The sequence below is a fragment of the Nomascus leucogenys genome, chromosome 17 (genome assembly GCF_006542625.1).
Source record: "Nomascus leucogenys isolate Asia chromosome 17, Asia_NLE_v1, whole genome shotgun sequence".
NCBI classification, from domain to species: Eukaryota; Metazoa; Chordata; class Mammalia; order Primates; family Hylobatidae; genus Nomascus; species Nomascus leucogenys.
The window spans coordinates 86,557,746-86,627,988 of record NC_044397.1 but is presented as its reverse complement, the minus strand read 5'-3'; the positions used below and the strand labels follow the sequence as shown (position 1 = coordinate 86,627,988).

General features: G+C 47.0%; 2 protein-coding genes and 1 long non-coding RNA gene across 5 annotated transcripts; all 3 read right to left on the bottom strand.

Annotated features, from left to right (window-relative positions):
• Window positions 1–11,824: 11,824 nt before the first annotated feature.
• TEX101 (testis expressed 101) lies at window positions 11,825–37,490 on the bottom strand. 2 transcript variants are annotated; one of them, XM_030796730.1, is made up of 8 exons: window positions 29,079–29,113; window positions 28,871–28,964; window positions 27,804–28,100; window positions 14,452–14,554; window positions 14,193–14,336; window positions 13,881–14,063; window positions 12,434–12,562; window positions 11,846–12,272 (listed from the first exon to the last, which is right to left on the bottom strand). In XM_030796730.1, exons 3-8 carry the CDS (start codon window positions 27,816–27,818, stop codon window positions 12,043–12,045), a joined length of 804 nt encoding a protein of 267 aa, XP_030652590.1. In that variant the 5' UTR covers window positions 27,819–28,100; window positions 28,871–28,964; window positions 29,079–29,113; the 3' UTR covers window positions 11,846–12,042. The 2 variants fall into 2 exon arrangements, with proteins under 2 accessions (XP_003281230.2, XP_030652590.1); XM_003281182.2 differs by lacking the exons at window positions 28,871–28,964; window positions 29,079–29,113 and adding an exon at window positions 37,395–37,490 and having other exon boundaries at window positions 11,825–12,272.
• Window positions 30,128–49,167, bottom strand: CD177 (CD177 molecule). Of its 2 annotated transcripts, XM_030796728.1 has the most exons (9): window positions 49,102–49,167; window positions 38,763–38,903; window positions 38,363–38,548; window positions 37,005–37,127; window positions 36,679–36,795; window positions 32,117–32,257; window positions 31,194–31,379; window positions 30,943–31,077; window positions 30,128–30,436 (listed from the first exon to the last, which is right to left on the bottom strand). In XM_030796728.1, exons 1-9 carry the CDS (start codon window positions 49,139–49,141, stop codon window positions 30,204–30,206), a joined length of 1,302 nt encoding a protein of 433 aa, XP_030652588.1. In that variant the 5' UTR covers window positions 49,142–49,167; the 3' UTR covers window positions 30,128–30,203. The 2 variants fall into 2 exon arrangements, with proteins under 2 accessions (XP_030652588.1, XP_030652589.1); XM_030796729.1 differs by lacking the exon at window positions 31,194–31,379.
• Window positions 49,168–49,640: 473 nt separating this feature from the next.
• LOC101178340 lies at window positions 49,641–54,294 on the bottom strand. Its single transcript, XR_004026472.1, has 4 exons — window positions 54,244–54,294; window positions 52,390–53,358; window positions 50,815–51,229; window positions 49,641–49,713 (listed from the first exon to the last, which is right to left on the bottom strand). It is a non-coding gene; the product is annotated as an uncharacterized LOC101178340 (long non-coding RNA).
• Window positions 54,295–70,243: the final 15,949 nt, after the last annotated feature.

The window sequence follows — 70,243 nt, the reverse complement described above, 5'->3', positions numbered from 1 at the left end:
CATGCTGGCTGATGAGGGTGCACAGTCTGGGGCTGTGCACTTCTGTATCAGGGCTCCATCTCTCTTCCCTTAGGATAATTTTTATTTTTATTAAATTAATTTTTATTTATTTTTTATTTATTTTTTTTTTGAGACAGAGTCTCGCTCTGTCACCCAGGCTGGAGTGCAATGGCACAATCTTGGCTCACTGCAACCTCTGCCTCCTGGGTTCAAGCGATTCTCCTGCTTCAGTTGCCCAAGTAGCCGGGATTACAGGTGCCTGCCATAATGCCTGGCTAATTTTTTGTGTTTTTAGTAGAGACGGGGTTTCTCCATGTTGGCCAGGCTGGTCTCAAACTCTTGACCTCAAGTAATCCTCACGCCTCAGCCTCCCAAAGTGCTGGGATTACAGGAGTGAGCCTCCGCTCCTGGCCATGGGCTTTGGTTTTTACTCCAAGTGAAGTGGAGAGTCATTGTAGGGTTTTGATAGAGAGAGAGTTTATTTTATTTTTTATTTCTTCATTTCTTTATTATTTTGTTTTTGAGACAAGGTCTTGCTGTGTTGCCCAGGCTGGAGTGCAGTGGCGCAATCATAGCTCAGTGCAGTCTTGAACTCCTGGGCTCAGGCGATTCTTCCGCCTCAGCCACCTGAGTGGCTGGGACTACAAGTGGGCACCACCATGCCTGGCTAAGAGAGAGGGTTTAGGCTTACTTTAAAAAAGGATCACTGCGGCTGCTATGTCGAGAACAGAATGGGATTGTGGGAAGGGAAAGGTCAAAGCATAGAGACTCTTGGCTGTTGCAATAATCAAGGTGAGAAATGGTGGCAGCTTGGACTGGAGAAGAAGCAGTGGAGGTTATGAGACATAGTCAGGTTCTAGAGGTATTTTGAAGGCAGAAGCAACAGGATATGCTAAAGGATTGGATATGGGATAGGAGAGGGAGATCAAGAATAACTCCAATGTTGTGGTCTGAGTAGCACACATAAAACTCTTTTATTATGGACTGTTTCAGAAATATATCTAAGTACATAAAAATCTTTTTTTTTTGAGAAGGAGTTTCACTCTTGTTGCCCACGCTGGAGTGCAGTGGCGTGATCTCGACTCACTGCAACCTCTGCCTCCCGAGCCCAAGCGATTCTCTTGCCTCAGCCTCTGGAGTAGCTGGGATTACAGGCGCCTGCCACCAGGCCCGGCTAATTTTTTTTCTTTCTCTCTTTTTTTTTTTTTTTTATTAGAGACGGGGTTTCACCATGTAGGTCAGACTTGTCTCGAACTCCTGACCTCAGGCGATCCACCCACCTCGGCCTCCTAAAGTTCTGGGATTACAGGCGTGAGCCACTGCGTCCGGCCAGACAAGTCTTATAGTGAACCACATGTAGCTGTCAACCAGCTTCAATAATGATTGCCTTGAAATGATGACCAGTTTCATTTCATCTATGCCTCTCCCTACTCTCTATTCCATATTGTATTGAAGTAAATCTCAGACATCATTTCATTTTATTTATAAATCCTTCTGTGTGTGTGTGTATAGTGTGTGTGTGTGTGTGTGTATATACATATGTATATTCTTTTTTTTTTTTTAATGGAATCTCACTCTGTTGCCCAAGCTGGAGTGCAATGGTGCCATCTCGGCTCACTGCAACCTCTGCCTCTCAGGTTCAAGCGATTCTCCTGCCTCAGCCTTCTGAGTAGCTGGGATTACAGGCACCCACCACCATGCCTTAACTATGTTTTGTATTTTTAGTAGAGACGGGATTTCACCATGGTTGTCAGGCTGGTCTTCAACTCCTGACCTCAAGTGATTCGCCTGCCTCGGCCTCCTAAAATGCTGGGAATACAGATGTGAGCCACCACGCCCAGCCATTCTTTATATATATAGTTTTAAAAAGATGAGCCTCCTTCTACCTTTTTTTTTTTTTGAGATGGAGTCTTGCTCTCTTCCCCAGGCTGGAGTGCAATGGTGTAATCTCAGCTCACTGTAACCTCTGCCTCCCGGGTTCAAGTGATTCTACTGCCTCAGCTTCCTGAGTAGCTGGGATTTCAGGCACGCGTCACCATGCCTGGCTAATTTTTGTATTTTTAGTGGAGATGGGGTTTCGCCATGTTGGCCAGGCTGGTCTTGAACTCCTGACCTCAAGTGATCCACCCACCTCAGCCTCCCAAAGTGCTGGGATTACAGGCATGAGCCACTGCGTCTGGCTGAGCCTCCCCCTTTTAAAAAATAAATATGCCACATTCTGTGCAAGTTACATAAAGTTACAAGAAAATAAAAAAAAAATGTCATGAAATCATCATATCTATTAATGGTTGACTTTCTTGCAAAGACTACCAGAGAAACCCATTGATCATGCAAAGTAGAGTTTATGAGGCCAATTGCAGCAAGGGAGAACAAAGTTCAGTGGTGTCTCAACAGTGTCACAAAGGGGAAAATGATGTAAGAGTATTTGAGGTAATTCTTTAAAGCAAGGAACTGACTAAAATTGGGCAAAGGGCTGGGTGCAGTGGCTCACGCCTGTAATCCCAGCACTTTGGGAGGCTGAGGCAGGCGGGTCACCTGAGGTCAGGAAAGAACCTAGGAAGCGGAGGTTGCAGTGAGCTGAGATCATGCCACTGCACTCCAGCCTGGGTGACAGAGCAAGACTTCATCTCAAAATAAAATAAAATAAAATAAAATAATAAAATAAAATTGGATAAAGAGTATGAGACAATAGTTTAGAATTGGTGAACACAACAGAATGGAGGTCTTGAGACAAGCCTTGAGAAGCAAATTATTGTCTGATAAGTGAGATTTTTGCCCAGTTGAGCTATGTGTTGAGAGGAGAGCTATTTGTCCAGGTGAGCAAATTGTTTGCCTAGATGAATTTTTTTTTTTTTGGATTTTCCTGAAGCAAACAATGAATTCTTTATTGTTTTATAGTCTTATCCTTCCAGGCAAGACTTTTTGGAAAGTCAAACAAACAGGTAAGTCATGTTGAAATACATGATCTCAGTTCTCATCTCTAATAGAATTTAAGATACCTACCTCATTAAATAATCAATGAATGCATTTTCTTAGCTGTCTCAGAAAAGTATTATTTTATATCTGATTATTCAAGCCAGGATCCAAGCGAGGCCCACAGATTGCATTTGACTTTGTGTGTTTAAGTCCCTCTTAAACTATAGCTTCCCTTACTTTTTTTTCTTCTTCTCTCAAATTTACGTTTTGACAAAATTAGGTCATTGTCTTGCAGTTTCCACAATCTGGATTTTGCTAGGTCCATCCCCATAGGCATTTAACATGCTCTTTTCTCCTCTTAAGTTCCTTTCAATTTGGTAGTTAGAACTGATGCAGGCTGAGTGCAGTGGCTCACACCTGTAATCCCAGAAATTTGGGAGGCCAAGGTGGGAGGCTCGTTTAAGCCCAGGAGTTTGAGCACAGCCTGAGTAACACGGTAAGACCCTGTTTCTACAAAATTAAAAAAAAAATTAGCCAGGTCTGGTGGTGCGTGCCTGGAGGCCCAGCTACCCAGGAGCCTGAGATGGGAGGATCACTTGAGCCCAGGAAGTAGAGGCTACAGTGAGCTGTGTTTGTGCCGCTGCACTCCAGCTTGGGTGACACAGCAAGACCCTGTCTCAAAACAAAACAAAACAAAAACAAACAACAACAGCAACAAAAACAAAACAGAAAAACTGATGCAGGATGGACAGGCCCCCAAATTGATGCTTAGGCTGGGAGGGTTCTTGGCTTTGACCGGGAAAGAATTCAAGGGTGAGCCCCGGGCATTAGGCAGTAATCTTTTATTGAATGGGACTGCTCCTTGCCGAGCAGGGATAACTCATTGGCAGCGTGCCCAGAGTTGGCAACCTGTGAACTCTTGGCAACTACATTTATACTCTCTTATAGCCACTTCAATTCCATGCAAATTAGGGTGTGGATTAATGCAAATTAAGGAGTGAGTTATTTAAGAAGTTTCCAGGAAAAGGGCAGCAACTTCCAGATCATTGCCATGGAAATGGGTGGTAACTTCTGGGTCGTTGCTATGGCATTTATAAACTGTCATGGTGCTGAGGGGAGTGTCTTGACCTAATGAGCAATGAGGGCAGCTAGGGTCACTTTTGCTGTCATCTGCTGGTTTTGTCCAGTTTCTTCACTTTATCCTGTCTGGACTAGATTCTGTTTTAGTCAGCAGGGTTGTGACCAGAAAACAAGTCTTGTCAATCTCCTAAACTACTGATCTAAGCTATTCAGCTTTTAAAAACGTGGCAAACAGCGATTTAGTGGGTCTCCCACTGCCAGTTTTGTCTTCCTCCTGCCTATTCTCAACATTGCAGCTAGAGGGCTCCTTGGACAAGAGAAGTCAAAACATCGTATCACACCCTGACATAAACTTTTTCTTTTTTCTTTTCTTTTCTATTCTCTTTTCTTTCTTTTCCCCTCCCTCCCTCCCTACTGCCCCCTCCCTCCCTTTCTCCCTTCCTTCCTTCCTCCCTTCCTTTCTCTCTCTCTCTCTCTCTCTCCCTCAATCTCTCTGTCTTTATTTTTTAAACAGCGTCTCACTCTGTCACCCAGGCAGAGTGCAGTGGTGCAATCAAAGCTTACTGCAGCCTTAACCTCCCAGGCTCAAGCAGTCCTCCTGCCTCAGCCTCCTCAGCAGCTGGGACCAAAGGTGCATGCCACCATGCCCGGCTAATTTTTAAAAATTTTTTGTAGAAATGAGGATCTTGCTATGTTGCCTAGGCTGGTCTCAAACTCCTGGACACAAGCTATCCTCCCACTTTGGCCTCCCAGAGTGCTGGGATTACAGGCATGAGCCACCACATCTAGCCTGACCTAAACTCTCTAACAACTTCCAGATTCACCTGGCATAAAAGCCAGAGTCAGTGCAGTTGCCTATGAGCTCTCTGAGATCTGTGTTCCCCGTTACCTCTGACCACATCTCCTAAGATGCTCTTCCTCATTTCCTCTGCTGCAGTCACCCTGGCCTAGTTGCTGTTTCTTGGGATCTCATGTAGGTGCCCACCCATAATATATGCATTCCAGTTTTTCTATATCCCTGCCAACACCTGTATACTAGAAACGAGACAACAATGCTGAAGGAAATTTCACTCTGTGAAATAGTACTGTGTCTTCTTCCCCATTCATACCATTATATCTTTTCATTGATTTCAGCACTGTTGTGAAATCAATGAAAAGATATAATGGTATGAATGGGGAAGAAGACACAGTATTATTAATGTTGCTGGAAAAAGGGGTCTTGATCCAGACTCCAAGAGAGGATTTTTGGATCTTATGCAAGAAAGAATTCAAGGTGAGTCACAGAGTGCAGTGGAAAGAGAGAGTTTATTGAAAGCTCATCAGTTACACAGTAGGGTGGCCTCAGAAAGCAAGAGAAAGAATGCACTGTCTTTTTTTTTTGAGACAGAATTTTACTCTTGTTGCCCAGGCTGGAGTGCAATGGTGCGATCTAGGCTTACCAAAACCTCTACCTCCCAGGTTCAAGCGATTCTCCTGCCTCAGCCTCTCGAGTAGCTGGGATTACAGGCATGCGCCACCACGCCCGGCTAATTTTGTATTTTTAGTAGAGACCGGGTTTCTCCATGTTGGTCAGGCTGGTCTTGAACTCCTGACCTCAGGTGGTCGGCCTGCCTCAGCCTCCTAAAGTGCTGGGATTACAGGCGTGAGCCACTGCACTCAGCCGCACTGTCCTTTTTTTAAAACTCTTCTTATACAGGGATCTTATCTATATAAAAGCTACGTTATGTCTATGTGTGGGTTGGCTGACAGCATGAAAAATTTATTATTTTGCTGATTTAAGGAAAGTTATCTGCCAGGTGTGGTGGATCATGCTTGTAATTCCAGCACTTTGGAAGGCCAAGGTGGGAGGATCGCTTGAGCCCAGGAGTTTGAGACCAGCCTGGGCAACATGGTGCAGTCCTGTCTCTACAAAAAAATACAAAAATTAGTGAGGTGTGGTGGCTCTCGCCTGTAGTCCCAGCTACTGGAGGGTGGGGGTGGGAGGTGGGAGGATTGCTTGAGCCAGGGAGGCAGATGTTGCAGTGAACTGAGATCATGCCACTGCACTCCAGCCTGGGTGATGGAGTGAGACCCCATCTCCAAAAATAAAAATAAATAAATAAATAAAAGTTATTCTTGGCATTTTAGTGCATAAGTACATCAAAGAATGACTCTATCTTGAAAGCGCATATTGTTATATGATATTGGGACATCTGGACATTCTTCTGTCACAGGAGTTTGTCCTTGCAGGCATTAATAAACTGCCTCTTTAGCTGTAAACGTCTTATGACCATGGGTTGTGATTGGTAAGGAGCGTACCTTGCTAGTTTTACAACGGAGTTGATTTTAAAATGGTGTCACCCTGGCTCTCCTATGCTCCTGTTTCCCTAACATTAAGATGTCAATTCTCAAACAATCCCAATCAAAATCCTTGCAGGATTTTTGTAGTAATTGACAAGATGATTCTAAAATTCATTTGGAAATGCAAACGACTTAGAATAGCAGGGACAACAATAACAAACAAAAAACAATAAAAAACTTGGCTAATATATAATATATAATACTAAAAGCATATTTCATAAAGTTGATAAATTTGACTTCGTTAAATTAAAAACCCATGCTCTGCTGGGTGCAGTGGCTCATGCCTATAATCCCAGCACTTCGGGAGGCCAAGGCGAGTGGATTGCCTGAGCTCAGGAGTTCGAGACCAGCCTGGGCAACACAGTGAAACCCCATCTCTACTAAAATACAAAAGATTAGCCTGGTATGGCAGCATGTGCCTGTAGTCCCAGCTACTCAGGAGGCAGAGGGAGGATAATTGCTTGAACCCGGAAGGTGGGGGTTGCAGTGAGCCGAGATTGCGCCACTGCACTCCAGCCTGGGTGACAGAGCTAGACTCCGTCTCAAAAAAAAAAAAAAACAAAAAAAAAAAACCGTGCTCTGTGAAAGACACTAAGAGAAGAAAAGGACAAAGCAGAGTAGAAGAAAATATTTTAAGATGATATACCTAATAAGGAATTTGCATTTGTAATATGCAAATATGAAACATACTCAAAACTCAGTAATAAAATAAACATCACAAAAAAAGGGCCATCCATTTGAAGAGGCATTTTATATTATTTAGATCTGTGCTGTACAATATAGTAGCCAGTATATCATATAGTAGCCACATGTGGATACTGAATGCTTGAAATGTAACAAGTCCAAATTAAGATGTATCATGATTGTGAAATACACACCACATTTTGAAGACTTAGTATATAAAAAAAGTAAGATAGCTCATTAAAATTTGTATTGATTACATGTTTAATGGTAATAGTTTGGATATACCATTCAGTTAAATAAAATACATCTCTATTGCTATGATTTTGCCATTTCAAGAATATTATATACATGGATTCATATAGTACATATATGACCTTTGAGATGGACTTTTTTCCACTCAGCATAATGCCGTTGAGATCCAGTCAAGTTTCTGTGTGTATAAATAGTTTGTTTCTTTCTGTAGTGGAGTTTAACATTCATCTAGTGTAAGACATTCTGGTTGTTTTCATTTTAGGCTATTACAAATAAAGCTGCTAAGAACAAGCATGTACATGATTTTGTGTGGACTGAAGTTTCCATTTCTTCTGGATAAACGCTCAGCAGTATGACTGCTGGGTAGATGGTAAGTGTATGTTTAGTTTTTAAATAAATGGCCAAACGATTTTCCGGAGTGGGTGCACCATTTCACATTCTTACAGCAATACATGAAAGATCTAGTTTCTCAATTCCTCTCCAGAATTTGGCATTGTCACTCTTTCCTTTTCTTTCTCTTTCTTTCCTCTCTTTTTTCTTTTTCTTTCTTTCTTTCTTTCTTTCTTTCTTTCTTTCTTTCTTTCTTCTTTCTCTTTCTTTCTTTCTTTCCTTCTTCTTTCTTTCTATTTCTTTCTTCTTCTCTTTCCCTCCCTCCCTCCTTTCCTTCTTCTCTTTCTTTCTTTTGTCTCTCTCTCTCTCCCTCCCTCCCTCCCTCCCTTCCTTCTTCTTCTTCTTTTTCTTTCTTTCTTCTTTCTTTCTTTCTTTCTTCTTTCTTTCTTTCCTTTTTTTTCTTTCTTTCTTCTTCTTCTCTTTCCCTCTTCCTTTCCTTTCTTCTTTCTTTCTTTTCTTTCTTTCTTTCTTTCTTTCTTCTTTCTTTCTCCCTTCTTTCTTCTTTCTTTCTTTCTTTCTTTTTCTGTCTCCCTCCCTCCCTCCCTTCCTTCTTCTTTTCTTTCTTTCTTTTTCTTCTTTCTTTCTTCCTTTCTTTCTTTCTTTCCTTTCTTCTCTCTCTCTTTCTTCTTTCTTCCTTTTTCTTTCTCTCTCTGTCTCTGAGACAGGGTCATGCTCTATCATCTAGGGAGGAGGAGTGCAGTGGCGTGACCTCAGCAAACTGTCCACCTCCCTGGGTCAAGCCATCCTCTTGTCTCAGCCTCCCAAATAGCTGTGACTACGTACAGGCACGCACTACCATGCCTAGTTGATTTTTGTATTTTTTGTAGAGACGGGGTTTCACTATGTTGCCCAGGCTGGTCTCAAACTCCTGAGCCCAAGTAATACACTCGCCTTGGCCTCCCAAAGTGCTGGCACTATAGGTGTGGGCCACTGCACCTGGCCCTCAGTTAAAATTTGATTTTCGTGTGCTTCTTCTTCCTCCTTAGGGAGATTTAGCAAACTGACACAATGGGGACTGGCTACCTAAGGACAAAGATAAGGAATTAGCTAGAGTAGTGCTTAAACTGCAAGAGAGTGGTATAAATCAAAGAAAATGATTGAAGTGAGTCTTAATTATTTTAGTTTCTTTTGCTAAGGTTTAGGACATGCCCAGGAAAAAGAAACACAGAACCACAGGAACATCTGTGATCTGTGCTATTTCCAAAGAGGATTTGGGGACTTCAAATTTTTTTTTTTTTTGAGACAAAGTTTCACTTTTGTTGCCCAGGCTGGAGTGCAGTGACATGATCTCGGCTCACTGCAACCTCTGCCTCCCAGGTTCAAGCAATTCTCCTGCCTCAGCCTCCCAAGTAGCTGGGATTACAGGCGTCCACCACCACACCCAGCTAATTTTTTATATTTTTGGTGGAGACGGGGTTTCACCATGTTGGCCAGGCTGGTCTTGAACAACTCCTGACCTCAGGTGATCCACCTGCCTCGGCCTCCCAAAGTGCTGGGATTACAGGCATGAGTCACTACACCTGGCCTGGGGACTTCAATATTTAAAATGGGGAAAGGAGTGGACAATAGGGGAAGGAGGAAAGAAAAAAAGGAGGAGAGTAAATAAAAAGGGAAAGTGGTTGCATTCTTTTGAGGCTTTGATCAGCTTTCACTGAATCTACATTTTACATGTGAAAGGCGAGGGTAGAGGAATCGTCAACTATGCAATCATCTTGCCCTCAGTGAATTTGCATTTTTTTTTTTTTTTTTTTGAGATGGAGTTTTGCTCTTGTTGCCCAGGCTGGAGGTGCGATGGCCCGATCTCGGCTCACTGCAATCTCCGCCTTCTGGGTTCAAGTGATTCTCCACCTCAGCCTCCTGAATAGCTGGGATTACAGGCATCTGCCACCACACCTGGCTAATTTTTGTATTTTTAGTAGAGATGGGGTTTTACCATGTTGGCCAGGCTGGTCTCAAACTCCTGAGCTCGTGATCTGCCCACATTGGCCTCCCAAAGTGTTGGGATTACAGGGGTGAGCCACCGTGCCTGGCCAGATTTGCATTTTTACATAAAGTAAACTAAACATCTAGCAGAGGAAAGAGTGAAATAGGCATTTGTCTCAGGTGAGCAGAGGGATGACTTCTGGTCCTGTCTTGTCCAGTACCTGTGAAGATAAGCTGTTCATTACATTGTCAGGGTGAAACTCAACAGAACTGTTTTAGGGTAAAGATCTTGGGGCCCACAAGGAATTTCCCTGTGGCCAAATTGTGAGCAAGGCCTGCTGGAGAGGTGTGTAGCCTTCTATCTTTGCAGCTGTATATTTAGGAACAAAATAGGAGGCAGTTTGGTGTGACTCCATTCCCAAGCCTGACTTTTCCCTTTAGCATAGTGAGTTTGGTGTACCAAGATTTTTTTTTTCCTTTCTCAGTGGGTAGAACCAGAGAACTTTCTAGAAAGAACTTGGTTGGAATGTATACACTATGGCCAAACTCCCCAGTCTTTTGGGAGGGGAACAAGTGTTTGTAATAAAAGTCTCTCCTTCCACCTCCAGTGCCGTTTACTGTGTGTCAGATAAGTCTTAGTAAAGCTGTTTTTTTTTTTCAGAAGAAAATATCTGTCTCCCTTTTACCCTCCCCACCTTTTACTTTGCTCTATACACCTCTGATATCATTTGAGTCTTTTACAATAAGACAGAGCTTATGTATTTTTGAGTAATAATAAGCATGAGAATTTTCCAAAAATCTTTGCTGCCCAAGTAGTCACAGGTCCCCATTCACCATACTGTAATGAATCCTTCCTCCCTCCCTCCCAAGTCCACTGGAGAGTCATTAAGTCAGCCCCAGGGAAGGGAAGGAATGATGTAGAGCAGGCAAGGGATAGACAGGACACAGAGAAATGGGGCCCACTGTAATGAGAGAATTTGCCTTTTGTTTTGATAGAGGATCTCACTGTGTCATCCAGCCTGAAGTGCAGAGGCATGATTATGGCTCACTGCAGTGTCAACCTCCTGAGCTCAAGTGCAGACAAAACAATAAAATTATAAGCCACGCCCGCCCCACAACCATCTGAATGGATCCCTCTTCTCAGCCAGGGCTTTCCAAAGTTAACCTGAAAAACTGGTTCAGGCCATCCTGTGGGAAGGGAGAGTCAGCCATGCCTCATTATACCCGCCTCCCTTTTGGATTTTGGGAAAAGCTGAGCAGCATGAACATCAACGCAGACCTTAAGTCTGATAAACATTGACAATGTATTCTCTCTGAAGCCTGCGACTTGGTGGCTTCATTTGTGTGATAAAACTTTGGTTTCCACAATCCCTTATCATCATAACCCAGACATTCCTTTCTACTGATTCCAGGTCTTCAGATAACAACTCTTTTAACCAATGGCCAATCAGAAAATTTTTGAATCTATCTATAACCTGGAAGTTTCCTCCACTTGGAGTTGTCCTGGCTTTCTGGACTGAAACAATGTACATCTTACATGTATTTGATTGCCTCATGTCTTCCTAAAAGGTATACAACTAGGCTGTGCCCCAACCACCTTAGGCACGTTTTCAGGGTCTCCTGAGGGCTGTGTCACACACCATGGTCACTCACATTTGGTTCAGAATAAATCTTTTCAAATATTTTACAGAGTTTGACTCTTTTTGTGGACAGAAGTGATCATCCCACTTCAGCCTCCCAAGTAGCTGGGACTACAGGTGAGCGCCACCATGCCAGGCTAATTTTTGGATTATATTTTTTTGTAGAGATGTAGTCTCACTAGGTTGCCCAGGCTGGTCTCAAACTCCTTGGCTCATGCAATCCTCCCACCTCTGCCTCTCAAAGTGCTGGGATTACAGGTATGAGCCACTACAGCAGGCCCATAATTGGAGAATTTGGAGTCTGATTTTTCTCATTCGGCCATACCTCCTAGGGGAATTTTAGAACCCCAAAACAGCAGCCTTAAGATTAGGCTGGGAGTGCTCTGGAGGAGGCTAATCCTAGAAGAGTTAGCATATTAGAGTGAAAGGAAAATCAGACTTTATGTCAAAATATCTACGTTCTTGCGTTGACTCTGGCCATAGCTAAATGTAAGAAACTCACTGAAGTTTTCCAGATCTCAGATTCTCTTTCTGGAGAATGTGTGGTTTGGAGAAGATGAATTTTAAAGGCTCTTTCAGCACTAAAATTCCACTTCTAGTGTTGGAACATACACAAATTGCAGCAGAAATGTTTATTAGTAACGCCTACTGCATACAAAAATTACAGCAGAAATTGTATTAAAAATGTCAAATACATTCACAGTATCTCTCTGTTCTCCCTCAAATTCCCACCTACTCCTCAACTTGTTGAACCTCAACAGTAAGAAGGCTCCCAGTCAAAAAAGATGTCCTCAGACCCAGGCCCAGAAGTGCCTTCTTAGGAAAAGTGAATAAATGATGGCAACAGCAATGGCAGCAGTAGGTGTAACCCCCAAACAGGAATGGGAAGACAGGTGGCCCCATTTTCAGTCTTTCGAGATTGAGTGAGCAGCTGATATGGGCACACTTCCCTCACAAACATGGGTCCTACTGCTAAGATTCCAGACATCAGCCTGCAGCCAATCGTGGCTGTACAGCCTTTGACCTCCACAGACGACTCAATGCCACCTATGGAACAAGGAAGGATGGGGAGAGACAGAGATGTTTTAGGACATCAGAGGAGAATCCAGTCCCCTCTCATCCCTGGAGAACTCAATGTCAGAATCTCTTGGGATCCACTCAAGTGGTTTTCCAGCCTCTGAAACTATCAGATGTTCATTTCAGTTTACCTCCAGTGATCTCAAGTTTTCCTTGATAGCATCGAGTTGTACCATTGGGACAGGGAAGAGAAGGAGCACTGAAACAGGTCCCCAAAGCCACACAGGTTGGGCAGTGGAGGGTTGTTGACACGGTGGAAGCTGGAGGGAAACGAGAGAGACAGTTAACGGCAGGTCCTGCCTCCAGAGATGTTGCTCCTTGCTGCCTTCTCTTCCCCAAGATTTTCCTGCAGATGCCACTCTAATCAAGGCCCATTACTTCAGCCTCCCCATCCTTCCCCAGCTGGTGTTCTCTGCTGTGAAATCTCCATCGATCTGACTTCCAAACTCTGCTGAGGTGTGAAGATACAGAGATGAAAAGGACATAGTTCCTGTCACCTAGCATCTCTGCCTAGGAGAAAGACATGTAAGTAATCAACTCAGTAGCTGCTGTGTTCAAGGTATAATGACAAAGGAATGAAGGAATACCCAACTACCTAAAAGAATTTGGTAAATATTTTCAAAGAGCTGATACCTGAGTTGACATGGAGGATGAACAGGGGTTAGCTATGTGAAAATGGGGAGGGGAGGGGTAGGAAAGGAAACAGTAAGGACAAAGGTCAGGTGGTGTGAGCCAGCTTGGTGGATTCAGGGAATTGTGAGAAGTTGCACGGCTGATATTCAGCTTGTAGGCCCAGCTGTTTCTTTGAGCTGTTTTTTTGTTTTTGTTTTTGTTTTTTATGGCCCGAATCCATTTCGATTGGCCAGTGCCATCTACATTGTTAAGTATTTTGAGTATTAGCCCCAGTTAGCACATAGTAAATGAGAGAGGGAAGAGAGGGAAATGAAACTGAAAAGACAGGCAGGGCCAAGTTACTATAGGCCTTGTAAATTGGGGAACTGGGCTGTTCTCATGCAGCAGTGGGAAACCAATACTTGTTAGACTGATAATACCACCCTGCTCAGAAACCTACACTGATGTCTTATTGCCTTTTTTTTTTTTTTGATGGAGTCTTGCTCTCTCTCCCAGGCTGAAGTGCAGTGGTGTGATATTGGCACACTGCAACCTCTGCCTCCTGGGTTCAAGCAATTCTCCTGCCTCAGCCTCCCGAGTAGCTGGGATTACAGGTGTGCACCACCAGGCCAAGCTAATTTTTGTATTTTTAGTAGAGACAGGGTTTCACCATGTTGGCCAAGCTGGTCTCAAACCCCTGACCTCAGGCAATCCACCTCACCCGGCCTGTCTTATTGCTTAATAAACACAAAACCCAGTTTACAGTCCAGCCTTCACTAGTGTCTCCCTGCTCTGAGCAGTGTTTAGATCCCAATGAACAATTCAGAAAAATAAAATTACTTGAACTGTGAGGTACTTTAGGGTATGGGCCGCTTAGGCTAAGCCAAGTCAGAATGCAAAGGGAGGACATACATAAGCTCTTTATGGAGTTTCTCTTAGTACCTATCTCCCCCACTTGCAGGGTACCTGTGGTCTCACTGAACTCCCAAAACTGAGACAGGCTGTCTTTGTCATTACAGAAGGAATCCTCACAGTAGTTACTGTAGGAGGTCACCATCAGGCCGGGGGGTGAAGAGTGCTGGACAATTGTTATGGCCTCCTCCCCTTCTGGGATGCAGCCCTTCGTGGCCAAAATGGCTGTCTCAGTTCCTGTTATGAGACAGGAAGGAGGGGAAATGGATGGTGGCCGTCACGAGTGGCCTGGACGAAGGGAACAAGCATTGGCATGGACATATCAACCTCCCTCCTACCCAGCCCAACTGCCCCATCTCATTTCACCTGCTTTAATTATTAGTATGGTTTCCTGGCAAAGTGCCCCTTTGTCACAAGTCTCAACTTCCTCTGTGGTCCAGTTAAACATATTGGCTGGATCCGCTTCCACAGTCATGGACAGACCCTTTTGACAATACAGCTCTAGGCCCACTGAGGAGAAAACGAGAAAAGGATAAGCACTTCTCCATGGGCCAAGGTGGCTCCTTTTTCATCATCAGTACACCTTCTGTGACACGCTGCTCTCCCCTATGTTCCCCATACGCACAGGTCAGGAGGGAGGTTCCTAGGACCAGGAGGATCAGCAAATGCTGGATATGGGGGGTTCCCATGGTTTCCTCTGGAGAGGTTTGGGAGGAGCTGGTCTGGATCTGTGAATTTGAGGGAGAGAAGGCAGTTAACTTTTCAGCCAGAGCACATGAGATCAAATCTAGGTCCTGGCAAGTACTGACTTCAGGATGGGGTGTTTTAATCTGCCTTTTTTTTTTTTTTTTTTTTTTTTTTTTTGAGACGGAGTCTTGCACTGTCGCCCAGGCTGGAGTGCGGTGGCGCAGTCTCAGCTCACTGCCTCTGCCTCCTGGGTTCAAGTAATTCTCCTGCCTCAGCCTCCCAAGTAGCTGGGATTACAGGTGCCCGCCACCACACTCAGTGAATTTTTTGTATTTTTAGTAGAGATGACATTTCACCATGTTGGTCAGGCTGGTCTCGAACTCCTGACCTCAGGTGATCTGCCCGCCTAGTCCCCCCAAAGTGCTGGGATTCCAGGCGTGAGCCCCGACGCCCGGCCTCACAGTGGGGTTTTTGGTGTATATGACCACGACTTCTGAAGTCGTTCTGTCCCTAACCGGCTTGTGAGCTGGAGCGAGTTCACAGGTTTATCATGCCCCAGTTTTTCATGGTTTTAATTCTCAGGCCCGGCCACTCAGTGCCCTCCAACTTCAGGATCAGGAGTGTGGCCCTGAAGGCCGCTTCTCCCTCAGTCTCAGGGGTCCCTTACATTCTCTCAGGACCCCAGAATTTCAGCCCCCAGCCCCAGCCCCATCAGAACCTGGGATTCTGAGAGCCCAGCCCCGTCCTACGTAGGGATCGAGGAGTTTGGGTTCCAACCACCTTTTCCCGCGGGACACATCATTCTGGGCCCCTCCCCTCTCAGGCCCGGGAGCCCAGGCCCCCAACCCTCGTTCCCCTCAGAGCCAGGATCTGGGTCCCCAGCCTTCTCTTTCCTCAGAATCCAGGAATCTGAGTCCCTAGCCTTCTTTTTCTCTTTAAAGAAGCAAAATTTCCTCTGGCTTCCAGGCAGACGCCTCACAAGAATCTCACGACGCCGAAGTTGAGGCCCGGAACGCCCTCACCCGGGGCTTGGCATTCTCTTACGCCGGAAGGCCGGGCCACCCTGACCACACAGCACTCGAAACCCCATTGGTGGATGCAAAAACATCGGATAAGTTCATTGGATGAGTCTGGAGGAACGCGGCACCTCATTGGCCACAGAGAAGTCAATTCCTGGCAATCTCCGAGGGTGCGCATGCTCGGAAGGCGAGTGGCGGGCAAACCGGCCAGAAGAGCCCGCCTCTTTTTGCAGCCCCAGGCACGCAATGCAGGGTGGGCACTGCATTGCCAGATGACCTCGCCTGGCCCTTTTCTCTACACTCTGTTGTCTCTGCTTCTCCAGCCACACTAAGAGGTCAGACCCTTGGCCCTCACTCACGGAACTTATCTCCCTACCCAAATAGCCTCTCATGTTCCCAGCCTGGCCCCTGCCTCGGCACCCACCTTAGTGGCCCCGGCGCCTGGGAGTCAGCTTGGCCTCTTCAGTCTTCACTTGCAGTGGCCCCTGCGCAGCCCAGCCGTCTTCCTCTGATTGCACTATGGCGCCAGCCTCCTCATGGTCTCCTGGAGGGCTGAATCCAGGAATGCCCCCTTCAGCGTCGCTTTGGGCACCCCGAATGCATGCATGAGCAGTAGCTGTGATGGCACAGGCTGCTGTCAGATCGAACCCACGCGTCCATGTCAGAACCATGAAGAAGACTCGGCTGTCACTCGGATTTGTTTCTCATGGCTGGCAGTTCACTTTCACATCTATGTAACCTCCCCTCCCCTCCCTTCCCCTCCCCTCCCTCCCCTCCTCTCCCCTCCTCTTTTTGACAGACTTTTGCTCTTTTTGCCCAGGCTGGAGTGCAATGGTGCAATCTTGGCTCCTTGCAACCTCCTCCTCCCGGGTTCAAGCGATTCTCCTACCACAGCCTCCCAAGTAGCTGGGATTACAGGCATAAGCCACCATGCCTGGCTAATTTTTTTTTTTTTTTTTTTTTTTTTTTTTTTTGAGACAGAACCTCTCTCTATCCCCCAGGCTGGAGTGCAGTGACGTGATCTCGGCTCACTGCAACCTCCGTCTCCCAGGTTCAAGCAGTTCTCATGCCTCAGCCTCCCCCGAGTAGCTGGGATTACAGGCACCTGCCACCACACCTGGCTAATTTTTGTATTTTTAGTAGAGACGGGGTTTCGCCGTGTTGACCAGGCTGGTCTTGAACTCCTAACCTCAGGTGATCTGCCCACCTCGGCCTCCCAAAGTACTGGGATTACAAATGCGAGCCACCACCCCTGGCCTATGTAAGCTTTCCAGATGTGACATGAAGTTGTAGCAGGACGAGCTGCAGACAAAACTCCTCAGATACCGGATTAAAGACGGAAGAGGTTTATTTGGCTGGGAGCCTCAGCAGACTTGAGTCTTAAGAGCCAAGCTCCCTGAAAAATAAATTCTTGGCCTTTTTTTTTTTTTTTTTTTTTTTTCCAGAGTCTCGCTCCGTCACCCAGGCTGGAGTGCAGTGGCGCAATCTCGGCTCACTGCAAGTTCCGCCTCCCGAGTTCACGCTATTCTCCTGCCTCTGCCTCCGGAGTAGCTGGGACTATAGTCACCCGCCACCATGCCCGGCTAAGTTTTTTGTATTTTTAGTAGAGATGGGGTTTCACTGTGTTAGCCAGGATGGTCTCGATCTCTTGACCTCATGATCCGCCAGCCTTGGCCTCCCAAAGTGCTGGGATTACAGGCGTGAGCCACCGCACCTGGCCAATTCATGGCCTTTTTAAAGGCTTACAACTTCAAGGGGTCCACATGAATGGGTCGTGATAAATCAAGCAAACGTGAGAAACGTGACTGGGGGCTACATGCATCAGCTAACAACAGAAAGTTTTGCAATGCTTTTTCATATAATGTCTGGAATTTACAGATAACACAAGTAGTTCAGGTCAGGGGTTGATGTTATTATTATTACTTTTTTAACTCCTAGGGCCGGGTGGTGGTGCCAAGGTTTACTGGCTATTTATCTTACTTCTGTTTCTTTCCAACTTTTTGCTTTCTCTCTTTCCTCCTTTCTTGTGAACTAGGCAAGGTCGGGGGAGGAGGGCAGCAGGAGTAGTAGTGGTCTCCTTCCTTAAAGTAAGGCAACGCTTTGTATACTTTCAGAATTGGTACTGATTCTGTAAGTTATAAATGAGTATTTATTTTTAATAGAGAAAATGCCACAATAAGAAAGGGATTGGTAAAGCTCCAATCCCTTTGTTATCTTTGAATGATCACATGTCAAAGGATCTGGGAAGAATATGTGCCAGTTTTCAGCCCCCATCTGTCCCTTGAGGGCTTGTGCTTGGGAAAGTAATCACCTCGTTGAGTCACTCTCCAGGTGACCTGGTCACAGAATCCCTCCATCTCACACTTAGAAGAGACCTTGGAAGCCTAAGCGCCCTCCACCTCTATTCTTCACCCCATTTCTGCTTCAACAGCTCCAGGGACCTCCTCTTGCCCCATGACATAGTTTGGATATTTGTCCCCCCAACCCCAGTCTCATGTTGAAATGTAATTCCCAGTGTTGGAGGTGCGACCTGGTGGAAGGTGTTCGGGTCATGGGGGCGGATCCTTCGTGACTTGGTGCTGTCCTTGCAATGGTGAGTGAGTCCTTGCCAGATCTGGTTAAGTGTGTGGCACCTCCCCTTCCTACTCTGTCTTGCTCCCCTTCTCTGGCCTGCATCCTTTCGCTATCAGTAAAAGCTCTCTGAGACCTTCCCAGAAGGAGATGCTGGCACCATGCTTCCTGTACAGCTGCAGAACCTTGAGCCAATTAAACCTCTTTTCTTATAAATTACCTAGTCTCAGGTATTTCTTTATAGCAGTGCAAGAACACCCCCAATACACAGCCCCTTGAGAAAGGTGGCTCTGCCTTTTTGGTGCAAGAGAGATCAACAGATCTTCCTTAGCCTGAGCCAGTTTCTGTTCCTCCTCAGGCTTCAGTGTCCTCATCTAGAAAATGAGGAGGTTAGGCCAGGCGCGGTGGCTCAAGCCTATAATCCCAGCACTTTGGGAGGGCAAGGCGGGTGGCTCCCCTGAGATCAGGAGTTTGAGACCAGCCTGACCTTCACCAACATGGTGAAACCCTGTCTCTACTAAAAATACAAAAATTAGCTGGGCCTGGTGGCGGGTGCCTGTAATCCCAGCTACTCGGGAAGCTGAGGCAGGAGAATCGCTTGAACCTGGGAGGTGGAGGTTGCAGTGAGCTGAGACTGCACCATTGCACTCCAGCCTGGGCAACAAGAGCAAAACTCAGTCTCAAAAAAAAAAAGGAAAATGAGGAGGTTAGTCTAGAGCAATGGTTGGCAAATAATTTATGAAAATCCATGGAACATTTGTAAAAAGAAAAAAGCTCAATGGCTAACATACAGTGAAGGCATCTTTTTATGTAAGCACTTGTGACACCACCATTGGTCACTGGATTATTGCAATACGCCCTGCCCTTGCCCACGTGGCTATTTCCCACCAGGCACCAGAGCGGTCTCTTAACTGTAAGCCACACCACATTACTCCTGTTTAAAGTTTCTAATGGGCCAGGCACAGTGGCTCAGGCTTGTAATCCCAGCACTTTGGGAGGCCAAGGTGGAGGATCACCTGAGATCAGGAGTTCGAGACCAGCCTGGCCAACATGGTGAAACCCTGTCTCTACTAAAAATGAAAAAATTAGCTGGGCGTGGTGGTGTGCCCCTGTAATCCCAGCTACTCTGGATGCTGCAGCGAGAGAATCATTTGAACCTGGGAGGTGGAGGCTGCAGTGAGTCAAGATTGTGCTACTGCACTCCAGCCGGGGTGACAGAGCAAGATTCTGTTTCAAAAAAACCAAAACCTTCCAATGGATTCTCATTTTACCTCAAGTAAGATTCTAGGCTGGGTGCCATGGCTCATGCCTGTAATCCCAACACTTTGGGGGGCTGAGGTGGGAGGATCGCTGGAGCCCAGGAGGTGGAGGTTGCAGTTGCAGTGAGCCGAGATAACGCCACTGTACTCCAACTCTTGCTCTGGTGACAGAGCAAGAACCTGTCTCAAAAAAAACAATTTTTTTTTGTACTTTATAGTGTAATTGGCTATGTGTGTTCATGTGTGACTGTGAGTGCATCCATGTTTGTGTGTGCACATATCTGTATATATGTACGTCTCTGTGTGTGTACCTGTGTGTTGTGTGCAAATGTGTCTGATATGTGTGTCTCAGTGTACATGTCAGTGTGCATGTGTGCATGGGCATGTGTGTGTCTGGTTCCTTCCAGCTGTGTCTGGTCCATCTCTGTGTACTCAGCATATGATTACAGTGTAGGTAAGTAAACGTTTGCTGGATTAAAGAATGTCTCTTAGATCCAGAAATGAGAAACACACAACAGTGAGCCACCACATACCTCAGGCCCTCCGTATTCCATCCTCAGAATTTTTTCCATGCTTCCTGTATTCCTGGGGGAAAATTCCAACCTCCCTCACTGGTCTTGGAGACCAGTCCCCATGCCCCACCCTTATCATTCCCTGTCTAATATCTATTCCCAGGACATCCCCAGTCTTTTCCAGCCTCTTTGGCTTTGCTCACATTGTTCCTTCTGCATGGGAGACCTCTCCCTAATCCGCTTCCCCCATGCATTTGTTTACCCCACAAACTCCTAATTGTCCTTCAAAGCCCATCCCTCCAATGCCCACAGCCCTCAGTGAAGCCGGCATAAGCATCGTGCAGCTCCCTTCTTGAGTGCTCCAGGAGTTTCCCTCTCAAACCAAAGTGCTTTTCCTTCCTACTTGTAAAGGATTGAGATCTTCTGCAAACCTTACAAAACAATGAGTTGTAAGCCTTGAGTTTAAACCACCAGTTTTACCTTTTTTTTTTTTTTTTTGAGACAGGATCTCTCTCAATCTTGTCCAGGCTGGAGTACAGTGGTGCAATCACAGCTCACTGCAGCCTCAATCTCCTGGGCTCAAGCAATCCTCCCACTTCAGCCTCTGGGGTGGGAAGATAGGCACATGTCACCATGCCAGCTAATTATTTTACTATTAAACTCCAAGCCACAGAATGTCTTTTTGAAGACTACTAATTACTAATCATAGAGGAAACACTTGCCTTGCTCACACCCACATTTGTTTCTCCTTCCTTTTTTTTTTCCCCCAGAGATGGAGTCTTGCTCTGTCACACAGAGCTGGAGTGCAATGGTGCAATCTTGGCTCGCTGCAACCTTCACCTCCCAGGTTCAAGCAATTCTCCTGCTTCAGTCTCTGTAGTAGGCTGGGATTGCAGGCATGTGCCATCACGCGGGGCTAATTTTTGTGTTTTTAGTGGAGATGGGTTTCACAATGTTGCCCAGGCTGGTTTCGAACTCCTGACGTCGTGATCTGCCCGCCTCGGCCTCCCAAAGTGCTGGATTACAGGTGCGAGCCATTGTGCCCGGCCTTTTTTTTTTTTTTTTTGAGATGGAGTCTCGCTCTGTTGTCCAGGCTGGAGTGCAGTGGCACAGTCTTGGCTCACTGCAACCTCCACCTCCTGGGCTCAAGCAATTTTCCTGCCTCAGCCTCCCAAATAGCAGGGATTATAGGCACCTGCCATCACACCTGGCTAATTTTTGTATTTTTAGTAGAGATGGGGTTTCACCATGTTGGCCAGACTGGTCGCAAACTCCTATCCTCAAGTGATCCACCTGCCTCAGCCTCCCAATGTGCTGGGATTACAGGCGTGAGCCACTGCGCACGGCCACCTTCCTTTTTTCTAACCACCAAACGAATGCCTGTAATGTATAAAATCCACTAACAGCTGGAAGTCAGCTGGCTGGTTTCTGGGCTGTCCCTCCTGCTGTCGAAAAAAATGCAGATCAATATTTTCATTTCTTTCCTGTTTTGGTGTTTGTATTCTGGGATTCAGGATGTATTAAAAAGCTCTGGCCAGGCGCAGTGGCTGACACCTCTAATCCCAGCACTTTGGAAGGCTGAGGCAGGAGGATTGCTTGAGCCAAGGAGTTCAAGACCAGCCTGGGCAACATATGGAGTTCCATCTCTAGAAAAATGAAATAAAATTAGCTGGGTGTGGTGGTGTGCACCTGTAGTCCCAGCTACTCAGGAGGCTGAGGTGGGAAGATTGCTTGAGTTCAGGCATTCAAGGCTGCAGTGAGCTGTGATCACACCGCTGCACTCCAGCCTGGGTGACAGAGTGAGACTCTATCTCAAAACAACAACAACAAAACTCATAAAAAAAAAAAAAGAAGAATTCCCCTATTATGCTATCCACGAGGGCGTTTCTTACTCAAATCTTCCTAATTCTCAACAGCACTTTGTGGTGACCAACCAGCACTTGGGAAGTTACAGAAAATCATATCAGACACCACCTTTTTCCATGAGCTCCAGTCTCCCACCCTTGCTCAGTTTTGTGTTTTCTTTTTTTTGAGACGGAGTCTTGCTTTGTCACCCAGGCTGGTGTGCAGTGGTGCGATCTCAGCTCACTGCAAATTTTGCCTCCCAGGTTCAAGTGATTCTCCTGCCTCCGTCTCCCAAGTAGCTGGGATTACAGGCACTTGCCACCACGCCTGGCTAATTTTTGTATTTTTAGTAGAGACGGGGTTTCACCATGTGGGCCAGGCTGGTCTCAAACTCCTGACCTCAGGTGATCTGACCACCTCGGCCGCCCAAAGTGCTGCGATTACAGGCGTCAGCCACCGCGCCTGGACTTTCTTTGTTTTCAACGTATGTACTGCAAGTATTTTCTCTGTTTGTGACTTGTGTTTTTGCTATTAAGAAAATGGTATATTTTAAAAGAAGTTTTTTATTTTAAGAAAATCCAGGCAGGGCGCTGTGGCTCACAAGGTGATCACGAGGTCAGGCGATTGAGACCATCCTGGCCAACAGAGTGAAACCCTGTCTCTACTAAAAATACAAAAATTAGTTGGGCGTGGTGGCACATGCTTGTAATCCCAGCTACTTGGGAGGCTGAGGCAGGAGAATCGCTTGAACCCAGGAGGTGGAGGTTGCAGTGAGCCGAGATCACGTCACTGCACTCCACCCTGGTGACAGAGAGAGACTCTGTCTCAAAAAAAAAAAAAAAAAATCCCAAAAAATCACATTTTTTCTTTTATGATTTATGTTTTTTTGTGTCCAATCTAAAAATTTTTGTCAGCCGGGTGCCGTGGCTCACACCTGTAATCCCAGCACTTTGGGAGGCTGAAGCAGGGAGATCACGAGGTCAGGAGATCGAGACCACCCTGGCTAATACGGTGAAACCCCGTCTCTACAAAAAATACAAAAAATTAGCCAGGCGTGGTGGCGGGTGCCTGTAGTCCCAGCTACTCAGGAGGCTGAGGCAGGAGAATCACTTGAACCTGGGAGGCAGAGGTTGCAGTGAGCTGAGATTGTGCCAATGCACTCCAGCCTGGGCAACAGAGCGAGACTCCGTCTCAAAAAAAAAAAAAAAAAAAAACTTTGTCTACCCTAAGGTCACAAAGATTTTTTTCCTATGTATTTTTCTAAAAGATGTATAGCTTTTGCATTTACATTTAGGTTTATGATCCATTTTGCATTAATTTTGTCCAATAGTGTAAGGTAAGATTGAAGTACATTTTCACCTGTTAGATGCCTTTATTATGACAATATATAGGTAAAGCACTTAGGCATAACCTTAACAAGAAGTTCATAACATGTATATAAAAAAACTTTTAAAACACTCATAAAGGACAGAAAAGTCATCTTCAAGAGATGAAAAGACATATCCAGTCTCTTTTCTACCATTTTATTATGAAAATTTCCAAACATACAAGAAAATTGAAAAAATGGTCCGGCATGGTGGCTCATGCCTGTAATCCTAGCACTTTGGGAGGCCGAGGTGGGCGGATCACTTGAGGTCATGAGTTCGAGACCAGCCTGGCCAACATGGCGAAACCCCATCTCTACTAAAAATACAAAAATTAGCTGGGCATGGTGGCAACACCTGTAATCCCAGCTACTCAGGAGGCTGAGGCAGGAGAATCACTTAAACCCAGGAGGCGGAGGCTATGGTGAGCTGAGATTGCACCACTGCACTCCAGCCTGGGCGACAGAGCACAATAGAGCAAGACTTCTAAGGTGCTGAATTTATTGGTATGAAATTATTTTCAATATTTCATTATTATCATGTTTATATATATAGCATCTAAAGTGATAGAAGTTACTTTATTCCCAGTATTGGTAATGCATATTATCTCACTTTTTCTCTTAATCAGACTAAGTAGAAATTTATCAATCTTGTTGAACTTTTTCTAAGACCCAGCCAACTCTAGGTTTTGCTATTTTCTTTGTGACTTGTTTTCTATTTCATTGATTTTTGTTCTTATATTATTTTCCATCTTTTGCCTTGGATTTACTGTGCTCTATTTTCTTTGTATTTTAACTACTTAAAGTGGAATCTTAGTTCATTAATTTTAGACCTTCCTTCTTTCTTCTTTTATAATGTATTTAAGTTATACATTTCCCTTTATGTGCCACTTTAGTTGCCTCCTACAAATTTTGATATGTTGCATTTTCATTAACATTCAGATTAAAATATTTTAAGAGCTCTCTTGTGACTTTTTTTGTGATCCATGGCTTATTAAAAGTGTATTGTTTAATTCCCAAATCTCTAGGCCTTTTAGATAGCTTATTATTATCAACTGCTACTTTAATTCCACTATGAACACAGAAAATAATCTATGTAATTTCAGTCTTTTGAAATCTACTGAGACTTTTTTCCTTAGTAAATACACTTGCATAGCATGTGTGTATTATGTGATTTCTGGCCGTGGTATTCTATGAATGTCAATTAGGTCCAAGTAGTTGGTAGCGTTGTTCAGATCATCTATGTCCTTCCTGATTATTTTTGTCTAGTTTTTCTAACAGTTTCTGAGACAGGGGTGTTAAAATCTCTTTATAGGATCATGAATTTGTCTATTCTTCTTTTAATTCTGTCACTTTTTTAGTATATGTTTTCAAACTCTGTTACCAGCTTCATACATAATTATCATTTTTGTGCTTCATTGATGGATTGACCTTTTACCTTCTGTTTTGAATTCTATTTTCTTTCTTTCTTTCTTCTTCTTCTTCTTCTTTTTTTTTTTACTGGTACTTCAACTTTCTTGTGCTTACTGTTTGCATGGTATATCTTTTCCAATACTCACACTTTCAATAATGCTTTTCCCTATATGTAAAATACCTCCCTTGTAGACAGTATATAGTTGGGTATTGCTTTTTTATGCAGTTTGACCAATCTGTACCCCTTAATTGAAATGTTTGGTCTGTTAACATTGTTAGGTCTAAAGTTGCCTCCTTACTACTTTAAGTTTGGTCTAATGGTTTCTCCATACACAGTGAACTGTAACCTAACTTGATGTGTAAACAGTCTGTAACCTGCTATTGTAAAAATAGCTGAGTCTCAGCCAATCACAGGTACCCAACTAACTGTTCAAACCTGGTTCAAATAAGACAAGCACCCAACTGTTAGCAGTGCAGCTATTTCTGTGCCCTCCTTAGTTTCTTCTACATCACTTTCTTCTGTGGTAGATATTATCCAACCATTTATGGACGGAGCACCCTGAAGTTTCTCTGAACCTATTCTGGTTCTGGGGGCTACCTGATTAATGCATCATTCATTACTCAGTTAAACTGTGTTAAATTTAATGTGCCTGAAGTTTTTCCTTTAATCAGCCCATTAATCTAATTATTGATTTGACTGCATGTAAATCTATGCTTTAACTTTTGTGACATGGAAGTAGAATGAGGTCACAGTATCAGGTAGCACCAGGCCTCCACGGGTTCATGAAAATTTCCAGGTGTCCAGGGGTGGGATCAGGCCACAGTATCAGATGGCAGCATCGGTGCTTGAGAAGTTTCCCATGTGACCTCAGGGATCCCAGGATGATTCTCCACAGTCCAGGGATCTTGGGGATGGGAAGAGTCCAGTCTGACTCACTGTGAGGCCTTGCTGAAGCTGTCTTTCCCTGATAGTGCAGCCTTCCCTGAATCCAGGGCTGGAGTGACCTCGATCTGCACAGATGTCTCCAAAAAGAACAAAGACCAAGGTCTCTGGTGCAGGCCCTTCTGGGAGAGGGCACTTCTCAAGGTGGGCGTCAGGGGTGGGTGTGGCCCTGGTTCTAGAGGGTGGTGTGGCTCCAGAACGCACGCACAGCACTAAAACATCCCTGTCCACCCCCAACTCGCCATTAATTAATTAATTAATTAATTTATTTTTAAGAGGAGGAGGGGTGCAAGGGCGGTGACCGCCCGGACCCTCTTCTCCTCCGCCCCCTACCGGCCCACCGCTCAGATGGCCACACGCGCGGCCGCAGCCACCGCTACCTCCTGGCCCACAGCCACCCCTCGAATAGGGGCCACCGGGCCACCCTCCGACGTGCCTTGTTCGCTCCCCAAGCCCCGATGCCCGTGGTCGAGCCCGGGCAGAACGAGGAGAAGACCTGGCTCCCAAACAGGACGCTGCGGGGGCGGCCCTCACCGCCCCTCCACCCCCGGAAGCGCATGTTCCCTGCAGCCCTCGGAAAGTCCAGAGGGAGGGGCGGGCGCCTCCTGAGGGCATTGCGGGCTCCGGCAGGCTCGCGGGAGCGACGTCACTGGTTCCCATAGCAGAGGCCGGGGTGGGGGTATGGGGACGCGGGGGACCCCCGGGATTGAGGAAGGAAGGATTGATGGCTCTGCACACACGCTGCGAGGCGGACACACGCCTGTGTGGAGGGCTAACTTTCAACAGATCCCATTCAGGGAGCTACTCTGCTGCAGAGAAAACTCGGACCCAGAAGCAGCTCCTCTAGGGATGGTTTAGCGCCAGGTTCCCCACGAATGCGCCTTGCGTGAAGGGCGAGGGGCCGGCCACCCTTCCCACTGCCGGTTTCCCAAGACAATGAGCTCTCCGCATGGGGCCTCAACCCTGCTGCACTGCGTCCTGTTGGCGAGGACCGGCTATCCCAGGCCAACCGAGACTCCATGGCGCTGCCCTATTGTTCTGCCTGGGCATATTCTGACTTAGAGGACTTCAGTCAGCATCCCACGGATGGCAGCTTAGCCCAGTGGTCCCTCATCCAAGCGCAGGCACCAAATGTCTGAACCTGGGGACCTGTGGTACCGGGCAGGATCACCATGGCAACCACGCATGCTCACTAGAGTGAAATCAACCTGTTTCACATGGTCTAATCTCCGCTCTGGTTTTCTTTTCTTTCCTTTTCTTTTTCTTCTTTCTTTCTTTTCTTTCTTTCTTTCTTCTTTCTTTCTTTCTTTCTTTCTTTCTTTCTTTCTTTCTCTTTCTTTCTTTCTTTCTTTTCTTTCTTTCTTCTTTCTTTCTTTTTCTTTCTTCTTTCTTTCTTTCTTTTCTCTTTCTTTCTCCTTTCCTTTCCTTTCCTTTCTTTTTTCTTTTTAGATGGACTTTCGCTCTTGTTGCCCAGGCTGGAGTGCAGTAACACCATCTCAGCTCACTGCAACCTCTGCCTCCCGGGTTCAAGCGATTCTCCTGCCTCAGCCTCCTGAGTAGCTGTGATTACAGGCATGCGCCACCACGCCCGGCTAATTTTTGTATTTTCAGTAGAGATGGGAGTTTCACCATGTTGGCCAGGCTGGTCTCGAACTTCCGACCTCAGGTGATTCGCCCGCTTTGGCCTACCAAAGTGCTGGGATTACAGGCGTGAGCCACAGCCCCAGCCCCAGCTCAGGTTTTCTGAGTGGGTGAACAACCCAACCTTGGTGAATTTCGTCTTCCAGTGATAGGAAGAGCCCACATCCAAGGATCAAAAGGATTAAAAAGCCACAGGACACGGTGGCTCAGGCCTGCGGTACCATTTATTTTGGAGGCTGAGGCGAGGGGATCACTTGAGCGCAGTTAGCTATGGTGGCACCACTGCAGTCCAGCCTGTGCCACAGAATGAGACCCTGTCAAAAAAAAAAAAAAAAAAAAAAGCCTCATTCCTATGATTGCTTTCCTGCTGCAAATCAGTTATCCTTGTGACGACTTTTCTCACACCCCTTTTTTAAAACTCAAAAGGTCAGAAGGATCCTGAGGCCCTGCTTTCACCGTCTGAACTCCTGCTGCAAATCCAAGACCCAAGAGCTTTTGCCCTCCTGCCCCACGGGAGGCTTCTGTCTTCCTAAGCTGCCTTAGGACACCTGCATTCAGACGTGTGTCCCAGTCTCCCCATCTAGCGCTGCCCCTGGTGAGCTTGGCTAAGGCTTGGCGCCAGAAGCCAGAGCCTCTCTCGAAACTCGCGCCCGACTCCCCCACCAGGTTAGTGAGAAAACAATCAATAGTGGAATTTCACCCACAGACAGCAAGGCGCATGTACTTGCCTGGCCTCCATGCGGGAAATGGAGATGGAGGCGGGACCGCCCACTGATCCCCCTCCGCTGTCTCTTCACCGCGTTTCAATCAGGCTCAGCGGGTTCTTCTTTCCCGCAGGTTCCGCCAAGCCTGTCCCTTGGCTGTGGTGTCGCTGGATGCTACGTAGGGACGGTGGGAATAGCGTCTATCCATTCGCGCGCATCACTAATTACATGGGGCATTGCCTCTTTTAAGAGGGTCACGGTTGCTCCTGCCCTTGATCCGGGCTTCATTGCATTCTTTCACTTTGACATTCAGTGCCCTGCACAGAAATCACAAGACGTCAATACCCACAGCAGCCTAAGCCGTGTTTTGTTTTAATTCAACAGATGAAAATCAGAGTCCAGGACGGGCTCGGTGGCTCACGCCTGTAATGCCAGCACTTTGGGAAGCCGAGGTGGGAGGATCACTTGAGCCCAGGAGTTTGAGACCAGCCTGGGCAACATAGTGAAACCGCTTCTCTACAAAAAAAATACAAAAAATTAGCCGGGCGTGGTGGTGCGTGCTTGTCTGTGGTCCCAGTACTTTGGGAGGCTGAGGTGGGCAGATCATGAGGTCAGGAGATTGAAACCATCCTGGCTAATATGGTGAAATCCCGTCTCAACTAAAAATACAAAAAATTAGCCAGTTGTGGTGGTGCATGCCTGTGGTCCCAGCTACTCAGAAGGCTGAGTCCAGGAGGTCAAGGCCGCAGTGAGCCAAGACTGCACCACTGCACTCTAGCCTGGGCGACCGAGTGAGACCCTGTCTCAAGGGGAAAAAATAATCAGAGTCCTCCATGCAGATGACACACAATTCCAGTCCTTCCCTCTGTCACAGTAACAGTGTGTGATGGTGACAGTGATGTCCTCTTCCCATTGTGCTGGGCACCAGTTCTTTGCCCACAATGAGAGGAAGATGGGGAGGAGATGGCTTCCAATAGCACTGCGGAGGTCCTGGGGGCGGGGCTGCTGGTGCTCAGAGCTGCTTTCTTCCAGTACATTCCACATTGTCTTCCCACCTCCAAAACCTCCTTTGGATGTTATTTCTTACCTGCAATGTAACCCAAATCTTGATTCTTATGGAGAGTGAGTCTTGGATGGCCTTGTCTTTAGTGGGTTTCTATAGTTTTCCATGGAACAGGGCCCTGGCCAAGGAAATGTTACCGCCATGAGTTGCCTGCCTTCAAAAATAGCCTCCTTGTCCCAGCCACCCAACCTCCCTCTGTAATCAGATGCCGTTCCCCTGACTGCAGAGTGACCTCTCCTTTGCCTGCTGTTTTGGAAGCACAAGGGGCACAGGATGGCTGGAGGGCTGTCATGGCTTCCTGCAGATCAGAACTAGAAAGAGATTCCTCATCCACAGCAGCCCAGGGCCACGGGGACAAGGAGCAAGCATTCTCTCAGCAGGCTGGCAGGTGCAATCATGGGAGGCACCCGCCCTTATTCTTCCTGTCTTTCCTGGATCTTTGCATCTGGCCCTGGGAAAAGTGACCCGATAGCCTGGTTGCTGGTTTATAAGATGTGTGGCATCTCCTGTGGGGTGGTGGGGTACGGTCTCCCTCCTGGTGCCCTGATAAGCCACACACGAGCCATTGCGCCAATCTGAGCAGCAGCTGTCTCTGTGTAGTGGGGCACCTGAGACGGTCAGTGGGTTCCATGGGTATGGAGAGAGAGAGAGAGAGAGAGAGAGAGAGAGAGAGAGACAGCTTATGCCATTATTTCTGCATATCAGAGACTTCTAGTACTTTCACTAATTTTGCTACTGTTACTAAAAGGCAGAGCCAGGCATACAGGATGGAACATGAAGGCACACTAGGAGTGTGACCACTGAAGCACAGCATCACAGGGAGATGATTAGGCCTCTGGATAACTGCGGGTGGAGCTGACTGATGTCAGGCCCTCCACAAGAGGTGGAGGAGTAGAGTCTTCTCTAAACTCCCGCGGGGAAAGGGAGACTCCCTTTCCCGGTCTGCTAAGTAGCGGGTGTTTTTTCTTGACACTGAGGCTACCTCTAGACCGTGGTCTGCTTGGCAACGGGCGTCTTCCCAGATGCTGGCGTTACCGCTAGACCAAGGAGCCCTCTGGTGGCCCTGTCCGGGCATAACAGAAGGCTCGCACTCTTGTCTTCTGGTCACTTCTCACTATGTCCCCTCACCTCCTATCTCTTTATGGCCTGGTTTTTCCTAGGTTATGATTATAGAGCGAGGATTATTATAATATTGGAATAAAGAATAAGTACTACTAATGATTAATTATATTCATATATAATCATGTCTATGATCAAGATCTAGTATAACTCTTGTTGTTTTATATATTTTATTATACTGGAACAGCTCGTGCACTCGGTCTCTTGCCTTGGCACCTGGATGTCTTGCCGCCCACAGTTAGCAGGAAGGGCAAACCGCCCCCCACCAGAGTGCCAGGGCCAGTGCTAGCCCCACCCACCACGTGAGAGACTCCAGGTCCCCAGCCCCACCTCCCTCAGGCTGAGGGGCAGGAGGCGGCTCATCACCCTTCTCACGCACAGAGAAGATCCCGATTTGTCTGGTGTGGTTCAACAAGGAGCTGGAAGGTTGGGCCACACAGCCCTGAATGCTCATTGTGGTGGTCAGCCCACCTAGAGGGAGAAGACCAAGTCAGAAAGGATACAGAGTACAGCCCAGCCAAATTTGTAAACCCAGGAGTCCAGGCCCCCAGCCCCTCCTGCCTCAGACACAGGAGCCCAGACCCCCAGCCCCTCCTGCCTCAGACCCAGGAGTCCAGGCCCCCAGTCCTCTCTCCCTCAGATCCAGGAGCCTAGACCCCTAGGCCCTCCTCCCTTAGACCTAGGAGTCCAGGTCCCCAGCCCCTCCTCCCTCAGACCAAGGAGCCCAGAGCCCCAGCCCGAGCTCCTCAGACCCAGGAGTCCAGGCCCCCATCCCTCCTCCCTCAAACCCAGGAGCCCAGGCCCCAGCCCCCTCCTCAGACCAGGAGTCCAGGCCCCCCTCCTCAGACCAGGAGTCCAGGCCCAGCCCCTCCTCCCTGAAACCCAAGAGCCCAGAGCCCCAGCTTCCTCCTCCCTCAGTCCCAGGAGCCCAGGCCCACCAGCGCCTTCATCCTTGGGGTCCCGCTTGCAGCACTCACCTCCTGAGAGATGAATGTACCCATCATAACAATGAGTGGCGCCCCTGGGGCAGGTCATTCGGGGGGAGTCACTTGAGCAGGTTCCAAAGAGCTGCACACAGGTAGGACACTGCCGGTCTCCTGGGATAGGGGCAGCTGGGGAGCAGAGGGAAGACGGGGGTACATGACTTTGTGCTCAGAGCAGCCGCCCACCTTGGGCTAGAGTCTCTGTGTGTCTGGGCCTCATTTCTCCACGGCCCTGGATCCCATACCTTGAGGAGGGAGGGAGTTCAGCAGGACGCTGCTGCTGCTGGCATTATTGCACAGGTTCGAGGAGCAGAAGTGGGTATAGGAGGCCACAAGCACCCCGGGAGGGGCTGAATGGATGGTGGTCTTCTGGGAATTTTGAGCCCCAACAGCGCTGCAGCCTTTGGTCCCCACCAGGGTTGATGTGAGTCCTGAGGGTGAGAGGGAAAGCTGGGCTGGGGACTGGGCAGCTCCTAGGGCAGCAGGGGCTCCAGAGCTGGACTCCCTGCCCTTCACAATAACCCCCAGGCAGAGAGTGAATGCCCTGATCACAACTGCATGGGTCATGTTTAGTGTGGGGAAAGCCGGAGGCTGGGGCCTGGGTCCTCCCCGAAGCTCTGCCTCCTCCCGGTTCTCGCTCAAACATCACCTTCTCCATGAGTCTCCCCTGAGCACTGAGCTTAGAATTGCAGCCTTCACCTCACTTTTCCTATCTCCTTTTCCTTGCCAGATTTCTCTCCAGAGCTGGGATCTCCATTCCCCGTACTTTGCTGCTTTTTGTTTGCTTGTTTCCTGTTTCTCAAGGCATATAAAGCTGCAGGAATACAGATGGGATTGGATCTTCAGCGCCTAAAACAAATGCTGGGTAAATATTTCCAGAATGTATGAAGCCAATGAGATTCCTCGGTGTTGGCACGGTTCTCCACCCTGGGCAGGGATTACCGCATACATCATCACCCCTACCCAGAAAGGCAGACACTGTCATTCCCACTGCTTCACCCCCAGTTTTCATAAGGGGAACCCAAGATGTAGAGAGAAGAAGAGTTGGATTGAAAATTGCAGATGTGAAGGGAGCTGAGCAGGAAATTCAGGGGAAAGAATCCAGTGGGGTGGAGGGAGCTGCCAGGGACTTGGGACAGGTGTTCATCTTCTACCTCTGTCCACGCACCTCCATCAACGAGCAGCAGCGTCTCCTGACACACCTGCCCCGCCTCGCACATCTTGGTATTAGATGTGGTCCAATCAGTGGGTTTTTGAGCCGAGTTTCTCTGCGTCTCCACGGTGGTCCCCTGATGACAGGTCAGAAAATCTGGGGAGAGGAAACCCAGGGTCTGTGTAAGCCAGGAACCCACCATGTCTGTCCCTCCACATCCTGGGCTAGGGAAGGTGATCTTGCTCTTGAGTCACACTCCAGGTAACCTGGCCACGGAGTCCCTCAACCATGGATTCAGAAGGGACTTGGGAGTCCAAACCCCACCTACATCGTTCCCTGTTTCTGCTTGAACACCCGCAGGGACGTCCTCTCGCAGCCCTGTGGGAACGGCCGTTCCTTGCTTCAGCTGTGAGAGCAATGGAAGCTCTTCCTTATCCTCTGCCCATCTCTGCTTCCCCATCTGAGCTTTAAGGTCCTCATTTCAATAATAAGGAAGACAGCCTGAGACCTTTCTCATACCTTTCAGTTGCAAAGCCCTATGCTCCAAACAAAAGATGCGAAGGGCCGGGATGGGCTGAGCACTGCCGCTGAGCCCTGCCTCTGCACCTGGCTGACGTCATTGCTTCCCACGGATCCACCCATCTCAGGTCCCAGGGAACTCAGCTTATCTAGGATGCCTCATTTCCCCACAGCACCCCAACAGTAGGTGGTGTCATCACAATCAACACCCTCATTTGCAACAAGGGAAACAGGCAGGATTGCTCAGTAGCTGCCCATGCCACACAGCCTGTGAGCGGCAGAGGTAGGCTGGGAACCCAGGGACTCTGGACCCTCAGGGTCGGGGTTGGGAGCAGGAGGGAGACAGGTACTGATGACCATCCTCGGCTACCTTGGCCCTGAGGCCCTCAAAGCTCTAGTGTGAAACCACATCCCCCGGCCTTCCCTCGTGGCCATCACAGAGCAGGGGGGATCGGTCCCATGATGCAGGGACTCTTAGGCTGAGCCCCCAGCTTCCACCAACACATGCGACCTGCAGAACGGATGCCACCCTGGAGAGCTGCTCATTTGCACACTTCACAGATGACAAAATCAAAATCATGGCTCCTGCTCCCTTCTCCCACCCTTCTCTCCCCGCTCCCATCTCCCCTACTTATGCCTGTGGCGGCTCGTTTCTGCCGGCCTGGCTGATTGGTGCTGTCCTGGACTACTCCCTTTCTGTCCCACGTTGTGTTCCTCAAGAAATCCTACTGGCTTGAGCTGCAGAAAATCTTCAAAACCCAACCCCACGTCACCACCTCTGCTGCTTCCAAGCCCCTCTTGGCTCCCACCTGACTCCTGGGGCTCTCCCTGCGCCCGCCTGTCACTGTTCCTCCTGCTCCATTCTCCACCCAGCAGGCAGAGGGAGGCTGGGTAAACCTAAGTCAGTTCATGTCACTCCTCTGCTCTGAAGACTCCAGGAGGTCCCCATTCTGGAGAATAAAATTCTAAGCCCTTCCAATGGCCTGGGAGGCCTGATAAGAGGAGGCCGCCTCCCTGCTCCATGCAGGTGGTCCTACTCCGCTCCCTCCAGCACGCTGCTCTGCACAGGTGCTTCTGGCAGGCACTCACCCATCCCATGGCCTTTGCATCTGCTTCCGCCCCATGTCTGCAACCATCCCCTCCTCTTCCCCAAATCCAGGGAAAGAGGCTCCATGAGATATGGACTTTTGAAGTGAAGTGAAGTGAAGTGAAGCTGAGGCTGGAATGCTGTTTCAGCGGCAGAGCAGGGCCCGGGACCCACGTGTCCCTCAGACGCGAGCTCTTCCCTGCTCTCTCACTGGGACCGCTGCCCAGCTCCTCTAGGGGCAGCCAGGGCCTTATCTGCCCGGGCCCCTTGGTTCTTCACAAGGGGCTGCTGCCATGGCCCCTTTTAGTAACCTGCGTCCTTGCACCCAGCCCTCCCACTGCTGTGGCTTCTTATAAGCGGTTCCATCACCCTGAAGCCTCTTCTCTCCTGCACTTGGTCCCCAACGTCTTGTTGTTCCACCAGTTTCTGATGCCTGGTCTTGTGATGCTCGCTGTCTGCTAAACTGCTGAACTGCACTTCACCGGGGAAGGCAAAACATCCTCCAAGATCTGGCTCCAGTGTTGGAAGCAGAATATGAATCTCCGGCCGGGCGCGGTTGCTCACGCTTCTAATCCCAGCACTTTGGGAGGCCGAGGCGGGCGGATCACGAGGTCAGGAGATTGAGACCACGGTGAAACCCCGTCTCTACTAAAAATACAAAAAAATTAGCCAGGCATGGTGGCGGGCGCCTGTAGTCCCAGCTACTCGGAGAGGCTGAGGCAGGAGAATGGCGTGAACCCGGGAGGCGGAGCTTGCAGTGAGCCGAGATTGCGCCACTGCACTCCAGCCTGGGCGACAGAGCAAGACTCCGTCTCAAAAAAAAAAAAAAAAAAAAAGAATATGAATCTCCATGAACAGCACTGATTTGTGCATAGTAGCTGTGTTTTATGTGGTGTGTTCGTGTAGCGTGTGCACATGGGGTGTGGGGGAGCATGCGTGCTGTGTGCAGGTGTGTGTGCTGTGTGTGAGTGTGTAGTACACACGTGGGGGGTGTGCTTGTATGGGGTGTGTGGTGTGTTCATGGTATGTTTGTGTGGTGTGTACACGTGCAGACATACTGCGTGTGATATATGTGGTATGTGTTTGTTTTGTGTGTTTGGTGTGGTGTGTGTTCTGTGTATCTGTGTTTTGTTTGCATGTGGTGTGTGTGGCATGCCAGGTGTTTTGTGTGTATTGTGTGTTGTGTGTGGTATGTATTGCAGTCCGATATGTTGAGAGGGAGAGTGTGTGTGGTGCCTGACGTGTAGTGTGTATGTGGCATACACACTACATGTACACGTAGTAATTGTGCAGTTGTGTGATGCATTTATGTGTGTTGTGCATATTGTGTGCTCTGTGTGTGATTTGTTTCCATATGTGGTATGTCAGGGGTATGGGGGAGTGTGTGTGTGGCATGTGGCGTCTGATTTGTTTCTGAAATACCTTCTGGGTTATCAGTGTCATCTGGTCCCAGAGACCAGGGCCAGATCCTTAACACCAGCATCAGTCAAAAGGAAAGATAAATGGTCAGACCCTGCCTTCCGTGCTCCACAATCTTCCATGGCTCCCCTGCCTTCAGGAGAGGGTCCACCCCTCAGCCTGGGTTTTCAGGTACTTGAGCGACCACCAGGTTCCCCACTTGGCTCTTCCTCCCCCACCGGTATCCATTCTGAAGGCATGCCAGTTCATTTCCTCCTCAGCCTCACACCTGCAGTGCTTTTGGCTTGGAGCCGCTCCCTCTTCGACCCCACACCCACCTTGTCCACCTGGAAAACGTCTAATCACCCCCAATCCCAGCTGTACCCCCTCATCTTGATGAGTCCTTCTCAGGTGGAGGGAGGGACTCTTCTTGAAAACAGCAGCCTCACTCCCACCTCCAGGCCTATACAGCTGCTACACACTGTTCCCTCTGCCACCAATGTCCTCTTCCTCTTCTACCAATACGCTGTAGGTCATCTTTAACACACAGTTCACAGGCCACCACCTCTGTAAAGCCCTCCTTGACTCTCTACCCCAACAACATAGGTATCTTCCTCCTCTGAGCTGCCCCAGTCCCCACAGCCCGGTTTGCCACAGCCCTGATCACCTCAAGCTGTGACCATCTGTGTCTGTAGCACCTCCCCCTCCTAGTCCTGGAAGCTCTTCAGGTAGAAACAGGGTCTGACTCATGAGGGAGCTTTGCTCAAGTGAGCCCTCCATGTCCTCACTTGAACAAACACCTCCTGGTGCCCTTCCTGAGCTGGCTCCTGAGCTACCCAAGGCTGGAAACCCTGGTGCCAGTGGTACCAAGCCCCTGGCCTCGGGCTCCCAGCCCAGCTAGGGAGAAACAGCCAAATACACAGAGGAATGTATGCAGAACTCACACAACTCTCTCTTCTAAGCTCTAAGGGTTAGCGTGATGTGGGCAGACAAGGAAACTGAGGCACCGGCAGGGAAGACTTTGCTCCTAGGAGGGAAGCTGGGCTTCCTGTAAAACCCCCGCCTCCCCACCATGGCTTCCTGTTGCTTTGGAGCCCTTCTTATGGAGACATTCCCTGGCACTCTCTTCCATAGCAGCACCTAAATGGGTAAGTGGGGACCCTCTCAGTGTCCTCCTTTAACTCTTGCTTTCTCTGTTACACCTGAAGTGCGCTTGATTTTCTCTCTGATGTTCTCTCCTGTGCAGGCAAGGCTGCTGGGGCTCTCCAGCACCATGGGTGGGGCGGGGGCTGGTGAGGGTGGTAGAGAGGCTACGGTGGCCTAGGGAAGTGGGAGACCTAGGGTTACCCAAGGCCAGGGGTGTGGAGACACAGAAATTGAAGCAACCACTCTCAGCAGCTTGAGAGCCAGCAGGGGCCCCAGCACTCACTGTTGCCTAAAGCCACATGCCAAGCAACCCACCCTGCACCCTTGACCTTCCTCCTGCTGGCTTTGGTGTGATGGCTCTGGATGCCCCATGTGTCATCGTGCCCTGAGGCTGCGGTGCAGGGCACAGCCTAGGGGCGGGACTCACCTTTCGTATTGCAGTTCTCAGTCATACCCACGGGCCCAATTTCCTGCGTCCCATTGAGCAGGTTGCAGCCCAGCTGGGGCATGCATCCCTGGACTCTCAGATTGGAGAAGATGCCTCCTGCAGAAAGGAGGAGTGAGGGAGAGTCAGTGATGCTGCCTTGAGGACCACCCAACCCTCAGAGGCAGGCATAGCTCCAGGAAGCCAGGCCCACCCTCCTCTGGGTCTCATGCCATGCCTCAGCTCACCCTCGCTCCCCAAAGACTAAGATCTCAGTCCCCAGACCTTCCCGTTCAGTCCCCGCAGGGACCCCGATGTCCCAGGCTTACCTCCCCTGAGCCTGAGGAGGCCATTATAACAGTGTGTGGTCCCCTTGGGGCAGATCTCTTCTGTTGTCCCCTCCAGACAGCCTTCCATAGACAAGCAGACTGGGCACCTCAAGGATCCTGGGTCTAGGGAAGTGACAGACCGAGTGAGGGGGCACTGAGAGGGCACTGGATTTGATCAGGTACCTTCTCTGCACCCCACTTTTGCTGGCCTCAGGAGTCAACTGCTCAGCTTTCCTAAAGGGGCCTTCTGCAGCTCCCATCATGGGATCTGGATGTGGGAAAATAAAGAAGCGTAACCCATGAAAGAGGAAGGGAGAGAGCAGGAAGTCTTGGTAGAGGCACGAGGGCTGGGTACAGAAAGTGGTCTTGGCTGGGTGTGATGGCTCACACCTGTAATCCCAGCACTTTGGGAGGCTGAGGCAGGCAGATCATGAGGTCAGGAGTTCAAGACCAGCCTGGCCAACATAGTGAAACCCTGTCTCTACTAAAAATACAAAAATTAGCTGGGCGTGGTGGCGGGCTCCTCTAGTCCCAGCTACGTGGGAGGCTGACGCAGGAGAATCGCTTGCACCCGGGAGTCGGAGGTTGCAGTGAGCCGAGATTGCGCCACTGCACTCCAGCCTGGTCGACACAGCGAGACACCTTCTCAAAAAAAATAAAAGGGGGGGTTCTTGGGGGGCAAGTGGGGGTGGGCAGGGTGGAGGAGGGGCCTGCTGAGGCCAAATGTAGACTCAGACACGGTCAAGTCTGAACCTTTCAACAAAGTCTGGCCTTCGGAGGGGAGACACAGAAGCAGACTCCTTGGTCAAGGGAACCAGGGGGTGCCCTGGAACGAGCCAGTGCCTTCACCTGCAAGTGCTACTGAACCTCCAAGAACAGGAGACTTCTGTGTTCACAAGCTGTTCCAATAAAAGAAGCGCAAAGTATCTCCCTAGATTCTTTATAACACCAGACAAGGAAAGTGGAAAGTTACAGCTCAGTCTCCCTTAGGAAGAGGAAATATCAAAAACCCTGCGGGAGAACTTCTTGAACCAAACGCAACAGAATAAAAAAAAGAATGCAGGGTGACCCAGTTAATGGGGATTTCATATCAGAAATCCGTCCTGTTTGCTCTTAGAAGAGGAGGGATGCGGGGATTCCCGGGTGGCAGACGTCAGTGGGAGGGATCCGGAGTGCGTGGGGAGGGACGGAAGGGGAGGGGGGCGGGGCGAGGGTCAGGGAGCAGTCAGGGGAGGGATGGAGCGAGCGAGGGGCAGGATAGCGAGCGAGGGTGGGAGGGACTCCGTAACAGCCCCTCTGTGCTCAGCTGAACCCCTCCTGGCAGCCCCTCCCTCTCCTCCCGACCCTCCCGCAGGCACCTGCTGGGGGCTGCGGGGCCCAAAGCGGGACGGAGGTAAGGAGGTTGTTGCAGAAGTCCTCCTGGCGGCACACGAAGGTGTAAGAGACCAGGGAGAGGCCGGGGCCCATCCGGTGCTCAGTGACGCGGGGCTCCTGGTCCTTGGCCTCCGTGCAGCCCTTGGAGAGCACCACACTCACCTGGGGTCCTGGACCGAGAGAGGGAGGCAAGCGAGGATGGAGGTCAGGGCTCCAGGGTCCTGGAGGGAGACGCTGCTACATGGCGTAGGCTGAGAGGCTGGAAAGGGGATCACCGGGACCCTAGGAGTCGATGCCCCCGGAGGGGTGGCTCCCGAGTCCCTGCACAGGGATGGAGGGACTGAGGGGACAGGGCGGGGTCTCTGCACCCCAGGGCCTTCTCACCACTCTCAATGAGCACCAACGTGTCCTGGCACCCCATGCCGCTGGCGCAGCTGGTGTTCTTAGGGGTCCATCGCAGGGGTAGGTCGGACAGATTCCACACATCCTGAATTGTGGCAAACTGGCAGAACAGCGCCTGCACTCCTGGAGTGGCAAGAGCAAATCCGTCTCAGCAGGGTTCCCTTGCCCCGCCTCCAGGGAATCTCCTCCAGGCTGAGGTTGTCACTCACCTGGCAGTGGGAAGGTGACCCCCAGGAGGGCCAGCAGTAACACAGGGCTCATGACCGGCCTGTGGCTGGTAATCTCTTTCTGCTTTTTCAGCAGGAAACAAGTTCTTTATACCAGCCCTTAAGCAGCCAGCCCAGAAAAGGGTGGGGAGGGGAGGGCCTTGCTAAATGGAGGCCTGGGCCCCACCCCAAGTCTCAATGGCCCCAACGGCCTATCAGGGACCCCCTTTCTTCCTCAGACCTTTGGGTCCAGGCGTCCAGCCCCTCCTCGCTCAGATGGAGAGTCCAGGACCCCCAGCCCCTCAGCCCCTCCTCCTTCAGACCCAGGGGTCCAGACCCCCAGCCCCTCCTCCCTCATACCCAGGAGTCCAGACCCCCAGCCCCTCCTCTCTCAGACCCAGGAGTCCAGACCCCCAGTCCCTCCTCCCTCAGACCCAGGAGTCCAGACCCTTAGTCCCTCCTCTCTCAGACCCAGGAGTCCAGGCCCCCAGTCCCTCCTCCCTCAGACCCAGGAGTACAGGACCCCAGGCACTCCTCCCTCAGACCCAGGAGTCCAGGCCCCCAGTGCTTCCTCCCTCAGACCCAGGAGTCCAGGCCCCCAGTGCTTCCTCCCTCAGACCCAGGAGTCCAGGTCCCCAGACCCTCCATAGTTAGAAACTGTGGCATCTTGACCCTAGGTTCCCCCGGTCCAGACTCCCAGCCCTCTTTCCTCCTGAGCCCAGCTATGTGGTTCGCCACCCCCACCCTGTTTCTCCAGTAGTTTGGGAAGGCAGTTGCCTCATTTCTCATGGGCTCCCTTGCCACCTCTGTACCCCAGATGGGGAAATGGCCCAACTACCTGTGAGGACGTTGTGCAGTGGGCATCGGCTTGTCCCCATGTCTTCCGGTCCTAGTTTCTACCCTCCACTGGCTTCCCACTTCTCTGTTCTTTCTCTTTCCTTCCTATATTGCCTTTCTTTGGATTCTCCTTTTCATGCTTTTCTCTCGTTTTCTCTTCTATTCTCTGCCTTCACAGTACAACATAGGACTCAATCCCCAGCTTCCTACTACCAGGAAAGGCTTGGCCAGAGGTGGAGTAGAGACTAAATATCTACGAAAGAATTAGGATATATCTGAAAAATGCAACATTTATTTGCTGGAAGGCGATGGGAGAGCAGTGTTGTGCTGAAAAACAACACCCACAAATCCTGCCTTGTAGTGTTGGTCTATTTCTCTGGTGTAAATACTCATAAGCATGTCTGATTTTAAGCTACCAACAGTTTGCCAACCGGACTGATGAAATCCCTAGCTATTTAACCATTGGCCTTTCCAGGGCTGTACAAATCAGCTGTAACACACTGGGGAGGAGGAAGACAGGAAGGAACCAGGGGTATCTGTCAGTGACTGCAGAGGGATGTTGGGGGTGTCTGTGATGGAGAGAGGAGAAGCAGAAGAGGGAAGGCGAGGGCAGGAATAGCAGAGAAAGAGAAACGAATGTGACCTGCAATTACATGTTTATTTTTGACACCTCTATAAATTTTATCTTTATTTGTCTTTGCAAGTTTATTGCAAGTTTAATATTTGCCACACAGACAGGGAAGTGTTTGTCTGATCTCCTGCTATGTCTCCACCACCTACATGGCATGTAGTACATGCCTAATAAGTTTTTTTCTTTTTTTTTAGAAACAATCTTGCTCTCACCTATGCTGGAGTACAGTGGTGCAATTGTAGCTCACTGCAGTTCACTACAGCCTCCATCTCCTGGACTCAAGCAACTCTCTCACCTCAGCCTCCCGAGTAACTGGGACTACAGGCGTGCACCACCATATCTGGCTAATTTTTGTAGAGACAGGGTCTCACTATGTTGCCCAGGCTGGTCTTGAACTCCTGGGCTCATGTTATCCTCCCTCCTTGGCCTCCCAAAGTGCTGGAACTATAGGCATGAGCCACCAAGCCCCAGCCTCAATATTTACTGAATGAATGAATGAATGAATGAAAAGGGGAAGACAAGAGCAGAGCCCTCACTCCATTTGTACAGGTCGTGCACCCTAGAAATCTTGCCCCCTCTGCAGCAGTTCATGTTGTCACTGTGTGAATGGTGCCCTGGAATTGTGCATGGCCTGAAGCAGTTTCCCTGATGGAAGAGGGAAGGGAAGGGTGGGCAAAGAGGCAAACAGGGTCATAGGTACTCAATTAAGTGTGTTACTTTAACATACATGTGGTCAATAATCACATGAAAAAAAGCTCAGCATCACTGATTATTAGAGAAATACAAATCAAAACCACAATGAAATACAGCCTCACACCAGTCAGAATGACTATTATTAAAAAGTCAAAAATTACACACGCTGGGAGAAAAAGGAACACTTAGACATTGTTGCTGGAAGTGTAAATTAGTTCATCCATTGTGGAAGACACTGTGGCGATTCCTCAAAGACCTAGAAGCAGAAATACCACTCGACCCAGCAATCTCCTTACTGGGTATGCACCCAAAGGAATATAAATCAGTCTATTATGAAGATGCATGCACATGTATGTTCATTGCAGCACTATTCACAATAGCAAAGACGTGGAATCAATCGAAATGCCCATCAATGGCAGATTGGATAAAGAGAACGTGGTATATATACACCATGGAATCCTATGCAGCCATAAAAAGAATGAGATAATGTTCTTGGTAGGAACACGAATGGAGCTGGAGGCCACTGTCCTTTGCAAACTAACACAGGAACAGAAAACCAAATACCACAGGTCTTCACTTGTAAGTGGAAGCTAAATGATGAGAACACATGGACACATAGAGGGGAACAACACACACTGAAGCCTATCAGAGGGTGGAGGGTGGGAGGACAAGGAGGAGGGAGAGGATCAGGAAAAATAACTACTGGGTACTAGGCTTAATACCCGGGGGGATGAACTAATCTGTACAACAAACCCCCATGACACAAGTTTACCCATGTATTAATAACAAACCTGCACACATACTTCTGAACTAAAATAAAAGTTAAAATTTTTAAAAAGGTCTTGCTTTAGTCAACAAATGTTTACTGAGGCTGGAATATGTGCCAGACACCATGCTAGTGGCTGGGGATACAGAGAAGCCAAGAAGGAGGAGGCCACTGCTTTTTGTCATGCTCACAGCCTCTGAAGGGACAGACTCTAAACAAACACACAAGCATGAAAAATCTTAGGTGGTTCAGGGTGCTGGACAGAGTGTGAAAACCTGGTGAGGTCAAAGTAGGCAACTGAACTGGCTGCTCTGGCTGGTAAGAAATCAGTGAGGACCTTCCTGAGGAGGTGGCATTTAGCTGTGAGCAGAATGGAAAAAAAAAGAGCCAGGCCTGGAAGGACATGCAGAAAGAGCCTTCCAGGCAGGGCAGGAGCAGGTGCAAAGGCCATGAGGTGAGATCCAGCTTGGCTTAGGTGAGATTCAACTTGGTTTAGGTGAGAATTAGAATGGGATGCCAGGCCTGGGTGTGGTGGCTCACACCTGTAATCCCGGCACTTTGCGAGGCTGAGGTGGGGAACGGCCAAGGTCTATTCCTGAGCTGAAGAGGTGAAGAGGGTGCTGTCCCTGCGGCAAGGGGCTCCCATTGTTCAAGGGCAATTCTCTAGAGAAGGGGCACCTGTGAGACGTTTTCAGCCAACACCAGCTGGCCAAGGGGATGTGGGTAGGATATGCTTTACCCACTCCAGAGCTGGAGACACTTTGGATTCCAGGGGCCAGTTCCTAACCACTACACCATGCCTGGATGCATGCGTGTCACTTAATTTCATAACGCGAACAGAGTAACAACAATGATAAACACAACTGTTATGACTGATGCCACAGAGCGCCCCAGTTAACAGCTCCAAGGCATTCGCCTGCAGCACCACCGGTACTGGGTTTTCTTGTTCTTTTCTTCTCTTTCCTTCTCTGTTAGGTGCAACAATCGCAGAAATTCCTTCCTCGTCTTGGTCTTGTAGAAGAGGATGCAGGAGCTGAGAGAAGGGAATGAGCTTGACCAAGACCTCTGAGTCAAGCTGTGGTCAAGCTAGAATCAAGTCTGGGCCCCTCAGCCCCTGCTTGCGGGGAGAGAGGGGTTGGGAGGGACAAGAACCTCTGATCCCATGTGTCCTCAAAGCAGTCCAAGGGCTCTCTGTTTCCTTTTGTTCCCTGCTGTTTCTCCTTCTTGAGCAGCCAGAGTGTTCCCCAAGTTTGAGAAGCCCAGATAGTGCCAGAATTTGCTTCCAATGTTTACCTACCAAAGACAAAGCCAGACTCTGTAGGACCTGGGTGGGGCTTTTTCCGTGGAGATAAAGCCTGCCCTGTTGAGTACAAATATTTCCTCCATGGAGACACTCTTGAAAACACACTCTCCCCACTGAGACTTCTCTTCATGATATCAGAAACGAGTATTTCCCCTGGGGGTTTCCCCAGCTCTGACCCTTGCCTCTGTCTCTGTCCTACTAATCACCTGGGCTGTGACTGTCCCCATCTGTCTCTCAATCTCAAATTCTTGAACAGGACATCACAGAGGGTCTGGTCCACACAGGAGGGTCAGGGAGGGTCAAGGACCTCCTATCCTACCTAACTTCAAAGCATTCCACCAGCTTTCTATTTCTTTTTATTCCCTATTTTTTTTTTTAAGACGGAGTCTTGTTCTGTCACCCAGGCTGGAGTGCAGTGGCATGATCTCAGCTCACTGCAACCTCTGCCTGCTGGGTTCAAGAGATTCCCCTGCCTCAGCCTCCTGAGTAGCTGGGATTACAGACGTGCGCCACCACGCCCAGCTAATTTTTGTATTTTCAATAGAGACAGGGTTTCACCATGTTGTTCAGGCTGGTCTCAGACTCCTGACCTGTGGTGTTTTCATTTTGAAAAATTTCAGGCCGGGCGCGATGACTCATGCCGGTAATCCTAGCACTTTGGGAGGCCAAGGTCGGGTGGATCTATTGAAGTCAGGAGTTTGAAATCAACCTGGACAGCATGGTGAAACCCCATCTCTACTTAAAAAAAAAAATACAAAAATTAGCCTGGTGTAGTGGCAGGCACCTGTAGTCCCAGCTACTCCAGAGGCCAAGAGGCAGAGGTTGCAGTGAGCCGAGATTGCGCCACTGCACTCCAGCCTGGGTGACAGAGTAAGACTCCGTCTCAAAAAAATAGAAAGAAAAATTTCAAACCTGCAGAAAAGCTGCAAGGATAGTACAGTAAACACAAGTATCCCCTTCACTGGATTCACCCACTCTTCACATTTTACTGTATTTGTTTATACACAAATGATACATGCTTTTAAAATATTCTTAAATTTTAAAAACAAGGAGTAGACGTCATAACTCTCACCACTAAGTGCTTCAGCAAGAACCTTCTTAAGATTATTCTTAAGGGGGCTGGGCACGGTGACTCACGCCTGTAATCCCAGCACTTTGGAAGGATCACTTGAGGTCAGGAGTTCAAGACCAGCCTGGCCAACATGGTGAAACCCCATCTCTACTAAAAATATAAAAATTACCTGAACATGGTGACACACAACTGTAATCACAGCTACTTGGGAGGCTGAGACAGGAGAATCACTTGAAGCTGGTGGTAGAGGTTGCAGTAGTGAGCCGAGATCACACCACTGTAGTCCAGCCTGGGTGACAGAGACAGGCTCCATCACAAAAAAAATAAATAAAAATTTTTTAAAAAGTAGAGATTATTCTTTTTTTCTCTCTCTCTCCCTCTTTTTTAGATGGAGTTTCGCTCTCTCACCCAGGCTGGAGTGAAGTGGCGTGATCTCTGCTCACCGCAACCTCCCCCGACCCCCGGGTTCAAGCAATTCTCCTCTCCCAGCCTCCCAAGTAGCTGGGATTACAGGCGCCTGCCACCACTCAGGCTAATTTTTGTATTTATAGTAGAGACAGGGTTTCACCATGTTGACCAGGCTGGTCCTGAGCTCTTGACCTCAGGTGATCCACCCGCCTTGGCCTCCCAAAGTGCTAGGATTACAGATGTGAGCCACCATGCCCAGCCTAAATAGATTATTCTTAAAGACTTTGTCCTACGTAACCACAGACCAGGATCAGACCCGTATAGTTTACATGGATGCACTGTTGTCTAATAGGAAGCCCATTTCCAGTTTTCCTCTGTTGTCCCAATAACATCCCTCACTGCTTTTTTGCTTTCTGATCAGAACATCCAGGGTCAAGCATGAACTGTACTGCGTTGGCTTTATAAAAGAGAAGCAAAAACTCAGGACCCCAATACACTATGACAGAAGGAAAAAAAAAAAAACTGGAAGCTGAGTCATGCAAGAAACTTCCTTTCCTTTTGTTCCTAAGCAGACAGCTACAGAGAAAAGGTTAAGTATTTCCGTAGGTAGCTACTCTATGCTCACCTTATCTTTTTTAAAAAAAATTTTTACTTATTTATTTTTTCTGAGACAGTGTCATACTTTGTCTCCCAGGTTGGGGTGCAGTGGCACAATCATTGTCTCACCTCAGCCTCCCGAGTAGCTGGGACTACAGGCACCCACCACCATGCCCAGCTAATTTTTGTGTTTTTTTTGTAGAGATGGGTTTTGCCATGTTGTCCATGCTGGTCTGAAATTCCTGGACTCACGAGATCCTCCTGCTTCAGCCTTTCAAAGTGCTGGGATTACAGGTGTGAGCCACCACGCCTGGCCATATTCACCTTATCTTTCATAACGTGCCAATTTACTGAGCGTGAGATGAATACGTGATTGATTATTGCCCTACCTCCTGCTTTCTCTTACACCATGTGGATTCAGTAATGCGATCACACCCTCCTTCTTTCACCGCCAGCCAGCTTTTCCACTCTAAATATTGAGGCCTCAAAATTATCTTTGGAAAAAGGCACAGACCACAGACTGTTTCTATGATTGCATGGTTTTTTCTATGTCCTTAACCTTGGCAAAATAAGCTTCTAAGTTGATGGAGACCTGTCTCAGATACCTTTTGGTTTACATCTCATCTCTGGACTCCTCTTTAATCTAGGAGTGCTCCCCAACTGCCTTTCAGTTCTTTTTTTTTTGTTTGTTTTGTAAAGTAGTCCACCACCTGGATGTGTCTGACTCGGACTTTATGATTAGAGTAGTTTTAATGGTTTCTGGCAATATTCTTCTACCTGGGTGTCATGTGTCACATTCAGAAGGCCTTTAATGCCTGTTTCTCAATTCTTGGCTAATTAACAACTGCTCTGTGAGGTAAGCCACGGAGGCCGTGTGAATGTCCTATTCCCCACCACGAGACCGTTCTGTCTCCTTGCACACATTGTGCCCAAGCTACTTCCAGAAAATCCTCTGTGATCACGGCAAATCACATGACGCTTTTGGTCCAGCTCCTCTGCTGCCCTCCTATCCACTCCTCTGCCCATTACAGGAAGCCTTTACACCCAGGCAGCTCAGCACCCAGAGCTGGTTCCATTCATCCCCTTCAAGGAGAGGAAAACCGAGCCCTGGGAAGGAGAAGTAAAGCTGGAGTCACAAAGCCAGGAAATGGTGGCCAGGGGCACAACCCAGGCCTTATAAACAAACAACCTGCACTCTTCCCCCTGCACCACAGCCTGCCGAGGACGCTTATCAGTCATCTCAGTGGTTCACTTCCAATCTCCTCATCTGCCAAGCACTCAGCATGTTCCAGCAAAGACAAATTATTCCTATGGCAAACTGATCTGCATTCAGTTTACAGGACTTTATGTTATAAAGAGGAGGGATCTATGGCACTTAATGAAAAGTTACACTTAAAGATTTTCATAGGCCTGGCTGGGTGTGCTGTGTCATGCCTGTAATCCCAGCACTTTGGGAGGCCGAGGCGGGTGGATCACCTGAGGTCAGGAGTTCGAGAGCAGCCTGGCCAACATGGTGAAACCCCGTCTCTACTAAAAATACAAAAATTAGCCGGGCATGGTGACGTGTGCCTGTAATCCCAGCTACTCGGCTGGGGCAGGAGAATGGCTTGAACCCTGGAGCCAGAGGTTGCAGTGAGCCGAGAGTGTGCCATTGCACTCCAACCTGGGCGACAGAGTGAGACTCCATCTCAAAAATAAAAGAAAAGATCTTTACAGGCCTTCATGTACTGACCAGAGGAGCAAAAATGAATAAAAAGATTACAACACGAGGCTGGCATTGTTGTGCGCCTATATCCTTGAGTGCTGGTGGCCCCATGGATTAGATCAACACCTTGGAAGCCAATTTGACACTAGACCAACAAAGTCCTTTGACCTGGAGTTCCATTTTGGCAAAAAGTAATAAATAAATAAATAAATAAAATCCCTAAAGTATATAAAGAGAAAGGAAGTTGTGATATTTGGAAATTGTGGGCTTTGAGTAAAGAGGCTGATATTTTAGACCTGCTATCGTTTCACTATGACCTGAACAATTTACTTCCTCTTTCTAGCCTTCTATCTCTTCCTGCAAAATAAGGCATGGTTTTCAATCTCTTTACCACACAGGAAAAGGAAACAGAAATAGAAATAAATAAAGCCCACTCCAGGAGCAGTGGCTCACGCTTGCCGTCCCAACACTCTGGGAGGCCAAGGCGGGCAGATCGCATGAGCTCAGGAGCTCCAGGCCAGTATGGACAACACAGAGAAACCCCGTCTCTACCAAAAATACAAAAAAGTAGCAAGGCATGGTGGTGTGCACCTGTAGTCCCAGGTACTCGGGAGGCTGAGGTGGAATGATCTCTTGAGCCTGGGAAGTGGAGGTTGCAGTGAGCCAAAATTGCATCACTGCACTTCAGCCTGGATGACAGAGCAAGACCCCCTCTCAAAAAAGACAAAGAAAGAAATAGACAAAGCCCAATGCTGGCAGTGCTGTGGAACTAACACTTGTGGAAAGAGCCATATTTCCTGGGGGCCATGAGGTCACATATGCCCTGTGAAGACTGACCAGGGAGTGTTGGGCTGCTACCCACATTTCATCTATTCGTCAGGCAAAAGTGCTTTAAGGATCATTCCACTTGACTTTCCTTTAAATAAAAATAATGTGGGAATGGAATGGAATTGCCGAGTGGCATGGTGGGTGCATGCTTAAATTTTTAGAAGCTGCCAGACTGCTTTCCATAGTGGTTGTACCATCTTACATTCCCACCAGCAGCGTGAGCATTCCAGTGCCTCCACATCCTTGCCAACACTTGGCATGGTCACTCTTTTTAATCTTAGCCATTCTAATAGTTCTGTAGTGGTATTTTATTGTGGTTTTATTCTGTATGTTTTTCTTGAGACAGAGCCTCATTACGTTGCCCAGGCTGGGGTACAGTGGGCCCATCATAACTCACTTTCTCTTCAGGAAAGTCTTCCCTGATCTTTCAGTCTAGGTCAGAAGCCCAGTAATATACAGTCATGAGGCCCCATATTTATTCTTTTTGTGGTTTTTTTTGAGATGGATTTTTTTTTTTTTTTGCACTCCAGACTGGAGTGCAATGACACAGTCTTGGCTCACTGCAAGCTCCACCTCCTAGGTTCATTCCATCCTTGTGCCTCAGCCTCCCAAATAGCTGGGATTACAGGCATGAGCCACCATACCCAGCTAATTTTTAAATTTTTGGTAGAGACAGGGTATTAGCATGTTGCCCAGGCTGGTCTCGAACTCCTGACTTCATCGGCTTCCCAAAGTGCTGAAATTACAGGCGTGAACCACCATGCCTGGCTCAAGGTTGATTCCTTTTTTTTTTTTTTTTTTGAGACGAAGTCTCGCTCTTGTCCCCCAGGCTGGAGTGCAATGGCACAATCTCGGCTCACTGCAACTTCTGCCTCCTGGGTTCAAGCGATTCTCCTGCCTCAGCCTCCAGAGTAGCTGGGATTACAGGCACATGCCACCACGCCCAGCTAATTTTTGTAGTTTTAGTAGAGATGGGGTTTCACCATGTTGGCCAGGCTGGTCTCGAACTCCTGACCTCAGGTGATCCACCTGCGTTGGTCTCCCAAATTGCTGGGATTACAGGCTTGAGCCACTACGCCCAGCCAAGTTTGACTCGTAAGACTACAGCCTTGCTACTTCAGCGTTGGTCTGAGGACTGAAATATATCACCTCTTATCCATCAGGAAATAGCATCACTTCTCTGAGCTTCAGTGTCCTCATTTGAAAATGATAAAAATTCCTGCCCTGCAGGTAGGTGAGACAGTTCAGAAGTGGTGTGTATAAAGTGCTACTTACCTAGCCAGGTAGTCTTCAGTTTGAAGGCCTGTCTTGTCATTCAGGGGCTGTGGAATGGTCTCAGTGTTGGAACAGGGAGTGGCATTTGATGCTTGGTGTCAGCCTAACCCTCACAGTCCCTGTAGTAGTTTGCTAGGGCTGCCATGACAAAATACTGCAGAAGAGTAGATAAGCAACAGGAGTTTATTGTATCACAGTTCTAGAAGCTGGAAGTCCATGCACTTTCCTCCTCTGTAAGAGGTCACAGCATTTCCCATGAGCTCATATATATGGTGGAGGGAGAAACAGAAGGAGCAGGTGCCATGGGAGTCTGAGTCACCCACTGGGTCACTGGTGCCCTGGGACCTGCTTGAGCCTGACCCCATGCACCACTCTCCCTGGGATGCTGGAAGCTGCTGTGCACGCCCCAGGTAACTCAGACATCACCAGGACATGATGCGCCATTCAGGTCCCAAAGCCCTTGGTGTCCTATGGTCAGGTATTCGAATTCCACTAAGCCCAGGGATAAGCCAAGAGCTGCTTCCTGAAAGAAGAGTTACCTGCAGGAGGAGGCGTGGTCTTTCTCTAGAACCTCCAGTTCCTCACGGTGAATCTTTTGGAGCTTGTGAAAGCCTGCATAAGATAATACACTGGATTTGGAATGCAGATGCTCTTACATTCGTTAATTTATTTTATTTTATTTTTTTTGAGATGGAGTCTCACTCTGTCATCCCGGATGGAGTGCAGTGGCGCCATCTTGGGTCACTGCAACCTCTGCCTCCCAGGTTCAAGCGATTCTCCTGCCTCAGCTTCCCGAGTAGCTGGGATTATGGGCGCCTGCCACCAAGCCTGGGTAATTTTTGTATTTTTAGTAGAGACGGGTTTTCACCATATTGGCCAGACTGGTCTCAAACTCCTAACCTCAAGTGATCTGCCCGTCTCGGCCTCCCAGAGTGCTGGAATTAGAGGTGTGACCCACCGCACCCAGCCTCGTTAATTTCCTAATAGGTTCTTCGAGGAGTTATTGAGAAGAATATTTTACAATTCTAAGTGGAATATTTTAGCAGGAAGGACCGTGGTTTATTTCTACGATAATTCTATTGCGGCTGAAACAGTTTGTTGTTTTATAATTTGGGGTATTCCCTCTACTGTCTATTGTTTACTTTCGACCTTTGATATTTAACCTTTGATATTTACCCTATGCAAATTTATCAACCCCTGATTTTACTTCTTCAAAGCCAGCATGAGGCTAGTCAAGCCTGGTTTCCTCTTACAGGAATTAAGGTTTTTGCCCCATGGTATTTGTGTAACCAGGTTACAAGATTTAAAAATCTATTGCAAGTGACAGTAATTAAAAAAAAAAAATCAAATGTGGGCTACTCTGGAAGAAGAAAGCATTGGAATGTAGATTTTATTTGTTTATTTGCAGAGACATGAACCAGCTTATACTCGTTTGATTTCCACATTATTCATGGCGGGTCCAAAGTCAATTCTGGGAACAACAAACCAACTTGAAAAGCTGTTTAAATTCTATTAGTGGGACTTCCAGAGGTACAAGGGTTAAGAAAAAGAGAGGAGAAAAGAGAAAAGAGGGGTAGGGAGAAATGAAAACGTGACACGAATGTGAGCCAGACAATGGAGATGGAGAAAAAACAGTCGAGAGGGACAGAGGGCGCGGTGGAGGTCTGCAGGATCTGAAGATCTGCCTCTCTTCTCCGGATGCTGACCTCTTACCTGATCACAGAAACAGACTGAGCTTTAACTCTGACCACATACTCCTCAGGGTGACGGAGGGTGGGGCCACCTGCACCCCACCAGCCTTCCACAGCCCCTCTGCATGGGCTCTGCCCCGCACCCTACACGTGCTCTGAGGCCTCTTATTGCAACAAATGACTTCCTCGGGCTTCCATTCCCTCCACCGCCTCTTTCTTCTCGGCCAAGCGTCTTCAATGGTCTGGATATACGTTTCTTTGCTTCCATTGGTCGCCTTCCACTCACTCGTCCATATCCACTTCCATCTTCCCCTTTCTCTAACATTGCTTGTACTGAGATCAGCAACATCCTCCTTTATTGCTAAACCTGCCAGGAACTCACAGGTTAGTTTTGCATCCTTTGACACTGAGGGCCACTTCTTTTCCTGGAATAATCTCTGTGAGGTAAATATACATTTTTAAAAATTTTGTTTAGCCTGTTGCAAAAAGATAAAGAGACTCTCCTCTTTTCGCTCAGAGCATTTTCTATTCATTCATTTATTCATTCATTCATTCATTCATTGACAGAGTCTCCCTCTGTCACCCAGGCTGGAGTGCAGTGGTGCTGTCCAAGCTTACTGCAGCCTTAACCTCCTGGGCTCAGGTGATCCTCCCTCCTTAGCCTCCTGAGTAGCTGGGACTACACGCACACCCCACTATGCTCAGCAAATTTATTATTATTATTGTGTGTGTGGAGATAGGATCTTGCTAGTTGCCTAGGCTGGACTTTGAGAGCATTTATTTTTTAGAAGAGGTGTAAGTGAAAATTCTTTCTCTGTCCCTTGAAGATGTATGCAAAGCTTTCTAAAGCATACATAAGCATCTTGCCTGCCTCACAACGAGAACTGTCCTCCTCAAGGCCATAGGAGCCCTGTCTTTGAAAGGCAGGCATCCGGGCACAAAGCGCCCCTGTCTCCCATTTCTGTGAGAAGGAAGGAACCTCAGTTCTGGGGCATCTCACTCCCAGTTGCAAAACTACCTCCTGTCATAGATAAGAGAGGTTTGCTTTTCCTGTGGATAAAGCCAATTAACCACACAGAGAATCAGCCCAGTTACTGGGTGAATTTAGGATGAACCATGTGTGACAAATGGTGCCGTTGAGTCCTCTCAACTGGGAACTAGTCACCGTCTATCTGGAGACCATGTGTGTAACGGGTTGCACCTGCTTGGCTGGATACAAAGGTGGGATTTCTTTCTGTCTTTGTCATCTCTTAGCAGATTGCATCACATTTTGGCTTAATGCTTACTCAATCATAAGACAGGTTCCTTTTACTTCTATGGATGTGAGGGGGGTTTCTGGGCTGAGCAGAAATTTGTTTCTTAATTATATTTTTCCAGCACCCCCTACCCAAGCTACCCCACTTTCTCTGAAGCTACTTCCCCCAGGCTTTAAAGGAGGCTGCTCCCTGGGGTTCCTCCTGGGCCCTGCCTCTCCCGGTTCATCTGATCTCCCACCCTTGAGGCATCGTACCTTCCCTCCCTTCCATGTGCTTATGCCTCTAAGATCTCTAACTCTAGGCAGAAACCAGCTTCTCAGTTCCTCAGCTCAAACACCCACCTTGGGACGGGCGTCTGCACTGGGACATCCCGCCGGGAACTCTCCTGGTGGAACACGGTGCATGTTCTCTGGCTGCTCTGCAGTTTTCAAATGCCACCAGTACACATGGGGAATGTTCTGTCTTCCCAAGGAGGAAGCCGGAAAGTTCATTTTCCCAGCACTCCTTGCAGGAGGGACACCGATACGGGTGCAGCTTTTCCCCCATCAGGTGCTCCCGTGAAAGACTCAGGATCCCGAACAGCACCAGGAAGCGGAGGGTGCATGGCACCGATTTGTTTTTTGTTTTTGTTTTAATTTTTTGAGTGGGGATGGGGGACAGAAGCTTCTGGTACAGAAGCTTCTGGACTCCAGGGCCAGCCTCAGCAGTGCAGGGTGCAGGGTGTGGTTTCTGCATCCTGCAGTAGCCAGAAGATCTTGACTGGAGCTGTCCTGTGCCTGTGGTTTGGTCCTTGCCCTGGGCCCTGTGGCCTCCAAGCCGGCTTCATGAGGGCCCTGGGAGCTTGGTGACCTTCCTACCCTGTCCTTTAACCAGTTGCTTTTCTGCTTCTTGCTGGAGTGAGCTGGGCGGTTTTCTCTGAATCTGCTCCTGTCCTGGGTTCTCCCTTAGGGAAGGCACCCTGGGCACCCGACCCCTCAGCCGGATGCCCAGCAGATGTTCTCGTGCTTCCACTTCCTTGTCCCTTTACGTCCGATGATCACTCCTTTCTGTCCCTTGCATGTCCTACATCTCTCTCTGCTGTGTCCTGTCTTCTGCGCCCTGTGGCCTGCACCTAAGTTTGCACCAGCACCCATTCCTCCTTGAATGAATACAGTTGTCTCCCCGGGTCTCCCTGTCTCCTCGGGGGCCACCAGCATCCCAGCCAGTTTCCTCTCTGTGGCAGAGATGATCTTTTTCAGGCCTCCTCCAACCATGGCCCTCTCCTGCTCCTCTTTCCAGAGCTGCCAAGTCCCCGGGATGCGCTCCAGCTGCTAAGAGAGGCCTCAAAGGTTGGGTGACGTGGCCTCCACAGTCCTCCTGAGCCGCCCCTGCCCTCATCCTTCAGCTCCATTACATTTCCTTTCTCTGTGTAATTGTTTGAATAGGCGTTGTATTTAGATGGCTCCGAAATTTGCATCCGTGTGTATCCGTATGTGTGTGCAGGCACGAAGAGCCTGTGTCTCATCCCTGTTCCCTATGCACCCGGGTCCTAGCCCCACACCAGCCCCAGTGGCCAGCTGTGCTGTTCATGACCTGCAAAGCTTTCTACAGCTGTTTTATGCAAAACAATAGGAATTATTGTAAATTATGGTAAAGTATATATAACATAGAATTCACCATTTTAACCACCCTTTTCTTTTCTTTTTTTCTTTTTTTTTGAGAAGGGGTCTCGTTCTGTCACCCAGGCTGGAATGCAATGGCACGATCTCGGCTCACTACAACCTTCACCTCCCAGGTTCAACCGATTCTCCTGCTTCAGCCTCCCGAATAGCTGGGACTACAGGTGCATGGCACCACGCCCGGCTAATTTTTTGTATTTTTAGTAGAGATACAGAGGGGATTTTGTCATGTTAGCCAGGATGGTCTTGATCTCCTGACCTCATGATCAGGCCACCTCGACCTCCCAAAGTGCTGGGATTAGACGTGAGCCACCTTGCCCAGCCCATTTTAACCACTTTCAAGTGTACATCCAGGGGCAGGAAGTACGTTTAGGTTGTTGTTCAACCACCACCACTGTCCATCCCCACCCAGAACTTTTTCATATTCCCCAACTGGAATTCTGTACCCATTAAACACCAGGTCCACTTTCCCCCTCCCTCCAGCCACTGACAACCACCTTTTCATTTTCTGTCTATGCATTTCATGATGTTAGGCACTTCTGATAAGTGGAATCATGCAATATTTGTCTTTTTGAGTCTGATTATTTCACTTAGCAGAAAGACCTCAAGGCTCATTCATGTTGAAGCACCATCACAGCCACCCTTCTTGTTATGGCTGAATCCATTCGTTTGTACGTATAGACCACGTTTTGTTTATTCATTCACGGACGGATGGACACTGGGCTTGTTTCCAACTTTTAGCTATTGTGAATAACGCTGCTATGAACAAAGACATGCAAATATCTGCTGGGGCCCCTGCTTTCTGTTCTTTTCGGAATACACCAGAAGCCGAATTGCTGCATCTTGTGGTAAGTCTATGATTAATTTTTTGAGAAACGACCACAGTGGTTGCGCCATATTACATACCCACAAACACTACACAAGCGTTCCGACTCCTCCTCGCCAACACTTGTTCTTTTCCGTTTTTCTTTCTTTTTTTTTTTTTTTGAGAACAACCATCGTAACGGATGTAAGGTGGTATCTCACTGTAGCTGTGATTTTTATTTTCCTAATGATTAGTGATGTTGTGCATCTTTTCATGTGCTTATTGGCCATTTGTAAATTAATTTTACATTTCCTCCTTTGTAATGCAAGAGGTAGCACACCGTGCATTGTTCTGCTTCTTGTTTTTCTCACTGTGCGGTGTATCTTGGAAACCTTTCCCCGTGCACAGACAGAAGGACACCTCATTCTTTGCCACAGCTGCACAGTACCCATGATGTGGATCATGGCTCGTGACCCAGTTCCCTACGGATAAATGTCAGGGTCGTTCCCGGTCTGTGGCCGTCGCCAACACTGCTGTGACTAGTCTAGAATGGGTGCCATTTCATGCATTTGCAATTCCCAGAAGTACACTGGTTAGTCAGCAGGTGAGTGCATTGGTGAGAGGATGTGACTGCAGTCTCAGGAAATATGGAAACCTTCTTCCCTTTCTAGCTGCAGCACCCCCAGTCTGGACAGCATATGGAAAGCACCGAGAGGAAGCCCCCACTAAGCACAGAACCCTGCTGGCCACCCAAGACCTCAATACAGATGGACAACATGAAGCCCCTGGCTTAGGGGAAAACAGAGAGACTGAGAAACACACAGAGAGAGTTGGGGCAGGGATGCAGAGAGAAAGAGAAAATGATAAAGACCCAGAGAGAGACAGTCAGAGAAATACGGGGGTGGAGAGGGGAGATACAGAGAGAGAGAGAGAGAGAGAGAGAGAGAGCAAAGGGGACAGAGACACTAACACAGAGAGATGGAGGGAGAGGAGAGGCATGGAGAGAGGGAGAACTCAAAGAGCCAGAGCCAGAGAAGTAGAAGGTGAGCCATAGAGAGATGCAGGGCAGGACTAGGGTGAGACAAGAGAGGACCCAGGCGTGTGGATTCTTGATTAAAAATCAATGGTGTTGTAATCCAGAAAAGAGAGAGAGTGGGGGGAGAGAGAAAAGGCCTAGGACCAAAAATTAAGGGGTCACTTGTGCAACCCCAGATTTGGGTGTCTCCTTAGATTTTGCAGCAGAGACACCTCACTTACCTCACCCTCGTCCTGGTCCTGAGACCCCCACAGGGACACAGAGACAGAAGGAAAACACACAGAACCAAAAGAGCATCCGAGAGGAGGAGGAGGGACATGGAGACACCACGATAGTCAAGCTGATGGGGCCACACAAAATCAGGACCGAGTGAGCTCCTTTCTATCCCCCAGAGCCACCTCTGTCACCTTCCTGCTGGGCACCATCCCACCTTCCCAAGCACTAAAGAGCATGGGGAGACCCGGCCAGCTGGGTTTCTGCATCACGAAGAAAAGAATTCCCCAGGTTTGGATTCCCAGGGCTCTGTGTGTGGAGCTGACAGACTTGAGGCCAGGACATATCAGAGGTCAGCCCTGGGGAGGGCGGGTCATCCTCCCAGGGGACAGGGTCGCACCAGCCTTGCTACTGAAAGGGCCTCCCCAGGACAGCGCCATCAGTCCCGCCTGAGAGCTTTGCTAAACAGCAGTCAGAGGAGGCCACGGCAGTGGCTGAGCTCCTGCTTCAGGCCCCAACAGACCAGACCAACAGCACAATGCAGTCCTTCCCCAATGTCACAGTCACCAGAGAAAAACTGAGTTGCTACCTGACCTTCGAAAGATAATAGCCGATTTCACGAACAGGCCAGTTTCAATCGCATGACAATGACCTCCCCTCTGCTCTCACCATTCCCCAAACAGGAACCTGATTCTCCCCCCTCAGAGATTTCTCCCTTGTTCCATGAGCCTTCCCTGAGTGGCCCTCTGTTTTTTTGTGTTTGCTTTCTGCAGCCCTCCCCTTTCTATTAAACCTGCGCTTCTGCTCAGCTCCTTGACCCACGTATTCTGTCTCATGGGATGAAGTCTCGCCCGATTTTAGGATGGCAAATAAAGCCACTTGAAGTCTTTATCTGTGCTAGTTTGTCCTGTGACAGCTCTGTGTATCTGTATGTGTACATGTGTCTCAGTTTCAATGAGTCTGAGTATATATGTGTTTGTGTCCGTATATGTGTGTGTTTGCCTGTATGTCTGTATATATGTGTATATGTGTTTGCCTGTATGTCTGTACATATGTGTGCCTGTGTGTATGTGTGTCTGTGTTTGTGTCATGTCTGTGTGTATGTGTGTGTGTGTCTCTGTGTGTGTGTATGTGTGTGTGTGTGGACAAGTGTAGAAGGAGAGCCATATCTAAAGAAGGCAAATGGCCTCAGCAGGTCCTAAGGACCAAACACACACAGAAGGGAAGGGGAAGCAGGAATCAGAAGGCAGGACTGAGAGGGGAGGGGACAGAGAGGCATCCTGGCCAGAGCCCCACCCTTGCCCCTGGCCCTACGAAGTGCTCCTGCCCTGAGAGAAGGCTCAGCACAGAGGGAGGAAAGACAGCAGAACTGGCAGTCACAGTAGCCCTGACCATGCTGGAGCCAAGCTCCTCTCCACAGAAGAGAAGCAGGCAGCAGAGACCATGAGGCCCTGCCTCAGCCCATCCCTGCAGAGGATGCACCCCCCCGGCAGGGGCTCCTGCTCACAGGTGAGGGGAGGACTCCCTGGGAGAGGGTGGGAGGAGGAAGCACAGAGACTGGCTGGTGTCTCCTGGGGAGGACGGGGCTTTGAGAGGGGACAGAATGCTTCTGTTGAAGCCTGAATAGGGGAGAGGACATCAGAGAGGGACAGGAGTCACAGCAGGAAATTTACATTGAACTGGAATTGGAAAGGAGCAGGAAAACCTCAATTGCTCCATGTTTCTAAGGCAGTAATCAGTGGCCACTAAATATTGAAAAATGATAAGGAAAGCAACCATTTATGTCACCATGACACTGCAGAAAACAAACCTTCCCAGGGACTCCTGGGAAACCCCTGCCTGGTCTGAGACCCACTCTGAGGAAGCAGGGGGCAGGCTTGGGCCCAAGAGAGGCTGACCACGCCACGGGTGGGGGCAAAGGGGTGCTCCGGGAGAACTTACAACCCAGGCAGGCTTGGGTAGCAGCAACGCAAGGAAGGCCCCCCATGTGCTCTGCACGTCTCTCTGGCATTTGATATCATGAAAAGAAAAGGAGAGGGAGAAAAGGGAGAGAAAAGGAAAAGAACATTCTTGGCACGTGGAGCCATCTATCGCTTTCTTAGTCCGTTTACTCTCTACTTAAAGGAAGCCTCTCCCTGCTACAACCTGGGTAACATCTGTAAGAGGCGGGGACATCCTGGGCAGCAGCAGCCATCTTGGGTCCTGAGTGTTCCCTCCCCTGGCCACCTCCTCCACCTCACTTCAAGGTCCCTGTTCAGAACACATTTCCACAACAGCACAAACGCTGTCCTCACCTGCCTACCTCAGACATTGGCAAATAAACCAGTGTTTCTCATGGTTGAACACCATCCTCCTTGGTGCTTTCATTATGATAGTGAGTTCTCATGAGATCCAGTTTTCTGAAAGTGTGTAGGAAAGCATGTGGTAGAAAAGAAAAGCCCATGTTCAGGGGGGGAATTCAAGCAGGCTGCAGAAATTTGCATAAGTAAAGGGGAGCGAAGTGCTAATAGCCAAAACAATAAGGAGAAGGCCTTAAAGGCATTTCAGAGACCTTTGCAGCAGCCCTTCCCATCACAGGACCAGAGGCCTAGGAGGACAGAATATATTTTGGGCCAGGCCCAGGGCTTTGCTGCCCTGTGCAGCCTCAGGACACTGTTCACTCCATCCCAACTGCTCTAGTCATGGCTCAAAAGGGGTCAAGGTACAGCTCAGCCTGCTGCTTCAGAAGGTACATGTCATAAAGCTTGGCAGCTTCCATGTGGTGGTAAGCCTGCAGGTGCACAGGGTGCAACAGTTTAGGCTTGGGAGCCTACATTTCAGAGGATATATAGAAAAGCCTGAATGTCCAGGCAGAAGCCTGCTACAAGGGCAGTGCCCTCATGAAGAACCTCTACTAGGGCAGTATAGAAGCAAAATGTGGAGTAAGTGTCTCCACACATAGTTTTCACTGGGCCACTGCCTAGTGGAGCTGGGAGAAGATACCCACCATCCTCAAGACCCCGGAATGGAAGAGCCACTGGCAGCTTGCACACTGCACCTGGAAAAGCCATAGGCACTCAATGCCGGCCCAGGAGAGTAGCCATGGGGGTTGAGCCCTGCAAAGTCACAGGAGTAGAGCTTCTCAGGGCCTTGGGAGTCTACCCCCTTGCATCAGTGTGCCCTAAATGTGAGATATGGGGTCAAAGGAGATTATTTTGGAGCTTTAGTTTTAAAGACTGTGCTGCTGGGTGTCAGACTTGCATGGGGCCTGTATCTTATTTCTTTGGGCCTATTTCTACCTTTTGGAATTGGAGTATTTACCCAATGCCTATCCCCCTATTGTATCTTGGAAGTAAATAACTTGTTTTGTTTCTGATTTTACAGGCTCATGGGCAAAAGGGACTTATGTTGTCTCAGAAGAGACTTGGGACTTTGGAATTTTCTGGTAATGCTGGAATGAGGTAATGGACTGTTGGGAAGCCACTGTTACATTTTGAAATGTGAGAAAGACATGAGATTTGAGAGAAACCAGGGAAAGAATGATATGTTTTGGATTTATGTTCCCACTCAAATCTCATGTCAAGTTGTAATCTCAAAAGTTGTAGGTGGAGCCTGGTTGAAGGTGATTGGATTATGGGGATGGTTTCTTATGGTTTAACGCCATTCCCCTTGGTGCTTTCATAGTGACAGTGAGTTCTCATGTGAACTGGTTAACAGTGTGTATTCCTTGCTGTCTTCCTCCTGCTCTCACCTGTGAGATGCCTTGTTCTGCCTTGGCCTTCCACCATGATTGTAAGTTTCCTGAGGCCTCCTTAAAAGCTGAGCAAATGTGAGAGTCATGCCAAACCATGAGCCAATTCAACCTCTTTTCTTTATAAATTACCCCATCTCAGGTATTTCTTAGTAGCAATGTGAGAACAGACTAATACAGCATTATTTTCAGGAGAAAAAAAACAGGAAGTAAGCAATTCTAACTAGTTACCAGATGTAAAGCCCAAGATAAACAGCAAAGCTATGAAGATTATACCTGGAGAATCTAATCTCTTCCAGCATGGTCAAAAGCCACAGCTGTGGGATGGGATGAGTTTTGTCCCAAGTTCTTGCTATGGTCGCTGATCTAGAACTCAGAATCTAAAGGCTCAAATCTAAAGACATAAGGTCACAGAAAAATTAAGAAAATGTATATATACAGAAGCAACCATATGATGACCCTAAAACATCTAGTAAATACAATACAAACGTGTCTGCCAACAGACCCAGGCACAAATGTCTAAATTAAATCTGAAGACATTTCTACTTCATTTTACCAATAATTTTAAAACTATCTTTATTTACCAAATATTACGAAAAATCACATGTATTGAAAAGCATTTGGGATTATTTACTTAATTTATGAGTACTTACTTATTTTTACATTAATTTGATACCATGTGTGTAAACAACATATAATCATATGTATGGACATATACATATATGTGATGCAGCATATAACATACACATGTGCACATAAAGATAGAGGGAGGCAGAAAGACTTTAGAGTTTTGATTTTAAAACTTTCAGCATGGGACCGATAAAATTAACTGTTTAAAAAAGACAGTTGGATTAAATTTGTGCCTTTGTAAATGGAAATGGTTAACATTTAAGGAAGCCTTTATTGAGTTTTAGAGAAAATTGGTAGCAAATTTACATCTCAAAGCATGGAGAGAAAGAAAACTAAAGCTTTTACAGGAAGGAATTTGTGTGTGTTCAAGGAAGATTAAAAATAGATGCCAAGGTAACATAAAAATGACAGAAATTTACCATAGGATTTTATAAGGAGACCAATTTTATTTAGAAAGGCAGCTTTTAATTTGGTCTCTGTTTTCCAACTGGACCACTGAGCTCAAGACAGAGCCCATTAAGGAAGAGGACCAACAAAGTCTTGCAACTTTTAGATCCTAATAATTTAAATACATAAAAAGAAGACCCAGTTGGAAGGGACAGCATCTAGACCTTTATAAATCAAGAATTTTGCTGAATCCCAGGTCCCTGGGAAGAGGAAAATGCCAAGGGAACCATACTGTGCAACACTTCCACAGTGTACTTTGCTACAAAGGCATTTTTCTAATTATTTAAACTGTGTCTTTCTTATCTAAACATGCAAAAAAATGAGTAGCTTTCTGAAGTAATAATCATTTATTGCAAGCGCTGTCACCTCTGAAATCTTAGCTCTTACCAGTGACCCAGCAGCCATCACGCACACAAGGTCCAGCATTTTTACAGTGCAAAGTAATCTCTGATGCCCTCAAAAGCCAAAGAGGTCAGGGAAAATAGAAAAGAGAGCAGAGTTTTAGACCTGAGAGGAATCTATTTACTTACAACTCTTGGGGTTCCATGAGGAAAAACTGGTTTCTCCTAAATAGGGGAGTCTGTGGCATCTTTTCTGTTTTCCTTTAGGGGTTCCAGCCTGTCAGAAATTCTTCAGGTTCCCTCATGCAGCATCAAGAGTAGCAAGAGGAAGGATGGAAAGAGAAATAAACAGAAAAAGAATTTTTTTAAAAAAAACCAGACAGACTAAGCATATGATTTAAAAAGATTTCAGTCAACTGAAAAAAAAAAATCTTTCAAAGATACAAAAGAGATGGCCAGAGGCAGTGGCTCACATCTGTAATGGCAGCACTTTGGGAGACTGAGGCGGGCAGATTACTCAAGGCCAGGAGTTCAAGACCAGCAACATGGCAAAACCCAGTCTCTAGTAAAAATACAAAAATTAGTCAGGTGTGGTGGCACGCGCCTATAATCTCAGCTGCTCAAGAATCCCTTGAACCCAGGAGGTGGAGGTTGCCGTGAGCTGAGATCATGCCACTGCACTTAAGCCTGGGTGACAGAGTGACAGCCTGTCTCAAAAAAAAAAAAGATACAAAAGAGAAAAGCAGAAAAGCCTTCAATATACATTCAAGTCCTTTCTGAATATATATCCAACATGAATTTATATATTCTGTGTATATACATATTATATATATGTATATGTATTTAATAGAAAATAAATATATGGCTTAAATATCAGTTTTTAATTAAGCTGACTGTTAATCACAGAACTGTTTTGGAAAATCCTTCTCTTAGCTGCCAAACATAGCTGAGAAATGGCACCAAAGCATGTTAGCAGCAGCGAATCTGTACAAGTCTTCAGCAACCTCAATTCTTGCCTCTTTAGAAGAAGTGATTTGACTAAGGGGCATAAGGCAGAAGAATGGACTGAGGTAGGTGTTAGAGCAGGAGTAAAAGTTTATTTAAAAGCTTTAAGGCAGAAATTAAAGGAAGTAAAGTACAATTAAAAGAGAGTCAAGCAGGCTGGATACAGTGACTCACACTTGTAATCCCAGCACTTTGGGAGGCCGAGATGGGTAGATCACCTGAGGTCAGGAGTTTGAGACCAGCCTGGCCAACATGGTGAAACTTCATCTCTACCAAAAATATGAAAATTAGCTGGGTGTGGTAGCATGTGCCTGTAGTCCCGGCTACTAGGGAGGCTGAGGCGGGAGGATCACTTGAACCTGGGAGGTGAAGGTTGCAGTGATCTGAGATCATGCCACTGCATTCCAGCCTGGGTGACAGAGCAAGACTCTGGTGCAAAAAAAAAGTAAATAAAAATAAAAAAGTAAAAAAGCCAAGCAGGCAACAAGAGATCAAGTGCATTGCTTGACCTCTGACTTAGGATTTTGTATGTTGGCATAATTCTGGGGTCTGCATCTCCTCTCGCCTCATTTTCTCTTTGGAGTGGGCTGTCGGCATGTGCAGTGGCCTGCTAGCACTTGGGGTGGGGTGAGCATGCACAGTGTGTTTACTGGAGTTGTATGCATGCTCACTTGAGGTGTTCTTCTCTTTCCAGTCAAATGTCCCTGGGAGGTCACATACCAGTTAAACTCCACCATTTTGCCTCTTAATGCACGTGCTTTAGCCCACTCACCCAACTTCTGAGAACTTATCAGGAAGGAGCTGATCACCTGTTTCAGGTGTTTCCTGTCTATTGGGAGACTGCCTTTCCCTGGTGCTAGCTACAACCCATTATTATTTTAGAGAGACAGTTAACAACCACCTGACAATCACCTGATGGTCATGACATTCCTGGTGTGGTGGGGTAGGAGGCTCCCTCCTGTCTTGCTGATGTCTGACTAGCTACCCACTGTAATACTTTCAGATTTTTTATTATCAGATTTTAGCTAGGACAAACAGCTGATATTTCTGGCTTTTGAATTTTTTTAACCAAAAGTATCTTCCCAGCTGAAACTGATAAGCCTTAACCATAATTATGACGTAGCCAAGGATGCATGAGACATTTCCAAAGATGTAAATGAGTACCTCAAAAACTCAAAAATCACACAAATATCAAAACAGAAGTGGCAGAGGCATTTGAACCAGAGTGACTCCATCTTGAGTGAGGGCTGGGAAAATGAGGCTGGGACTTGTTGGGCTGCATTTCCAGAAAGTGAGGCATTCCTAGCCTCCAGATGTTTATGGTTAAGGAACAAATCAATAATATTTACTAAACAGACCCAGACTTGGGGAGTGTCCAGATATCCCAATATCTGGAAAACAAAGTGATTCCTAATTTTGCTTTAAAGATAATAACATAGATTCTTGCAAAATATCACAATTAAGAAAATTAATCCTTATCACAAACCTTTGTAGCAGAGTACATTTCCCCATATATATGAGCACTGTACCTAGGGCGGGTGCGTTCCTCCTCTTATTTTCAAGAACACCCTACTCTGACTATGGAGTAGCTGTACTTTCACTACCTTACTTTCGTAATAAACTTGCTTTTACTTTGCACTGCAGACTTGCTTTGAATTCTTTCTTGTGCAAGATCCAAGAATCCTCTCTTTGGGTGTGGATTGGGACCTTTTTCCCGTAACAAAAGTGGCTTATTCTCTGACTTGAAATTGAATCCAGGCTGCAACAGTGAAAGTGTGGAATTTTAACTGCTGGATGACATGGTGAAGTGGCTTTAATCCTTATGGCCTCAGTGGATCTAAAGCAAGCCATTTGAGCTTACAAAAAATTTAACTTCGTTTAAGGCTAGACTTTTGCACTGTAATTTAGTCAAGAGAATTTTTAAGGCTAGCCATGACACTATTATGTGTCTTTCTTTAAAATTTGATTCTCCTCAAACTATCTTTGCAAAATTATGACTGAGACAGTGAAAGAGATCTAACCTAACCTAATGAACATCATCTTGCTTCTAACCTCCAAGCTGTCCTTGTACAGTCCCGGGCATAGGCTGAACTAACTTTTAGAGGAATTTAGTTTATAGTTTAAAATAAAGACGATAACAGCCCTTTCCCAAAACGAACCTCCTTCTTGCCTGGGGACAAGACTGCCTTTGTAGGACTAACAAATTAGCCACAAGATTAGAAATTATGGTTTAAGAGTCATGCAGCTGGAGGCTACAAGATTCTGACCCTCCCTAAACTGCTCCTAAGATCTGTGTCTGAGATATTTGGCAGACCCTGTACTTGATGGTTGGATGAGCTGGCACCACCCAGATCGATAAAATGAGTCATTTGATCTTGTGGCCTCTACTCAGGAACTGACTCAGCAAAAAAGGACAGCTTCAACTTCCCATGATTTCATCTCCTACCTAACCAATCAGCACTCATGCTACATCAGCTGATACTAAAATTACTTCGATATACAATTTGAATGAACGTCATGGTCTAAGTCAAATTACCTATGATAACCCATCAGTTATCAGTGCTATGCACATAATTTGAAGAAAAACTGTGATTCAAGAGGATATGAGTCTAATGTTAATTAAGCATGGATTCATGGAGAACCAGGATGGCCACCTTGTCCTTCCTTAGTCCTTAAAGCTTTTATTATTAAAAGTTCTGCATTCCATGACTCATCATGGAAAAGATAAAAATATTCAAATGGAATATATTGGTGTGGTGACTTATAAATTGTTAAAAGAATTTATAACCAATGTTTGGCCCCATATTCCTGGGAAAACAATCAAAGCTTCAGGTACACTTGGTCACCTGCTGGTCCATTTAAACATTTTATAATGAAATTTCATTCAATTGTTATTTTCAATGCATATTTTCTGGTTCTGGTTGTATAAAAACTCTCCCATGCAAGAGGGCTCATGTTATCATACTAAGTTATTATGCTACAGTGTATTTTCACCAGATGAAGAAAACTTTCTATAGTTCACTAAAGATAATCAAGTCGTTCACAACCTAGAATCCAAAGATTGGATCTTCTACAAACATCAGAGAAAGACTGTCTTTGCCATCCACATTGCAGCAAAACTTTGGAACCTTGAACTTTGGGTTCATAATCTCACAACTGAGAAGGGTCCCTCCACACTCTTGGAACTGTACACCCATTGGAACACTTAAGGTAAAGCTAACCAGGGAAGTCTCTCCCCAGAAGAAGATGGCATCCTTGATGTAAACAGCTTTTCCCAAGATCACAGATCAAGACATCTACCAACATGAGACTCTTATTTTGAATATTTTTTTCTTTTTTGTGCCTCTATAAACAATAGTAATAAAAGGGGGCCTGTTGTATTCCCTTATTGGGTACACTTTTATTTGTGAAGGATTTTGCAGCCAGGCTAATACATAGATAACCTTATATTTTGATAAGTAAAAGATGAAGGCCCAATGTAGGTGAGAAACTTTAATGGTATATACGTTGCCTCATAGTCAGTCAGAAATAGAACATTAATTCACTCCTCTTAACCTACACTATGACTTAAAAAAATTGCCAAGAGGTCTTCACTTTTCTATAATAGAAGGGCATTACTTGTTAGGACCTTTTTATATGGTTTGGAATAAAATAGGCAATGATTAGAAATGTATCTTTCATAATAGGCTCTATAGCAGATTCTACTGTAAAGGCTATGGTTACACAACTGGCTTTAAATTCTCTTGTGAAAGTTATGCTAAATAATAAAATTGACTAAACAGAAAAGTATCTGTGCAGCTTCTGGCACTTACGACCTATGGAGAAAACATCAGGTATTACAGAGATTCAGTTGTAGGGGATTAATAAAGAGACTGCTTAGTTAAGTGAGTAAACTCTTTACCTAGCTCACTCTTTAATCCATCTGATTTTAGGTGCTTTGGTTTATGGGGACTCTGGGCAAAAAGCATACTCTAAACTCTTGGTATTATCCTCCTAATAGTCATAATAATAGTCTCCCTGGTGCACAGTCATAATAACAGTTTCCCTGGTGCATTGTATTCTCTTGAAGCTATTAAATGTTTGCATGCAGCTATCTTTAGAATGTTAAATGGTTCATCTTCAACCAAAATGACACAAACTGAAAGAAAGATGCAATCATAAGGACACCAAGATCTATGAATGACATGTTGAGACCAGAAACCCAAAATGATGGTAACTGAGAGTGGGCCTAAGACTCTATGTTTTGGTTACACTCTCACCTAAGTGAGAACCTGACCCAAAAGGGGAATTTTAAAATCAAAATTATGGGAGACCATTGTATTGGACTGAACTTATGCACTAAGCCCTGACAGACCAAACCAAACAAAAATGGAGTTGCTCATGCTAAATGTGACATAATCAAACTAAGACTTTAAAGAAACACATGGATATTAGACCAGAACAGACCAGGTTTTGTTTTTCTCCTGTAAATAGAAGGTTCCAGCATAAAGAGGTAACTTCTACTTAGCCCTTGTTCCTGCCTTTGAACGACTCACTGTTCTACTGTTTCTCAGTGGGTTTCAAGACCAAATAAGTAAATTTATGATGGTGATTGTGATATCAATGACTGAAGTTTTGGTCAATCTCTCAAAATTGAGAAAATGACCCAATGGGGTGAATTGTTCAAGCAGACTAAATATGGCCTGAGAAGGATTCTGTAATTCTAAATTTGAGTCCTTGTAGATGAACTGCAACCTAACTTAATAGGTAGACAAGATTAAAAACCTAACTTAGGTGTATGCACCTGTAACAATTGCTAAGTCTTGGCCAATCCCAGCAGCCATACTTCAACAAGTTCTACACTGCTGATTGTTCAACCTGTGTTCGAATAAGGCAAATACTGAGCTGTAACTAATCCAGCTGTTTCTGTACCTCAATTCTGATTTCTGTATGTCACTTTACTTTTTTCATCTATAAATTTGTTCTGACCATGAGGTACTTCTGTAGTCTCTGAATCTGCTGTGATTCTGGGGGCTGCCTGATTCATAAATCATTCATTGCTCAATTAAACTCCTTTAAATTTAATTCGGCTGAAGCTTTTCTTTTAACATAGTAGAAATGAATACAGAGATACTGCTTTTGTGTTCAGAGAGAAGATGGTTTTTATAAGAACATATGAAAGCTGAAATTATAGGAGAGTCAGCTTAAAATGTACATTGTGTAGATGGTTCTCACCATTCACTTAAGAGATGCATTGTAAAACATGACGTTAGTAATGATTCTAGAAGAATAAAACATGCACCACATTTGCTGATACTGTTTTTTAAAAAAATAATTTTAAAAGAATGGGGTGGTCCCTCCCATGTTCCTAGGCTGGGCCGCTGAACAAAATTCTCCAACTGCAATGACAACGCCTGAGAGGATGACATGGAATCAGGCCTGATACGCAGCCACTCTTGTCTACCCTGCTCCTGCTGCAAAACAGCCCCAACCCAGGGCCCAAATCTTTAGCTGGGGAGCTGAGAGAGCATATGGGATACTCAAGGCCTCTTATCTTGTTTCAGTCCACTGCAATGGGTACCAGAGTGGTCCATTTGCTTCTGAGGACACCCACATGCTGGGCCCAGCTTCTAAGGGTCAGACCTTCTTGGCTTCTCCGGGTCCCATCTGCTTTTACCCTGCTGAGCCCTGCTCCACCCCATGGGGGTCACTGCTTTGCCAGGCACCTCCTCAAGCTCCAGCTGACAGGTCAGCCAAGGCCCAGATTCCAGAGGATTAACAAAGCTTTTAATATCTACTATGTCCAACTGAGATGCGGGTTGTACAAAAAATAAAGAAGTAGAAATACACACAGCTCCCCTAATAATATTGTGTCCCAAAACAATGTCCTCTGTGCCCCTCATCACGGAGCCCCCTGTCCCTCACCACATGGGCAAGTGCTTCCAGGATCTCTCAGTTCTTTCACAGGAGGCAATGCACACGGTAACACAACACCTCAGCAAAGGAAGTGGGGATTATTTACCTATTTAGATTAAATTCCTAAAAAGGTCTCTAGACAACCAAATTCCTGCCCATACCCCCGCTCCCCACCCTGGGAAGAAACAGAAAAGGCTTCTCTAATTGTCAACCACTGCTTTTCAAAAAAGTATCTTTGAACAGCCAAAATAATCTTGCCAAGATAAATGTAAGAACTTGCACTTTCTTATTTGAAATCTTATAAAACAATACAATTATGAAAATAGTGTGCTGCTGGCATAAGGATACACATAGAGACCTATGGGATAGAAATAAACCCTCACACTATGGTCAATTGCTCTTTGACAAGGGTGTCAAGATAATTTAATGAAGGAAGAATAATCTTTTCAAATAATGGTGCAGAAAAAACTGGATAAACACAGTAAAAACAATGAATTTAGGAAACTTACTTTCCACCATATCAAGCAATTATCTAAAAGTAGATCAGTGAGTTAAATATAAGAGCTATAACCAAATATCAAAATCTTAGAAACAGACATAGGAGTATATCTTGATGACCTCAAATGTGCGATGGATTCTTAGACATGACACAAAAGCATGAGACACAAAAAGGAAAAATAGGGAAATTGGGCTTTATCAAGATGTAACACTTTTGTGCATCAAAGCAAATTATTAAGAAAGAGACCAGACACAGAATGGGAGAAAAAAATTTCAAATCACATATGTAAGGGTTTTATGTCCAGAATATATAAAGAACTGCCATAACTCAATAAAAAGAAAAAACAACCAATTTATAAATGAGCAAAGGACTCAAGTAGACATTTATTCAAAGATGATATAGAAATAGTCAATAAGGACATGAGAAGACACTCAACATCATTAGTTATTAGGGAAAAGCAAAGTCAAAGTCAAAATGAGATACCATATCACACTTATAACTGTGGCTATCATTTTTTAAAAATGTTCAATAACAAGTGGAAGTTTTATGTAGAATTTGAAGTGCTCATACATCGCTGATGAGAATATAAAAAGGCACGGCTGCTATGAGAAACAGTTGTACTGGTCCTCAAAAAGCTAATCATAGAATTCTCTTATGAACCAATGTACATTCCTAGGTATACACACAAAGAGTTGAATCCTTTGTGTGAACAAAGGGACTCAAACAGGTACTCAAATGGGAATGCTGATTGCAGCATTATTCGCAATAGATAAAATATGGAAACAACTTAAGTGTCCATCAACACATGAATAGATACAAAAAATATGGCAATACATACAACAGAATGTTAATCAGCCATAAAGAGGAATGAAGCTCTGACCCCTGCTGGAACATGCGTGAACTTCAGAAACATTATGCCAAGTGAAATATACCAGAAACAAAATCACATATATGTGTGTGATTTTATTGATATAAAACATCAAGGATAAACAAATTCAGAGAGTCAGAGAGTAGCCTAGAGATCATCAAGGTCTAGGGTAGAAGAAATAGGGAGCATTTGTTTAAAAGATACAGAATTTCTGTTAGGAGTGATGAAAATTTTCTAGAGAAAATAGTGGTGATGGTTATTTAACATGGTGAATGCGATTAATTCCATTTGGTTGCACATTTTAAAGTGGTTAAATGGTGCATTATGTGTTTATAGATACAAATGTATTTATAGATACATTTATAAATATGTATTAAATTTATATAAATATATATTTATATCTTACATATATAAATATGTATGTGTGTATATATATCCTCTACCACAATTTTTTGAATAGCCCTTGGTGAAAAAACCCATTATGTAAAACAAACCCACCGTGATCAGATAGCCCTCCTATACTTATATGCACTCCCTTCATGACCTTATCCACAGAGAGACTCAAGGATTTAGGAACACAAGACTGCAGAGCCAACTGCAGATGCACAATATAAATGTATTTGCAAAGACCGAGAGTTAAGCTTGGGGCACAGATCTCAGCACTGCCAGGATACACATTCTCCCTGTGGATACTAATTTTATCTGACCCAGCCAACAACCCAGATTTTGTCGTGGGGTTGAGGCAGGAGAGGTCATGAAGCCTGTCCTCTGAATACTCTGTGTGAGCACATGAGCAACCCCCATTAGGTATCCACACACAGCTCTGACCATCAGGCATTGCGAGGAGGACTCTAGCAGAAGCTCAGGGATCACACCAGAGAACTAGCTACAGACAGGAACAGAGTTCAAGGAGCTGGTTGCCAACACAAAGCAGGGTCCCTGTAGTTCATGGGTCCAGCCCACTCTTAAGTGCCCAGCCCCGCCCCCACCCCCACTGTGATCCAGGAATCCCTGAGAAACAGCTTTTTCCAAGGGCCTCCTCCTTGGTAACACATCAAGGTTCTCGCT

What these genes read in the sequence shown, in the direction of transcription:
- TEX101 (XM_003281182.2), bottom strand. An exon ending in AGGAACCTCCCTCCTGACCT is followed by an intron (nt 14,337 to 14,451) that starts GTGCGTATGGGG and finishes TTTTCTCCTCAG; the next exon opens with TGGGCCTAGAGCTGTATTGT. An exon ending in AAAACTTGAGATCACTGGAG is followed by an intron (nt 12,273 to 12,433) that starts GTAAACTGAAAT and finishes CTTGTTCCATAG; the next exon opens with GTGGCATTGAGTCGTCTGTG.
- CD177 (XM_030796728.1), bottom strand. Translation starts at nt 49,141, where the DNA reads ATGACAAGACAGGCCTTCAAACTGAAGACTACCTGGCTAG. An exon ending in ACTGAAGACTACCTGGCTAG is followed by an intron (nt 38,904 to 49,101) that starts GTAAGTAGCACT and finishes TTGCCACTCCAG; the next exon opens with GAGTGCAGGCGCTGTTCTGC. An exon ending in GAACTCCCTCCCTCCTCAAG is followed by an intron (nt 31,078 to 31,193) that starts GTATGGGATCCA and finishes TCTGCTCCCCAG; the next exon opens with CTGCCCCTATCCCAGGAGAC.